The following is a 72,089-nucleotide window of genomic DNA, read 5'->3' as shown; positions in this document are numbered from 1 at the left end:
TTAGCACAGGGCGTTGCATCTTTATATAGTGAGAAGTGGCACAGAGTTAGTGGAGAATAGCATTGTTCTCTCCGAGTTTAGTATTTTGTATGTTCATGAGTAGTTGAGTACTAGGTGGGGGATGAGTGCTACTATGAAAAATGACATAGCTTACTTAATGATGACTACTAGACACGGGATGTGTGTGTTAATTGGGTATATGACGAGTGTTTGAAGTTCTTGAGAAGAATTAGTAACTGTCATTTGCACTTGTAAATAAGTGGCAATAGGAGCACAGTGTTTTGTTATTATTGCAATGCTTGAAACATTTGTTTTACATATAACATGCCTTGGTGATACGTGTCTTGCTTTGACAGGATGATCGATGCTAGTGAATATTATCGATTTCACCGATAGCGGATTAAGACAGTGAGGTTTTCATGCAGCAAAGCGTTGGAGAAATTTGAGAGAGCAGAGCTAAGAGTTTTCGAAGCTTGTTGGGAAGTTGTATTTCATAGTTTGGTGCTTTTCTTGAACCGGGTCCATTTACTATTTTTTATGCGGTGAAGAAGCAAAGCAGTGCATTATCATTAGCATATGCTGAAGGCAGACTTGCAGTGGAGAATAGTTGCTGCACATTGAAGTACCAAGAGGAAATGTTGATGAGGTAAGGAATAGTGTTTGGGTACAAAAGTTTAGTCCTAAGGTTATTTAAGGAATGAGAGGGAGATTGAAATTTAGTTGTGCATATTGTATTTGAAGTTATGCAAAGTTTGTGGAGGGTAAATTTGAATGTGACAGTGTCAGAGTGATAGGTTGAAATTTCGAGTTATGTGCGTGTCTTGCTAATTTTTGGATAGTTGGTCGTATTTACAGTGATGTGATTATTGTTTCAATACAGAAGACAATTGCCATGTTACACCATGCTAATGAGTATACTAGAAAAGTGTAGAAATGTTGTCAGAAAATCTGTATGCTTGTATGGACAATAGTGAGAAAATATTTGTATTGTTAATTTGTTTAAATGATAATATGAATACATGACAGCAAATGTGTTGTCAACTTAATGCCTTGCCTGTTGGCCAGTATGTGCAACTGTTGATCAATCAATTACTCCTTTCAGTAATGATGGGATTGCACATGGAGCTGAACCGTAAGTGGGTGTGAGCCACATATTACAAAATAACCTGAGGAGGATCGAAATACATGGAACTTGTTCGTGCAGTTGAATTGCGCTGATAAGTTGTTGAGGTGAAAGCATTGATTTGGACTAGATGAGGGAAGAAAGAGCCCGCAGAAGACTCTCTCTTGTTGTGAGAGTTAAATGACTATAACTTGGAGAGACAATTGTTTCTCTCAGTGAGATGCAGTTTGGGAATGACGGGAACTGATTGTGCAGAATAGCATGGGCTGAACTGCTAACGAATCCAGCATAGGACCGAACCAAATTGGATGGATACTTGGTAATTGTACTTAGTGTTTTTGTTTCAGAGAAAGTGGTCTTTGATAGCGATTGTGTTTTGTTATCAGAGTATTTGGAGAATTGTGCTGCATAGTAATGGCAGTTAGATTTTTGTTGCGTTAGATCTAATGATTCACCAAGAAGCAGTAGTTGTGGATGTCAGCTGAGTTCATATACTGATTGACATCTTTTGTAGATTTGTCAGAGGGTAGCTCAACTCAAAGGTGTAACCCCTCAGTGATACATGAGCAGTTGTCGTTGCTGTGGAATTTTAAGTGTGTGTGTGTGTGTGTGTGTGTGTGTGTGTGTGTGTGTGTGTGTGTGTGTGTCAGGTGATTTAAGGCTGAATGTGTTCTGAGTTGAGAATTTTGTAAGTCCTAGGTCTGGCAAATAATGTGTGTTTGCATTACATCTTGGATCTTTGCTGTGTAATTTTTGTGGATTTTTGGTTGATTTGAGGATCATTGCGTGATATAATGTCGATAGTGAAGGTTGCTTCTGTTTTCTTTGTTTAGGCAAGCTCTTTAATGTGCATTGTTAATGTGTTTGCTGCTACTCGTGTGATAACTAAAAGTATCAGATATTTTTCCGTGAGTGCGTCTGTGTTGTGAGAATAACGTTCATGTCTGATGGAGTGCACCTGCGTCATTAGCTGTTGGAAAGAACTTGCAAATGGCAGCATGGTAACAACTGTCTAACAACAGATGGAAAGTGAATCTGTACTGTGGAAATGTGAAGAAGACGTTTGATGTTGTTCCTTGATGGTAGAAGTGTGAATGGACATTTGGAGAAATACAAAAATGATGCTGTACTGAAGGCATTGAAACAACAGACCAGTTAGAGGAAGAACAGAAGTATCTTTGCACCGTGTGTTAGAGGCACAAGTGGAAGAACAGTATGAATACAGGTTGCCTCCTGATGCATGAAACATCTCACACAGGGACAGTGATTGTTTTCTTGATGCAGGCTAATTTGTGTTAGTTTTGCTTGTGTATTGATATCCTCTTCCAGAAAAAGACATGAAATGCTTTGTTTGAGAACACAGATTATTGGACAGAGATTTGAAAGAAGTTATGTCATGAATGCTTGGAAATGAGTTTTGAACAAAAGAAACATATGCTGTTGAGTTTTGGAGATTTCATTTGGCAAGTAGTAGTGGAATGGCAATGAGATTAAGTTGCTGGTAATCCCAAGTTCTTGAATGTCATGACATTTTCTACGAGCGGGCATTTGGAATTTGTATGACATTAGCTGACGGACTACAGTGCTGCTGCACACAAGGTTAGTGAGTGTGTACTTTTTGAGTGAGCAGACTAAACTGGTGGCCATGTGAGAAGATTTTCTCAGTGTGCTACTACCGTAATGGGTCTTACATGTTTATTGCAGCTCTTTTCAGTGTATATTGGTATAGACAAAAGAACGCAATCCCATAATTGAATGTGAAAACCCCATGTGGCACTAGAGCGAGACTTGAAATGGAAGGTTTCTAGAAGATGTCTGGCTGAATATATTCGTGTGATACAATTACTGTGCATTGGAATTGTATAGATGGTTGACTCACAAATTGTAATGTGTTGGGAAGCTACCTATCTACTGGCGCCAGCTCCCATTGGAAGTAAAGGTTTGTGAATGTGTTTGCAGTTTGCTTGTCGAATTCGTTGACTAGTGTAAGAGCTAAGTAAATAGTGCAGGATCACTATTAGTTGCCCTTAGCTATTGTTAAATTTGTACTTTTGACATAGTCAGATCTGTTTAGTGTGATTATTTGCAGTTGGGTGTACTATGTTTAGCACAGGGCGTTGCATCTTTATATAGTGAGAAGTGGTACAGAGCTAGTGGAGAATAGCGTAGTTCTCTCCGAGTTTAGTATTTTGTATGTTCATGAGTAGTTTAGTACTAGGTGGGGGATGAGTGCTACTATGAAAAATGACATAGCTTACTTAATGATGACTACTAGACACGGGATGTGTGTGTTAATTGGGTATATGACGAGTGTTTGAAGTTCTTGAGAAGAATTAGTAACTGTCATTTGCACTTGTAAATAAGTGGCAATAGGAGTACAGTGTTTTGTTATTATTGCAATGCTTGAAACATTTGTTTTACATATAACATGCCTTGGTGATACGTGTCTTGCTTTGACAGGATGATCGATGCTAGTGAATATTATCGATTTCACCGATAGCGGATTAAGACAGTGAGGTTTTCATGCAGCAAAGCGTTGGAGAAATTTGAGAGAGCAGAGCTAAGAGTTTTCGAAGCTTGTTGGGAAGTTGTATTTCATAGTTTGGTGCTTTTCTTGAACCGGGTCCATTTACTATTTTTTATGCGGTGAAGAAGCAAAGCAGTGCATTATCATTAGCATATGCTGAAGGCAGACTTGCAGTGGAGAATAGTTGCTGCACATTGAAGTACCAAGAGGAAATGTTGATGAGGTAAGGAATAGTGTTTGGGTACAAAAGTTTAGTCCTAAGGTTATTTAAGGAATGAGAGGGAGATGGAAATTTAGTTGTGCATATTGTATTTGAAGTTATGCAAAGTTTGTGGAGGGTAAATTTGAATGTGACAGTGTCAGAGTGATAGGTTGAAATTTCGAGTTATGTGCGTGTCTTGCTAATTTTTGGATAGTTGGTCGTATTTACAGTGATGTGATTATTGTTTCAATACAGAAGACAATTGCCGTGTTACACCATGCTAATGAGTATACTAGAAAAGTGTAGAAATGTTGTCAGAAAATCTGTATGCTTGTATGGACAATAGTGAGAAAATATTTGTATTGTTAATTTGTTTAAATGATAATATGAATACAAGACAGCAAATGTGTTGTCAACTTAATGCCTTGCTTGTTGGCCAGTATGTGCAACTGTTGATCAATCAATTACTCCTTTCAGTAATGATGGGATTGCACATGGAGCTGAACCGTAAGTGGGTGTGAGCCACATATTACAAAATAACCTGAGGGGGATCGAAATACATGGAACTTGTTTGTGCAGTTGAATTGAGCTGATAAGTTGTTGAGGAGAAAGCATTGATTTGGACTAGATGTGGGAAGAAAGAGCCAGCAGAAGACTCTCTCTTGTTGTGAGAATTAAATGACTATAACTTGGAGAGACAATTGTTTCTCTCAGTGAGATGCAGTTTGGGAATGACGGGAACTGATTGTGCAGAATAGCATGGGCTGAACTGCTAACAAATCCAGCATAGGACCGAACCAAATTGGATGGATACTTGGTAATTGTACTTAGTGTTTTTGTTTCAGAGAAAGTGGTCTTTGTTAGCGATTGTGTTTTGTTATCACAGTATTTGGAAATTGTGCTGCATAGTAATGGCAGTTAGATTTTTGTTGCGTTAGATCTAATGATTCACCAAGAGGCAGTAGTTGTGGATGTCAGCTGAGTTCATATACTGATTGACATCTTTTGTAGATTTGTCAGAGGGTAGCTCAACTCAAAGGTGTAACCCCTCAGTGATACATGAGCAGTTGTCGTTGCTGTGGAATTTTAAGTGTGTGTGTGTGTGTGTGTGTGTGTGTGTGTGTGTGTGTGTGTGTGTGTGTGTGTGTGTGTGTCAGGTGATTTAAGGCTGAATGTGTTCTGAGTTGAGAATTTTGTAAGTCCTAGGTATGGCAAATAATGTGTGTTTGCATTACATCTTGGATCTTTGCTGTGTAATTTTTGTGGATTTTTGGTTGATTTGAGGATCATTGCGTGATATAATGTCGATAGTGAAGGTTGCTTCTGTTTTCTTTGTTTAGGCAAGCTCTTTAATGTGCATTGTTAATGTGTTTGCTGCTACTCGTGTGATAACTAAAAGTATCAGATATTTTTCCGTGAGTGCGTCTGTGTTGTGAGAATAACGTTCATGTCTGATGGAGTGCACCTGCGTCATTAGCTGTTGGAAAGAACTTGCAAATGGCAGCATGGTAACAACTGTCTAACAACAGATGGAAAGTGAATCTGTACTGTGGAAATGTGAAGAAGACGTTTGATGTTGTTCCTTGATGGTAGAAGTGTGAATGGACATTTGGAGAAATACAAAAATGATGCTGTACTGAAGGCATTGAAACAACAGACCAGTTAGAGGAAGAACAGAAGTATCTTTGCACCGTGTGTTAGAGGCACAAGTGGAAGAACAGTATGAATACAGGTTGCCTCCTGATGCATGAAACATCTCACACAGGGACAGTGATTGTTTTCTTGATGCAGGCTAATTTGTGTTAGTTTTGCTTGTGTATTGATATCCTCTTCCAGAAAAAGACATGAAATGCTTTGTTTGAGAACACAGATTATTGGACAGAGATTTGAAAGAAGTTATGTCATGAATGCTTGGAAATGAGTTTTGAACAAAAGAAACATATGCTGTTGAGTTTTGGAGATTTCATTTGGCAAGTAGTAGTGGAATGGCAATGAGATTAAGTTGCTGGTAATCCCAAGTTCTTGAATGTCATGACATTTTCTACGAGCGGGCATTTGGAATTTGTATGACATTAGCTGACGGACTACAGTGCTGCTGCACACAAGGTTAGTGAGTGTGTACTTTTTGAGTGAGCAGACTAAACTGGTGGCCATGTGAGAAGATTTTCTCAGTGTGCTACTACCGTAATGGGTCTTACATGTTTATTGCAGCTCTTTTCAGTGTATATTGGTATAGACAAAAGAACGCAATCCCATAATTGAATGTGAAAACCCCATGTGGCACTAGAGCGAGACTTGAAATGGAAGGTTTCTAGAAGATGTCTGGCTGAATATATTCGTGTGATACAATTACTGTGCATTGGAATTGTATAGATGGTTGACTCACAAATTGTAATGTGTTGGGAAGCTACCTATCTACTGGCGCCAGCTCCCATTGGAAGTAAAGGTTTGTGAATGTGTTTGCAGTTTGCTTGTCGAATTCGTTGACTAGTGTAAGAGCTAAGTAAATAGTGCAGGATCACTATTAGTTGCCCTTAGCTATTGTTAAATTTGTACTTTTGACATAGTCAGATCTGTTTAGTGTGATTATTTGCAGTTGGGTGTACTATGTTTAGCACAGGGCGTTGCATCTTTATATAGTGAGAAGTGGCACAGAGTTAGTGGAGAATAGCGTTGTTCTCTCCGAGTTTAGTATTTTGTATGTTCATGAGTAGTTGAGTACTAGGTGGGAGATGAGTGCTACTATGAAAAATGACATAGCTTACTTAATGATGACTACTAGACACGGGATGTGTGTGTTAATTGGGTATATGACGAGTGTTTGAAGTTCTTGAGAAGAATTAGTAACTGTCATTTGCACTTGTAAATAAGTGGCAGTAGGAGTACAGTGTTTTGTTATTATTGCAATGCTTGAAACATTTGTTTTACATATAACATGCCTTGGTGATACGTGTCTTGCTTTGACAGGATGATCGATGCTAGTGAATATTATCGATTTCACCGATAGCGGATTAAGACAGTGAGGTTTTCATGCAGCGAAGCATTGGAGAAATTTGAGAGAGCAGAGCTAAGAGTTTTCGAAGCTTGTTGGGAAGTTGTATTTCATAGTTTGGTGCTTTTCTTGAACCGGGTCCATTTACTATTTTTTATGCGGTGAAGAAGCAAGTCAGTGCATTATCATTAGCATATGCTGAAGGCAGACTTGCAGTGGAGAATAGTTGCTGCACATTGAAGTACCAAGAGGAAATGTTGATGAGGTAAGGAATAGTGTTTGGATACAAAAGTTTAGTCCTAAAGTTATTTAAGGAATGAGAGGGAGATTCAAATTTAATTGTGCATGTTGTATTTGAAGTTATGCAAAGTTTGTGGAGGGTAAATTTGAATGTGACAGTGTCAGAGTGATAGGTTGAAATTTCGAGTTATGTGCGTGTCTTGCTAATTTTTGGATAGTTGGTCGTATTTACAGTGATGTGATTATTGTTTCAATACAGAAGACAATTGCCGTGTTACACCATGCTAATGAGTATACTAGAAAAGTGTAGAAATGTTGTCAGAAAATCTGTATGCTTGTATGGACAATAGTGAGAAAATATTTGTATTGTTAATTTGTTTAAATGATAATATGAATACAAGACAGCAAATGTGTTGTCAACTTAATGCCTTGCTTGTTGGCCAGTATGTGCAACTGTTGATCAATCAATTACTCCTTTCAGTAATGATGGGATTGCACATGGAGCTGAACCGTAAGTGGGTGTGAGCCACATATTACAAAATAACCTGAGGGGGATCGAAATACATGGAACTTGTTTGTGCAGTTGAATTGAGCTGATAAGTTGTTGAGGAGAAAGCATTGATTTGGACTAGATGTGGGAAGAAAGAGCAAGCAGAAGACTCTCTCTTGTTGTGAGAATTAAATGACTATAACTTGGAGAGACAATTGTTTCTCTCAGTGAGATGCAGTTTGGGAATGACGGGAACTGATTGTGCAGAATAGCATGGGCTGAACTGCTAACAAATCCAGCATAGGACCGAACCAAATTGGATGGATACTTGGTAATTGTACTTAGTGTTTTTGTTTCAGAGAAAGTGGTCTTTGATAGCGATTGTGTTTTGTTATCACAGTATTTGGAAATTGTGCTGCATAGTAATGGCAGTTAGATTTTTGTTGCGTTAGATCTAATGATTCACCAAGAGGCAGTAGTTGTGGATGTCAGCTGAGTTCATATACTGATTGACATCTTTTGTAGATTTGTCAGAGGGTAGCTCAACTCAAAGGTGTAACCCCTCAGTGATACATGAGCAGTTGTCGTTGCTGTGGAATTTTAAGTGTGTGTGTGTGTGTGTGTGTGTGTGTGTGTGTGTGTGTGTGTGTGTGTGTGTCAGGTGATTTAAGGCTGAATGTGTTCTGAGTTGAGAATTTTGTAAGTCCTAGGTATGGCAAATAATGTGTGTTTGCATTACATCTTGGATCTTTGCTGTGTAATTTTTGTGGATTTTTGGTTGATTTGAGGATCATTGCGTGATATAATGTCGATAGTGAAGGTTGCTTCTGTTTTCTTTGTTTAGGCAAGCTCTTTAATGTGCATTGTTAATGTGTTTGCTGCTACTCGTGTGATAACTAAAAGTATCAGATATTTTTCCGTGAGTGCGTCTGTGTTGTGAGAATAACGTTCATGTCTGATGGAGTGCACCTGCGTCATTAGCTGTTGGAAAGAACTTGCAAATGGCAGCATGGTAACAACTGTCTAACAACAGATGGAAAGTGAATCTGTACTGTGGAAATGTGAAGAAGACGTTTGATGTTGTTCCTTGATGGTAGAAGTGTGAATGGACATTTGGAGAAATACAAAAATGATGCTGTACTGAAGGCATTGAAACAACAGACCAGTTAGAGGAAGAACAGAAGTATCTTTGCACCGTGTGTTAGAGGCACAAGTGGAAGAACAGTATGAATACAGGTTGCCTCCTGATGCATGAAACATCTCACACAGGGACAGTGATTGTTTTCTTGATGCAGGCTAATTTGTGTTAGTTTTGCTTGTGTATTGATATCCTCTTCCAGAAAAAGACATGAAATGCTTTGTTTGAGAACACAGATTATTGGACAGAGATTTGAAAGAAGTTATGTCATGAATGCTTGGAAATGAGTTTTGAACAAAAGAAACATATGCTGTTGAGTTTTGGAGATTTCATTTGGCAAGTAGTAGTGGAATGGCAATGAGATTAAGTTGCTGGTAATCCCAAGTTCTTGAATGTCATGACATTTTCTACGAGCGGGCATTTGGAATTTGTATGACATTAGCTGACGGACTACAGTGCTGCTGCACACAAGGTTAGTGAGTGTGTACTTTTTGAGTGAGCAGACTAAACTGGTGGCCATGTGAGAAGATTTTCTCAGTGTGCTACTACCGTAATGGGTCTTACATGTTTATTGCAGCTCTTTTCAGTGTATATTGGTATAGACAAAAGAACGCAATCCCATAATTGAATGTGAAAACCCCATGTGGCACTAGAGCGAGACTTGAAATGGAAGGTTTCTAGAAGATGTCTGGCTGAATATATTCGTGTGATACAATTACTGTGCATTGGAATTGTATAGATGGTTGACTCACAAATTGTAATGTGTTGGGAAGCTACCTATCTACTGGCGCCAGCTCCCATTGGAAGTAAAGGTTTGTGAATGTGTTTGCAGTTTGCTTGTCGAATTCGTTGACTAGTGTAAGAGCTAAGTAAATAGTGCAGGATCACTATTAGTTGCCCTTAGCTATTGTTAAATTTGTACTTTTGACATAGTCAGATCTGTTTAGTGTGATTATTTGCAGTTGGGTGTACTATGTTTAGCACAGGGCGTTGCATCTTTATATAGTGAGAAGTGGCACAGAGTTAGTGGAGAATAGCGTTGTTCTCTCCGAGTTTAGTATTTTGTATGTTCATGAGTAGTTGAGTACTAGGTGGGAGATGAGTGCTACTATGAAAAATGACATAGCTTACTTAATGATGACTACTAGACACGGGATGTGTGTGTTAATTGGGTATATGACGAGTGTTTGAAGTTCTTGAGAAGAATTAGTAACTGTCATTTGCACTTGTAAATAAGTGGCAGTAGGAGTACAGTGTTTTGTTATTATTGCAATGCTTGAAACATTTGTTTTACATATAACATGCCTTGGTGATACGTGTCTTGCTTTGACAGGATGATCGATGCTAGTGAATATTATCGATTTCACCGATAGCGGATTAAGACAGTGAGGTTTTCATGCAGCGAAGCATTGGAGAAATTTGAGAGAGCAGAGCTAAGAGTTTTCGAAGCTTGTTGGGAAGTTGTATTTCATAGTTTGGTGCTTTTCTTGAACCGGGTCCATTTACTATTTTTTATGCGGTGAAGAAGCAAGTCAGTGCATTATCATTAGCATATGCTGAAGGCAGACTTGCAGTGGAGAATAGTTGCTGCACATTGAAGTACCAAGAGGAAATGTTGATGAGGTAAGGAATAGTGTTTGGATACAAAAGTTTAGTCCTAAAGTTATTTAAGGAATGAGAGGGAGATTCAAATTTAATTGTGCATGTTGTATTTGAAGTTATGCAAAGTTTGTGGAGGGTAAATTTGAATGTGACAGTGTCAGAGTGATAGGTTGAAATTTCGAGTTATGTGCGTGTCTTGCTAATTTTTGGATAGTTGGTCGTATTTACAGTGATGTGATTATTGTTTCAATACAGAAGACAATTGCCGTGTTACACCATGCTAATGAGTATACTAGAAAAGTGTAGAAATGTTGTCAGAAAATCTGTATGCTTGTATGGACAATAGTGAGAAAATATTTGTATTGTTAATTTGTTTAAATGATAATATGAATACAAGACAGCAAATGTGTTGTCAACTTAATGCCTTGCTTGTTGGCCAGTATGTGCAACTGTTGATCAATCAATTACTCCTTTCAGTAATGATGGGATTGCACATGGAGCTGAACCGTAAGTGGGTGTGAGCCACATATTACAAAATAACCTGAGGGGGATCGAAATACATGGAACTTGTTTGTGCAGTTGAATTGAGCTGATAAGTTGTTGAGGAGAAAGCATTGATTTGGACTAGATGTGGGAAGAAAGAGCAAGCAGAAGACTCTCTCTTGTTGTGAGAATTAAATGACTATAACTTGGAGAGACAATTGTTTCTCTCAGTGAGATGCAGTTTGGGAATGACGGGAACTGATTGTGCAGAATAGCATGGGCTGAACTGCTAACAAATCCAGCATAGGACCGAACCAAATTGGATGGATACTTGGTAATTGTACTTAGTGTTTTTGTTTCAGAGAAAGTGGTCTTTGATAGCGATTGTGTTTTGTTATCACAGTATTTGGAAATTGTGCTGCATAGTAATGGCAGTTAGATTTTTGTTGCGTTAGATCTAATGATTCACCAAGAGGCAGTAGTTGTGGATGTCAGCTGAGTTCATATACTGATTGACATCTTTTGTAGATTTGTCAGAGGGTAGCTCAACTCAAAGGTGTAACCCCTCAGTGATACATGAGCAGTTGTCGTTGCTGTGGAATTTTAAGTGTGTGTGTGTGTGTGTGTGTGTGTGTGTGTGTGTGTGTGTGTGTGTGTGTGTCAGGTGATTTAAGGCTGAATGTGTTCTGAGTTGAGAATTTTGTAAGTCCTAGGTATGGCAAATAATGTGTGTTTGCATTACATCTTGGATCTTTGCTGTGTAATTTTTGTGGATTTTTGGTTGATTTGAGGATCATTGCGTGATATAATGTCGATAGTGAAGGTTGCTTCTGTTTTCTTTGTTTAGGCAAGCTCTTTAATGTGCATTGTTAATGTGTTTGCTGCTACTCGTGTGATAACTAAAAGTATCAGATATTTTTCCGTGAGTGCGTCTGTGTTGTGAGAATAACGTTCATGTCTGATGGAGTGCACCTGCGTCATTAGCTGTTGGAAAGAACTTGCAAATGGCAGCATGGTAACAACTGTCTAACAACAGATGGAAAGTGAATCTGTACTGTGGAAATGTGAAGAAGACGTTTGATGTTGTTCCTTGATGGTAGAAGTGTGAATGGACATTTGGAGAAATACAAAAATGATGCTGTACTGAAGGCATTGAAACAACAGACCAGTTAGAGGAAGAACAGAAGTATCTTTGCACCGTGTGTTAGAGGCACAAGTGGAAGAACAGTATGAATACAGGTTGCCTCCTGATGCATGAAACATCTCACACAGGGACAGTGATTGTTTTCTTGATGCAGGCTAATTTGTGTTAGTTTTGCTTGTGTATTGATATCCTCTTCCAGAAAAAGACATGAAATGCTTTGTTTGAGAACACAGATTATTGGACAGAGATTTGAAAGAAGTTATGTCATGAATGCTTGGAAATGAGTTTTGAACAAAAGAAACATATGCTGTTGAGTTTTGGAGATTTCATTTGGCAAGTAGTAGTGGAATGGCAATGAGATTAAGTTGCTGGTAATCCCAAGTTCTTGAATGTCATGACATTTTCTACGAGCGGGCATTTGGAATTTGTATGACATTAGCTGACGGACTACAGTGCTGCTGCACACAAGGTTAGTGAGTGTGTACTTTTTGAGTGAGCAGACTAAACTGGTGGCCATGTGAGAAGATTTTCTCAGTGTGCTACTACCGTAATGGGTCTTACATGTTTATTGCAGCTCTTTTCAGTGTATATTGGTATAGACAAAAGAACGCAATCCCATAATTGAATGTGAAAACCCCATGTGGCACTAGAGCGAGACTTGAAATGGAAGGTTTCTAGAAGATGTCTGGCTGAATATATTCGTGTGATACAATTACTGTGCATTGGAATTGTATAGATGGTTGACTCACAAATTGTAATGTGTTGGGAAGCTACCTATCTACTGGCGCCAGCTCCCATTGGAAGTAAAGGTTTGTGAATGTGTTTGCAGTTTGCTTGTCGAATTCGTTGACTAGTGTAAGAGCTAAGTAAATAGTGCAGGATCACTATTAGTTGCCCTTAGCTATTGTTAAATTTGTACTTTTGACATAGTCAGATCTGTTTAGTGTGATTATTTGCAGTTGGGTGTACTATGTTTAGCACAGGGCGTTGCATCTTTATATAGTGAGAAGTGGCACAGAGTTAGTGGAGAATAGCGTTGTTCTCTCCGAGTTTAGTATTTTGTATGTTCATGAGTAGTTGAGTACTAGATGGGGGATGAGTGCTACTATGAAAAATGACATAGCTTACTTAATGATGACTACTAGACACGGGATGTGTGTGTTAATTGGGTATATGACGAGTGTTTGAAGTTCTTGAGAAGAATTAGTAACTGTCATTTGCACTTGTAAATAAGTGGCAGTAGGAGTACAGTGTTTTGTTATTATTGCAATGCTTGAAACATTTGTTTTACATATAACATGCCTTGGTGATACGTGTCTTGCTTTGACAGGATGATCGATGCTAGTGAATATTATCGATTTCACCGATAGCGGATTAAGACAGTGAGGTTTTCATGCAGCGAAGCATTGGAGAAATTTGAGAGAGCAGAGCTAAGAGTTTTCGAAGCTTGTTGGGAAGTTGTATTTCATAGTTTGGTGCTTTTCTTGAACCGAGTCCATTTACTATTTTTTATGCAGTGAAGAAGCAAAGCAGTGCATTATCATTAGCATATGCTGAAGGCAGACTTGCAGTGGAGAATAGTTGCTGCACATTGAAGTACCAAGAGGAAATGTTGATGAGGTAAGGAATAGTGTTTGGATACAAAAGTTTAGTCCCAAGGTTATTTAAGGAATGAGAGGGAGATTGAAATTTAGTTGTGCATGTTGTATTTGAAGTTATGCAAAGTTTGTGGAGGGTAAATTTGAATGTGACAGTGTCAGAGTGATAGGTTGAAATTTCGAGTTATGTGCGTGTCTTGCTAATTTTTGGATAGTTGGTCGTATTTACAGTGATGTGATTATTGTTTCAATACAGAAGACAATTGCCGTGTTACACCATGCTAATGAGTATACTAGAAAAGTGTAGAAATGTTGTCAGAAAATCTGTATGCTTGTATGGACAATAGTGAGAAAATATTTGTATTGTTAATTTGTTTAAATGATAATATGAATACATGACAGCAAATGTGTTGTCAACTTAATGCCTTGCCTGTTGGCCAGTATGTGCAACTGTTGATCAATCAATTACTCCTTTCAGTAATGATGGGATTGCACATGGAGCTGAACCGTAAGTGGGTGCGAGCCACATATTACAAAATAACCTGAGGAGGATCGAAATACATGGAACTTGTTTGTGCAGTTGAATTGAGCTGATAAGTTGTTGAGGAGAAAGCATTGATTTGGACTAGATGTGGGAAGAAAGAGCCAGCAGAAGACTCTCTCTTGTTGTGAGAATTAAATGACTATAACTTGGAGAGACAATTGTTTCTCTCAGTGAGATGCAGTTTGGGAATGACGGGAACTGATTGTGCAGAATAGCATGGGCTGAACTGCTAACAAATCCAGCATAGGACCGAACCAAATTGGATGGATACTTGGTAATTGTACTTAGTGTTTTTGTTTCAGAGAAAGTGGTCTTTGATAGCGATTGTGTTTTGTTATCACAGTATTTGGAGAATTGTGCTGCATAGTAATGGCAGTTAGATTTTTGTTGTGTTAGATCTAATGATTAACCAAGAGGCAGTAGTTGTGGATGTCAGCTGTGTTCATATACTGATTGACATCTTTTGTAGATTTGTCAGAGGGTAGCTCAACTCAAAGGTGTAACCCCTCAGTGATACATGAGCAGTTGTCGTTGCTATGGAATTTTAAGTGTGTGTGTGTGTGTGTGTGTGTGTGTGTGTGTGTGTGTGTGTGTGTGTGTGTCAGGTGATTTAAGGCTGAATGTGTTCTGAGTTGAGAATTTTGTAAGTCCTAGGTCTGGCAAATAATGTGTGTTTGCATTACATCCTGGATCTTTGCTGTGTAATTTTTGTGGATTTTTGGTTGATTTGAGGATCATTACGTGATAGAATGTCGATAGTGAAGGTTGCTTCTGTTTTCTTTGTGTAGGCAAGCTCTTTAATGTGCATTGTTAATGTGTTTGCTGCTGCTCGTGTGATAACTAAAAGTATCAGATATTTTTGCGTGAGTGCGTCTGTGTTGTGAGAATAACGTTCATGTCTGATGGAGTGCACCTGCGTCATTAGCTGTTGGAAAGAACTTGCAAATGGCAGCATGGTAACAACTGTCTAACAACAGATGGAAAGTGAATCTGTACTGTGGAAATGTGAAGAAGACGTTTGATGTTGTTCCTTGATGGTAGAGGTGTGAATGGACATTTGGAGAAATACAAAAATGATGCTGTACTGAAGGCATTGAAACAATAGACCAGTTAGAGGAAGAACAGAAGTAACTTTGCACCGTGTGTTAGAGGCACAAGTGGAAGAACAGTATGAATACAGGTTGCCTCCTGATGCATGAAACATCTCACACAGGGACAGTGATTGTTTTCTTGATGCAGGCTAATTTGTGTTAGTTTTGCTTGTGTATTGATATCCTCTTCCAGAAAAAGACATGCAATGCTTTGTTTGAGAACACAGATATTGGACAGAGATGTGAAAGAAGTTATGTCATGAATGCTTGGAAATGAGTTTTGAACAAAAGAAACATATGCTGTTGAGTTTTGGAGATTTCATTTGGCAAGTAGTAGTGGAATGGCAATGAGATTAAGTTGCTGGTAATCCCAAGTTCTTGAATGTCATGACATTTTCTATGAGCTGGTATTTGGAATTTGTATGACATTAGCTGACGGACTACAGTGCTGCTGCACACAAGGTTAGTGAGTGTGTACTTTTTGAGTGAGCAGACTAAACTGGTGGCCATGTGAGAAGATTTTCTCAGTGTGCTACTACCGTAATGGGTCTTACATGTTTATTGCAGCTCTTTTCAGTGTATATCGATATAGACAAAAGAACGCAATCCCATAATTGAATGTGAAAACCCCATGTGGCACTAGAGCAAGACTTGAAATGGAAGGTTTCTAGAAGACGTCTGGCTGAATATATTCATGTGATACAATTACTGTGCATTGGAATTGTATAGAAGGTTGACTCACAAATTGTAATGTGTTGGGAAGCTACCTATCTACTGGCGTCAGCTCCCATTGGAAGTAAAGGTTTGTGAATGTGTTTGCAGTTTGCTTGTCGAATTCGTTGACTAGTGTAAGAGCTAAGTAAATAGTGCAGAATCACTATTAGTTGCCCTTAGCTATTGTTAAATTTGTACTTTTGACATAGTCAGATCTGTTTAGTGTGATTATTTGCAGTTGGGTGTACTATGTTTAGCACAGGGCGTTGCATCTTTATATAGTGAGAAGTGGCACAGAGTTAGTGGAGAATAGCGTTGTTCTCTCCGAGTTTACTATTTTGTATGTTCATGAGTAGTTGAGTACTAGGTGGGGGATGAGTGCTACTATGAAAAATGACATAGCTTACTTAATGATGACTACTAGACATGGGATGTGTGTGTTAATTGGGTATATGACGAGTGTTTGAAGTTCTTGAGAAGAATTAGTAACTGTCATTTGCACTTGTAAATAAGTGGCAGTAGGAGTACAGTGTTTTGTTATTATTGCAATGCTTGAAACATTTGTTTTACGTATAACATGCCTTGGTGATACGTGTCTTGCTTCGACAGGATGATCGATGCCCGTGAATATTATCGATTTCACCGATAGCGGATTAAGACAGTGAGGTTTTCATGCAGCGAAGCGTTGGAGAAATTTGAGAGAGCAGAGCTAAGAGTTTTCGAAGCTTGTTGGGAAGTTGTATTTCATAGTTTGGTGCTTTTCTTGAACCGGGTCCATTTACTATTTTTTATGTGGTGAAGAAGCAAAGCAGTGCATTATCATTAGCATATGCTGAAGGCAGACTTGCAGTGGAGAATAGTTGCTGCACATTGAAGTACCAAGAGGAAATGTTGATGAGGTAAGGAATAGTGTTTGGATACAAAAGTTTAGTCCTAAAGTTATTTAAGGAATGAGAGGGAGATTGAAATTTTGTTGTGCATGTTGTATTTGAAGTTATGCAAAGTTTGTGGAGGGTAAATTTGAATGTGACAGTGTCAGAGTGATAGGTTGAAATTTCGAGTTATGTGCGTGTGTTGCTAATATTTGGATAGTTGGTCGTATTTACAGTGATGTGATTATTGTTTCAATACAGAAGACAATTGCCGTGTTACACCATGCTAATGAGTATACTAGAAAAGTGTAGAAATGTTGTCAGAAAATCTGTATGCTTGTATGGACAATAGTGAGAAAATATTTGTATTGTTAATTTGTTTAAATGATAATATGAATACATGACAGCAAATGTGTTGTCAACTTAATGCCTTGCCTGTTGGCCAGTATGTGCAACTGTTGATCAATCAATTACTCCTTTCAGTAATGATGGGATTGCACATGGAGCTGAACCGTAACTGGGTGTGAGCCACATATTACAAAATAACCTGAGGAGGATCGAAATACATGGAACTTGTTTGTGCAGTTGAATTGAACTGATAAGTTGTTGAGGTGAAAGCATTGATTTGGACTAGATGAGGGAAGAAAGAGCCCGCAGAAGACTCTCTCTTGTTGTGAGAATTAAATGACTATAACTTGGAGAGACAATTGTTTCTCTCAGTGAGATGCAGTTTGGGAATGACGGGAACTGATTGTGCAGAATAGCATGGGCTGAACTGCTAACGAATCCAGCATAGGACCGAACCAAATTGGATGGATACTTGGTAATTGTACTTAGTGTTTTTGTTTCAGAGAAAGTGGTCTTTGATAGCGATTGTGTTTTGTTATCAGAGTATTTGGAGAATTGTGCTGCATAGTAATGGCAGTTAGAATTTTGTTGTGTTAGATCTAATGATTCACCAAGAGGCAGTAGTTGTGGATGTCAGCTGTGTTCATATACTGATTGACATCTTTTGTAGATTTGTCAGAGGGCAGCTCAACTCAAAGGTGTAACCCCTCAGTGATACATGAGCAGTTGTCGTTGCTGTGGAATTTTAAGTGTGTGTGTGTGTGTGTGTGTGTGTGTGTGTGTGTGTGTGTGTGTGTGTGTGTGTGTGTGTGTCAGGTGATTTAAGGCTGAATGTGTTCTGAGTTGAGAATTTTGTAAGTCCTAGGTATGGCAAATAATGTGTGTTTGCATTACATCCTGGATCTTTGCTGTGTAATTTTTGTGGATGTTTGGTTGATTTGAGGATCATTGCGTGATATAATGTCGATAGTGAAGGTTGCTTCTGTTTTCTTTGTGTAGGCAAGCTCTTTAATGTGCATTGTTAATGTGTTTGCTGCTACTCATGTGATAACTAAAAGTATCAGATATTTTTCCGTGAGTGCGTCTGTGTTGTGAGAATAACGTTCATGTCTGATGGAGTGCACCTGCGTCATTAGCTGTTGGAAAGAACTTGCAAATGGCAGCATGGTAACAACTGTCTAACAACAGATGGAAAGTGAATCTGTACTGTGGAAATGTGAAGAAGACGTTTGATGTTGTTCCTTGATGGTAGAGGTGTGAATGGACATTTGGAGAAATACAAAAATGATGCTGTACTGAAGGCATTGAAACAACAGACCAGTTAGAGGAAGAACAGAAGTAACTTTGCACCGTGTGTTAGAGGCACAAGTGGAAGAACAGTATGAATACAGGTTGCCTCCTGATGCATGAAACATCTCACACAGGGACAGTGATTGTTTTCTTGATGCAGGCTAATTTGTGTTAGTTTTGCTTGTGTATTGATATCCTCTTCCAGAAAAAGACATGCAATGCTTTGTTTGAGAACACAGATTATTGGACAGAGATTTGAAAGAAGTTATGTCATGAATGCTTGGAAATGAGTTTTGAACAAAAGAAACATATGCTGTTGAGTTTTGGAGATTTCATTTGGCAAGTAGTAGTGGAATGGCAATGAGATTAAGTTGCTGGTAATCCCAAGTTCTTGAATGTCATGACATTTTCTACGAGCTGGCATTTGGAATTTGTATGACATTAGCTGACGGACTACAGTGCTGCTGCACACAAGGTTAGTGAGTGTGTACTTTTTGAGTGAGCAGACTAAACTGGTGGCCATGTGAGAAGATTTTCTCAGTGTGCTACTACCGTAATGGGTCTTACATGTTTATTGCAGCTCTTTTCAGTGTATATCGGTATAGACAAAAGAACGCAATCCCATAATTGAATGTGAAAACCCCATGTGGCACTAGAGCGAGACTTGAAATGGAAGGTTTCTAGAAGACGTCTGGCTGAATATATTCATGTGATACAATTACTGTGCATTGGAATTGTATAGAAGGTTGACTCACAAATTGTAATGTGTTGGGAAGCTACCTATCTACTGGCGTCAGCTCCCATTGGAAGTAAAGGTTTGTGAATGTGTTTGCAGTTTGCTTGTCGAATTCGTTGACTAGTGTAAGAGCTAAGTAAATAGTGCAGGATCACTATTAGTTGCCCTTAGCTAGTGTTAAATTTGTACTTTTGACATAGTCAGATCTGTTTAGTGTGATTATTTGCAGTTGGGTGTACTATGTTTAGCACAGGGCGTTGCATCTTTATATAGTGAGAAGTGGCACAGAGTTAGTGGAGAATAGCGTTGTTCTCTCCGAGTTTAGTATTTTGTATGTTCATGAGTAGTTGAGTACTATTTGGGGGAAGAGTGCTACTATAAAAAATGACATAGCTTACTTAATGATGACTACTAGACACGGGATGTGTGTGTTAATTGGGTATATGACGAGTGTTTGAAGTTCTTGAGAAGAATTAGTAACTGTCATTTGCACTTGTAAATAAGTCGCAGTAGGAGTACAGTGTTTTGTTATTATTGCAATGCTTGAAACATTTGTTTTACGTATAACATGCCTTGGTGATACGTGTCTTGCTTTGACAGGATGATCGATGCTAGTGAATATTATCGATTTCACCGATAGCGGATTAAGACAGTGAGGTTTTCATGCAGCGAAGCGTTGGAGAAATTTGAGAGAGCAGAGCTAAGAGTTTTCGAAGCTTGTTGGGAAGTTGTATTTCATAGTTGGGTGCTTTTCTTGAACCGGGTCCATTTACTATTTTTTATGCGGTGAAGAAGCAAAGCAGTGCATTATCATTAGCATATGCTGAAGGCAGACTTGCAGTGGAGAATAGTTGCTGCACATTGAAGTACCAAGAGGAAATGTTGATGAGGTAAGGAATAGTGTTTGGATACAAAAGTTTAGTCCTAAAGTTATTTAAGGAATGAGAGGGAGATTGAAATTTTGTTGTGCATGTTGTATTTGAAGTAATGCAAAGTTTGTGGAGGGTAAATTTGAATGTGACAGTGTCAGAGTGATAGGTTGAAATTTCGAGTTATGTGCGTGTGTTGCTAATATTTGGATAGTTGGTCGTATTTACAGTGATGTGATTATTGTTTCAATACAGAAGACAATTGCCGTGTTACACCATGCTAATGAGTATACTAGAAAAGTGTAGAAATGTTGTCAGAAAATCTGTATGCTTGTATGGACAATAGTGAGAAAATATTTGTATTGTTAATTTGTTTAAATGATAATATGAATACATGACAGCAAATGTGTTGTCAACTTAATGCCTTGCCTGTTGGCCAGTATGTGCAACTGTTGATCAATCAATTACTCCTTTCAGTAATGATGGGATTGCACATGGAGCTGAACCGTAAGTGGGTGCGAGCCACATATTACAAAATAACCTGAGGAGGATCGAAATACATGGAACTTGTTTGTGCAGTTGAATTGAGCTGATAAGTTGTTGAGGTGAAAGCATTGATTTGGACTAGATGTGGGAAGAAAGAGCCAGCAGAAGACTCTCTCTTGTTGTGAGAATTAAATGACTATAACTTGGAGAGACAATTGTTTCTCTCAGTGAGATGCAGTTTGGGAATGACGGGAACTGATTGTGCAGAATAGCATGGGCTGAACTGCTAACAAATCCAGCATAGGACCGAACCAAATTGGATGGATACTTGGTAATTGTACTTAGTGTTTTTGTTTCAGAGAAAGTGGTCTTTGATAGCGATTGTGTTTTGTTATCACAGTATTTGGAGAATTGTGCTGCATAGTAATGGCAGTTAGATTTTTGTTGTGTTAGATCTAATGATTAACCAAGAGGCAGTAGTTGTGGATGTCAGCTGTGTTCATATACTGATTGACATCTTTTGTAGATTTGTCAGAGGGTAGCTCAACTCAAAGGTGTAACCCCTCAGTGATACATGAGCAGTTGTCGTTGCTATGGAATTTTAAGTGTGTGTGTGTGTGTGTGTGTGTGTATTTGTGTGTGTGTGTGTGTGTGTGTGTGTGTGTGTGTGTGTGTGTGTGTGTGTGTGTGTCAGGTGATTTAAGGCTGAATGTGTTCTGAGTTGGGAATTTTGTAAGTCCTAGGTATGGCAAATAATGTGTGTTTGCATTACATCCTGGATCTTTGCTGTGTAATTTTTGTGGATTTTTGGTTGATTTGAGGATCATTACGTGATAGAATGTCGATAGTGAAGGTTGCTTCTGTTTTCTTTGTGTAGGCAAGCTCTTTAATGTGCATTGTTAATGTGTTTGCTGCTACTCGTGTGATAACTAAAAATATCAGATATTTTTGCGTGAGTGCGTCTGTGTTGTGAGAATAACGTTCATGTCTGATGGAGTGCACCTGCGTCATTAGCTGTTGGAAAGAACTTGCAAATGGCAGCATGGTAACAACTGTCTAACAACAGATGGAAAGTGAATCTGTACTGTGGAAATGTGAAGAAGACGTTTGATGTTGTTCCTTGATGGTAGAGGTGTGAATGGACATTTGGAGAAATACAAAAGTGATGCTGTACTGAAGGCATTGAAACAACAGACCAGTTAGAGGAAGAACAGAAGTAACTTTGCACCGTGTGTTAGAGGCACAAGTGGAAGAACAGTATGAATACAGGTTGCCTCCTGATGCATGAAACATCTCACACAGGGACAGTGATTGTTTTCTTGATGCAGCCTAATTTGTGTTAGTTTTGCTTGTGTATTGATATCCTCTTCCAGAAAAAGACATGCAATGCTTTGTTTGAGAACACAGATTATTGGACAGAGATTTGAAAGAAGTTATGTCATGAATGCTTGGAAATGAGTTTTGAACAAAAGAAACATATGCTGTTGAGTTTTGGAGACTTCATTTGGCAAGTAGTAGTGGAATGGCAATGAGATTAAGTTGCTGGTAATCCCAAGTTCTTGAATGTCATGACATTTTCTACGAGCGGGCATTTGGAATTTGTATGACATTAGCTGACGGACTACAGTGCTGCTGCACACAAGGTTAGTGAGTGTGTACTTTTTGAGTGAGCAGACTAAACTGGTGGCCATGTGAGAAGATTTTCTCAGTGTGCTACTACCGTAATGGGTCTTACATGTTTATTGCAGCTCTTTTCAGTGTATATTGGTATAGACAAAAGAACGCAATCCCATAATTGAATGTGAAAACCCCATGTGGCACTAGAGCGAGACTTGAAATGGAAGGTTTCTAGAAGACGTCTGGCTGAATATATTCATGTGATACAATTACTGTGCATTGGAATTGTATAGAAGGTTGACTCACAAATTGTAATGTGTTGGGAAGCTACCTATCTACTGGCGTCAGCTCCCATTGGAAGTAAAGGTTTGTGAATGTGTTTGCAGTTTGCTTGTCGAATTCGTTGACTAGTGTAAGAGCTAAGTAAATAGTGCAGGATCACTATTAGTTGCCCTTAGCTATTGTTAAATTTGTACTTTTGACATAGTCAGATCTGTTTAGTGTGATTATTTGCAGTTGGGTGTACTATGTTTAGCACAGGGCGTTGCATCTTTATATAGTGAGAAGTGGCACAGAGTTAGTGGAGAATAGCATTGTTCTCTCCGAGTTTAGTATTTTGTATGTTCATGAGTAGTTGAGTACTAGGTGGGGGATGAGTGCTACTATGAAAAATGACATAGCTTACTTAATGATGACTACTAGACACGGGATGTGTGTGTTAATTGGGTATATGACGAGTGTTTGAAGTTCTTGAGAAGAATTAGTAACTGTCAATTGCACTTGTAAATAAGTGGCAGTAGGAGTACAGTGTTTTGTTATTATTGCAATGCTTGAAACATTTGTTTTACGTATAACATGCCTTGGTGATACGTGTCTTGCTTTGACAGGATGATCGATGCTAGTGAATATTATCGATTTCACCGATAGCAGATTAAGACAGTGAGGTTTTCATGCAGCGAAGCGTTGGAGAAATTTGAGAGAGCAGAGCTAAGAGTTTTCGAAGCTTGTTGGGAAGTTGTATTTCATAGTTTGGTGCTTTTCTTGAACCGGGTCCATTTACTATTTTTATGCGGTGAAGAAGCAAAGCAGTGCATTATCATTAGCATATGCTGAAGGCAGACTTGCAGTGGAGAATAGTTGCTGCACATTGAAGTACCAAGAGGAAATGTTGATGAGGTAAGGAATAGTGTTTGGATACAAAAGTTTAGTCCTAAAGTTATTTAAGGAATGAGAGGGAGATTGAAATTTAGTTGTGCATGTTGTATTTGAAGTTATGCAAAGTTTGTGGAGGGTAAATTTGAATGTGACAGTGTCAGAGTGATAGGTTGAAATTTCGAGTTATGTGCGTGTGTTGCTAATTTTTGGATAGTTGGTCGTATTTACAGTGATGTGATTATTGTTTCAATACAGAAGACAATTGCCGTGTTACACCATGCTAATGTGTATACTAGAAAAGTGTAGAAATGTTGTCAGAAAATCTGTATGCTTGTATGGACAATAGTGAGAAAATATTAGTATTGTTAATTTGATTAAATGATAATATGAATACATGACAGCAAATGTGTTGTCAACTTAATGCCTTGCCTGTTGGCCAGTATGTGCAACTGTTGATCAATCAATTACTCCTTTCAGTAATGATGGGATTGCACATGGAGCTGAACCGTAAGTGGGTGCGAGCCACATATTACAAAATAACCTGAGGAGGATCGAAATACATGGAACTTGTTTGTGCAGTTGAATTGAGCTGATAAGTTGTTGAGGTGAAAGCATTGATTTGGACTAGATGTGGGAAGAAAGAGCCAGCAGAAGACTCTCTCTTGTTGTGAGAATTAAATGACTATAACTTGGAGAGACAATTGTTTCTCTCAGTGAGATGCAGTTTGGGAATGACGGGAACTGATTGTGCAGAATAGCATGGGCTGAACTGCTAACAAATCCAGCATAGGACCGAACCAAATTGGATGGATACTTGGTAATTGTACTTAGTGTTTTTGTTTCAGAGAAAGTGGTCTTTGATAGCGATTGTGTTTTGTTATCACAGTATTTGGAGAATTGTGCTGCATAGTAATGGCAGTTAGATTTTTGTTGTGTTAGATCTAATGATTAACCAAGAGGTAGTAATTGTGGATGTCAGCTGTGTTCATATACTGATTGACATCTTTTGTAGATTTGTCAGAGGGTAGCTCAACTCAAAGGTGTAACCCCTCAGTGATACATGAGCAGTTGTCGTTGCTGTGGAATTTTAAGTGTGTGTGTGTGTGTGTGTGTGTGTGTGTGTGTGTGTGTGTCTCAGGTGATTTAAGGCTGAATGTGTTCTGAGTTGGGAATTTTGTAAGTCCTAGGTATGGCAAATAATGTGTGTTTGCATTACTTCTTTGATCTTTGCTGTGTAATTTTTGTGGATTTTTGGTTGATTTGAGGATCATTACGTGATAGAATGTCGATAGTGAAGGTTGCTTGTGTTTTCTTTGTGTAGGCAAGCTCTTTAATGCGCAATGTTAATGTGTTTGCTGCTACTCGTGTGATAACTAAGAGTATCAGATATTTTTCCGTGAGTGCGTCTGTGTTGTGAGAATAACGTTCATGTCTGATGGAGTGCACCTGCGTCATTAGCTGTTGGAAAGAACTTGCAAATGGCAGCGTGGTAACAACTGTCTAACAACAGATGGAAAGTGAATCTGTACTGTGGAAGTGTGAAGAAGACGTTTGATGTTGTTCCTTGATGGTAAAAGTGTGAATGGACATTTGGAGAAATACAAAAGTGATGCTGTACTGAAGGCATTGAAACAACAGACCAGTTAGAGGAAGAACAGAAGTAACTTTGCACCATGTGTTAGAGGCACAAGTGGAAGAACAGTATGAATACAGGTTGCCTCCTGATGCATGAAACATCTCACACAGGGACAGTGATTGTTTTCTTGATGCAGGCTAATTTGTGTTAGTTTTGCTTGTGTATTGATATCCTCTTCCAGAAAAAGACATGCAATGCTTTGTTTGAGAACACAGATATTGGACAGAGATGTGAAAGTAGTTATGTCATGAATGCTTGGAAATGAGTTTTGAACAAAAGAAACATATGCTGTTGAGTTTTGGAGATTTCATTTGGCAAGTAGTAGTGGAATGGCAATGAGATTAAGTTGCTGGTAATCCCAAGTTCTTGAATGTCATGACATTTTCTACGAGCTGGCATTTGGAATTTGTATGACATTAGCTGACGGACTACAGTGCTGCTGCACACAAGGTTAGTGAGTGTGTACTTTTTGAGTGAGCAGACTAAACTGGTGGCCATGTGAGAAGATTTTCTCAGTGTGCTACTACCGTAATGGGTCTTACATGTTTATTGCAGCTCTTTTCAGTGTATATCGGTATAGACAAAAGAACGCAATCCCATAATTGAATGTGAAAACCCCATGTGGCACTAGAGCGAGACTTGAAATGGAAGGTTTCTAGAAGACGTCTGGCTGAATATATTCATGTGATACAATTACTGTGCATTGGAATTGTATAGAAGGTTGACTCACAAATTGTAATGTGTTGGGAAGCTACCTATCTACTGGCGTCAGCTCCCATTGGAAGTAAAGGTTTGTGAATGTGTTTGCAGTTTGCTTGTCGAATTCGTTGACTAGTGTAAGAGCTAAGTAAATAGTGCAGGATCACTATTAGTTGCCCTTAGCTAGTGTTAAATTTGTACTTTTGACATAGTCAGATCTGTTTAGTGTGATTATTTGCAGTTGGGTGTACTATGTTTAGCACAGGGCGTTGCATCTTTATATAGTGAGAAGTGGCACAGAGTTAGTGGAGAATAGCGTTGTTCTCTCCGAGTTTAGTATTTTGTATGTTCATGAGTAGTTGAGTACTATGTGGGGGATGAGTGCTACTATGAAAAATGACATAGCTTACTTAATGATGACTACTAGACACGGGATGTGTGTGTTAATTGGGTATATGACGAGTGTTTGAAGTTCTTGAGAAGAATTAGTAACTGTCATTTGCACTTGTAAATAAGTGGCAGTAGTACAGTGTTTTGTTATTATTGCAATGCTTGAAACATTTGTTTTACGTATAACATGCCTTGGTGATACGTGTCTTGCTTTGACAGGATGATCGATGCTAGTGAATATTATCGATTTCACCGATAGCGGATTAAGACAGTGAGGTTTTCATGCAGCAAAGCGTTGGAGAAATTTGAGAGAGCAGAGCTAAGAGTTTTCGAAGCTTGTTGGGAAGTTGTATTTCATAGTTTGGTGCTTTTCTTGAACCGGGTCCATTTACTATTTTTTATGCGGTGAAGAAGCAAAGCAGTGCATTATCATTAGCATATGCTGAAGGCAGACTTGCAGTGGAGAATAGTTGCTGCACATTGAAGTACCAAGAGGAAATGTTGATGAGGTAAGGAATAGTGTTTGGATACAAAAGTTTAGTCCTAAAGTTATTTAAGGAATGAGAGGGAGATTGAAATTTAGTTGTGCATGTTGTATTTGAAGTTATGCAAAGTTTGTGGAGGGTAAATTTGAATGTGACAGTGTCAGAGTGATAGGTTGAAATTTCGAGTTATGTGCGTGTCTTGCTAATTTTTGGATAGTTGGTCGTATTTACAGTGATGTGATTATTGTTTCAATACAGAAGACAATTGCCGTGTTACACCATGCTAATGAGTATACTAGAAAAGTGTAGAAATGTTGTCAGAAAATCTGTATGCTTGTATGGACAATAGTGAGAAAATATTTGTATTGTTAATTTGTTTAAATGATAATATGAATACATGACAGCAAATGTGTTGTCAACTTAATGCCTTGCCTGTTGGCCAGTATGTGCAACTGTTGATCAATCAATTACTCCTTTCAGTAATGATGGGATTGCACATGGAGCTGAACCGTAAGTGGGTGCGAGCCACATATTACAAAATAACCTGAGGAGGATCGAAATACATGGAACTTGTTTGTGCAGTTGAATTGAGCTGATAAGTTGTTGAGGTGAAAGCATTGATTTGGACTAGATGTGGGAAGAAAGAGCCAGCAGAAGACTCTCTCTTGTTGTGAGAATTAAATGACTATAACTTGGAGAGACAATTGTTTCTCTCAGTGAGATGCAGTTTGGGAATGACGGGAACTGATTGTGCAGAATAGCATGGGCTGAACTGCTAACAAATCCAGCATAGGACCGAACCAAATTGGATGGATACTTGGTAATTGTACTTAGTGTTTTTGTTTCAGAGAAAGTGGTCTTTGATAGCGATTGTGTTTTGTTATCAGAGTATTTGGAGAATTGTGCTGCATAGTAATGGCAGTTAGATTTTTGTTGTGTTAGATCTAATGATTAACCAAGAGGCAGTAGTTGTGGATGTCAGCTGTGTTCATATACTGATTGACATCTTTTGTAGATTTGTCAGAGGGTAGCTCAACTCAAAGGTGTAACCCCTTAGTGATACATGAGCAGTTGTCGTTGCTATGGAATTTTAAGTGTGTGTGTGTGTGTGTGTGTGTGTGTGTGTGTGTGTGTGTGTGTGTGTGTGTCAGGTGATTTAAGGCTGAATGTGTTCTGAGTTGGGAATTTTGTAAGTCCTAGGTATGGCAAATAATGTGTGTTTGCATTACATCCTGGATCTTTGCTGTGTAATTTTTGTGGATTTTTGGTTGATTTGAGGATCATTACGTGATAGAATGTCGATAGTGAAGGTTGCTTCTGTTTTCTATGTGTAGGCAAGCTCTTTAATGTGCATTGTTAATGTGTTTGCTGCTACTCGTGTGATAACTAAAAGTATCAGATATTTTTCCGTGAGTGCGTCTGTGTTGTGAGAATAACGTTCATGTCTGATGGAGTGCACCTGCGTCATTAGCTGTTGGAAAGAACTTGCAAATGGCAGCATGGTAACAACTGTCTAACAACAGATGGAAAGTGAATCTGTACTGTGGAAATGTGAAGAAGACGTTTGATGTTGTTCCTTGATGGTAAAAGTGTGAACGGACATTTGGAGAAATACAAAAGTGATGCTGTACTGAAGGCATTGAAACAACAGACCAGTTAGAGGAAGAACAGAAGTAACTTTGCACCGTGTGTTAGAGGCACAAGTGGAAGAACAGTATGAATACAGGTTGCCTCCTGATGCATGAAACATCTCACACAGGGACAGTGATTGTTTTCTTGATGCAGGCTAATTTGTGTTAGTTTTGCTTGTGTATTGATATCCTCTTCCAGAAAAAGACATGCAATGCTTTGTTTGAGAACACAGATTATTGGACAGAGATGTGAAAGAAGTTATGTCATGAATGCTTGGAAATGAGTTTTGAACAAAAGAAACATATGCTGTTGAGTTTTGGAGATTTCATTTGGCAAGTAGTAGTGGAATGGCAATGAGATTAAGTTGCTGGTAATCCCAAGTTCTTGAATGTCATGACATTTTCTACGAGCTGGCATTTGGAATTTGTATGACATTAGCTGACGGACTACAGTGCTGCTGCACACAAGGTTAGTGAGTGTGTACTTTTTGAGTGAGCAGACTAAACTGGTGGCCATGTGAGAAGATTTTCTCAGTGTGCTACTACCGTAATGGGTCTTACATGTTTATTGCAGCTCTTTTCAGTGTATATCGGTATAGACAAAAGAACGCAATCCCATAATTGAATGTGAAAACCCCATGTGGCACTAGAGCGAGACTTGAAATGGAAGGTTTCTAGAAGACGTCTGGCTGAATATATTCATGTGATACAATTACTGTGCATTGGAATTGTATAGAAGGTTGACTCACAAATTGTAATGTGTTGGGAAGCTACCTATCTACTGGCGTCAGCTCCCATTGGAAGTAAAGGTTTGTGAATGTGTTTGCAGTTTGCTTGTCGAATTCGTTGACTAGTGTAAGAGCTAAGTAAATAGTGCAGGATCACTATTAGTTGCCCTTAGCTAGTGTTAAATTTGTACTTTTGACATAGTCAGATCTGTTTAGTGTGATTATTTGCAGTTGGGTGTACTATGTTTAGCACAGGGCGTTGCATCTTTATATAGTGAGAAGTGGCACAGAGTTAGTGGAGAATAGCATTGTTCTCTCCGAGTTTAGTATTTTGTATGTTCATGAGTAGTTGAGTACTAGGTGGGGGAAGAGTGCTACTATAAAAAATGACATAGCTTACTTAATGATGACTACTAGACACGGGATGTGTGTGTTAATTGGGTATATGACGAGTGTTTGAAGTTCTTGAGAAGAATTAGTAACTGTCATTTGCACTTGTAAATAAGTGGCAGTAGGAGTACAGTGTTTTGTTATTATTGCAATGCTTGAAACATTTGTTTTACGTATAACATGCCTTGGTGATACGTGTCTTGCTTTGACAGGATGATCGATGCTAGTGAATATTATCGATTTCACCGATAGCGGATTAAGACAGTGAGGTTTTCATGCAGCGAAGCGTTGGAGAAATTTGAGAGAGCAGAGCTAAGAGTTTTCGAAGCTTGTTGGGAAGTTGTATTTCATAGTTTGGTGCTTTTCTTGAACCGGGTCCATTTACTATTTTTTATGCGGTGAAGAAGCAAAGCAGTGCATTATCATTAGCATATGCTGAAGGCAGGCTTGCAGTGGAGAATAGTTGCTGCACATTGAAGTACCAAGAGGAAATGTTGATGAGGTAAGGAATAGTGTTTGGGTACAAAAGTTTAGTCCTAAGGTTATTTAAGGAATGAGAGGGAGATGGAAATTTAGTTGTGCATGTTGTATTTGAAGTTATGCAAAGTTTGTGGAGGGTAAATTTGAATGTGACAGTGTCAGAGTGATAGGTTGAAATTTCGAGTTATGTGCGTGTGTTGCTAATTTTTGGATAGTTGGTCGTATTTACAGTGATGTGATTATTGTTTCAATACAGAAGACAATTGCCGTGTTACACCATGCTAATGAGTATACTAGAAAAGAGTAGAAATGTTGTCAGAAAATCTGTATGCTTGTATGGACAATAGTGAGAAAATATTTGTATTGTTAATTTGTTTAAATGATAATATGAATACATGACAGCAAATGTGTTGTCAACTTAATGCCTTGCCTGTTGGCCAGTATGTGCAACTGTTGATCAATCAATTACTCCTTTCAGTAATGATGGGATTGCACATGGAGCTGAACCGTAAGTGGGTGCGAGCCACATATTACAAAATAACCTGAGGAGGATCGAAATACATGGAACTTGTTTGTGCAGTTGAATTGAGCTGATAAGTTGTTGAGGTGAAAGCATTGATTTGGACTAGATGTGGGAAGAAAGAGCCAGCAGAAGACTCTCTCTTGTTGTGAGAATTAAATGACTATAACTTGGAGAGACAATTGTTTCTCTCAGTGAGATGCAGTTTGGGAATGACGGGAACTGATTGTGCAGAATAGCATGCGCTGAACTGCTAACAAATCCAGCATAGGACCGAACCAAATTGGATGGATACTTGGTAATTGTACTTAGTGTTTTTGTTTCAGAGAAAGTGGTCTTTGATAGCGATTGTGTTTTGTTATCACAGTATTTGGAGAATTGTGCTGCATAGTAATGGCAGTTAGATTTTTGTTGTGTTAGATCTAATGATTAACCAAGCGGCAGTAGTTGTGGATGTCAGCTGTGTTCATATACTGATTGACATCTTTTGTAGATTTGTCAGAGGGTAGCTCAACTCAAAGGTGTAACCCCTCAGTGATACATGAGCAGTTGTCGTTGCTATGGAATTTTAAGTGTGTGTGTGTGTGTGTGTGTGTGTGTGTGTATGTGTGTGTGTGTGTGTGTGTGTGTGTGTGTGTGTGTGTGTGTCAGGTGATTTAAGGCTGAATGTGTTCTGAGTTGGGAATTTTGTAAGTCCTAGGTATGGCAAATAATGTGTGTTTGCATTACATCCTGGATCTTTGCTGTGTAATTTTTGTGGATTTTTGGTTGATTTGAGGATCATTACGTGATAGAATGTCGATAGTGAAGGTTGCTTCTGTTTTCTTTGTGTAGGCAAGCTCTTTAATGTGCATTGTTAATGTGTTTGCTGCTACTCGTGTGATAACTAAAAGTATCAGATATTTTTCCGTGAGTGCGTCTGTGTTGTGAGAATAACGTTCATGTCTGATGGAGTGCACCTGCGTCATTAGCTGTTGGAAAGAACTTGCAAATGGCAGCATGGTAACAACTGTCTAACAACAGATGGAAAGTGAATCTGTACTGTGGAAATGTGAAGAAGACGTTTGATGTTGTTCCTTGATGGTAAAAGTGTGAATGGACATTTGGAGAAATACAAAAGTGATGCTGTACTGAAGGCATTGAAACAACAGACCAGTTAGAGGAAGAACAGAAGTAACTTTGCACCGTGTGTTAGAGGCACAAGTGGAAGAACAGTATGAATACAGGTTGCCTCCTGATGCATGAAACATCTCACACAGGGACAGTGATTGTTTTCTTGATGCAGGCTAATTTGTGTTAGTTTTGCTTGTGTATTGATATCCTCTTCCAGAAAAAGACATGCAATGCTTTGTTTGAGAACACAGATTATTGGACAGAGATGTGAAAGAAGTTATGTCATGAATGCTTGGAAATGAGTTTTGAACAAAAGAAACATATGCTGTTGAGTTTTGGAGATTTCATTTGGCAAGTAGTAGTGGAATGGCAATGAGATTAAGTTGCTGGTAATCCCAAGTTCTTGAATGTCATGACATTTTCTACGAGCTGGCATTTGGAATTTGTATGACATTAGCTGACGGACTACAGTGCTGCTGCACACAAGGTTAGTGAGTGTGTACTTTTTGAGTGAGCAGACTAAACTGGTGGCCATGTGAGAAGATTTTCTCAGTGTGCTACTACCGTAATGGGTCTTACATGTTTATTGCAGCTCTTTTCAGTGTATATCGGTATAGACAAAAGAACGCAATCCCATAATTGAATGTGAAAACCCCATGTGGCACTAGAGCGAGACTTGAAATGGAAGGTTTCTAGAAGACGTCTGGCTGAATATATTCATGTGATACAATTACTGTGCATTGGAATTGTATAGAAGGTTGACTCACAAATTGTAATGTGTTGGGAAGCTACCTATCTACTGGCGTCAGCTCCCATTGGAAGTAAAGGTTTGTGAATGTGTTTGCAGTTTGCTTGTCGAATTCGTTGACTAGTGTAAGAGCTAAGTAAATAGTGCAGGATCACTATTAGTTGCCCTTAGCTAGTGTTAAATTTGTACTTTTGACATAGTCAGATCTGTTTAGTGTGATTATTTGCAGTTGGGTGTACTATGTTTAGCACAGGGCGTTGCATCTTTATATAGTGAGAAGTGGCACAGAGTTAGTGGAGAATAGCGTTGTTCTCTCCGAGTTTAGTATTTTGTATGTTCATGAGTAGTTGAGTACTATGTGGGGGAAGAGTGCTACTATAAAAAATGACATAGCTTACTTAATGATGACTACTAGACACGGGATGTGTGTGTTAATTGGGTATATGACGAGTGTTTGAAGTTCTTGAGAAGAATTAGTAACTGTCATTTGCACTTGTAAATAAGTGGCAGTAGGAGTACAGTGTTTTGTTATTATTGCAATGCTTGAAACATTTGTTTTACGTATAACATGCCTTGGTGATACGTGTCTTGCTTTGACAGGATGATCGATGCCCGTGAATATTATCGATTTCACCGATAGCGGATTAAGACAGTGAGGTTTTCATGCAGCGAAGCGTTGGAGAAATTTGAGAGAGCAGAGCTAAGAGTTTTCGAAGCTTGTTGGGAAGTTGTATTTCATAGTTTGGTGCTTTTCTTGAACCGGGTCCATTTACTATTTTTTATGCGGTGAAGAAGCAAAGCAGTGCATTATCATTAGCATATGCTGAAGGCAGACTTGCAGTGGAGAATAGTTGCTGCACATTGAAGTACCAAGAGGAAATGTTGATGAGGTAAGGAATAGTGTTTGGATACAAAAGTTTAGTCCTAAAGTTATTTAAGGAATGAGAGGGAGATTGAAATTTAGTTGTGCATGTTGTATTTGAAGTTATGCAAAGTTTGTGGAGGGTAAATTTGAATGTGACAGTGTCAGAGTGATAGGTTGAAATTTCGAGTTATGTGCGTGTCTTGCTATAATTTTTGGATAGTTGGTCGTATTTACAGTGATGTGATTATTGTTTCAATACAGAAGACAATTGCCGTGTTACAACATGCTAATGAGTATACTAGAAAAGTGTAGAAATGTTGTCAGAAAATCTGTATGCTTGTATGGACAATAGTGAGAAAATATTAGTATTGTTAAATTGTTTAAATGATAATATGAATACATGACAGCAAATGTGTTGTCAACTTAATGCCTTGCCTGTTGGCCAGTATGTGCAACTGTTGATCAATCAATTACTCCTTTCAGTAATGATGGGATTGCACATGGAGCTGAACCGTAAGTGGGTGCGAGCCACATATTACAAAATAACCTGAGGAGGATCGAAATACATGGAACTTGTTTGTGCAGTTGAATTGAGCTGATAAGTTGTTGAGGTGAAAGCATTGATTTGGACTAGATGTGGGAAGAAAGAGCCAGCAGAAGACTCTCTCTTGTTGTGAGAATTAAATGACTATAACTTGGAGAGACAATTGTTTCTCTCAGTGAGATGCAGTTTGGGAATGACGGGAACTGATTGTGCAGAATAGCATGGGCTGAACTGCTAACAAATCCAGCATAGGACCGAACCAAATTGGATGGATATTTGGTAATTGTACTTAGTGTTTTTGTTTCAGAGAAAGTGGTCTTTGATAGCGATTGTGTTTTGTTATCACAGTATTTGGAGAATTGTGCTGCATAGTAATGGCAGTTAGATTTTTGTTGTGTTAGATCTAATGATTAACCAAGAGGCAGTAGTTGTGGATGTCAGCTGTGTTCATATACTGATTGACATCTTTTGTAGATTTGTCAGAGGGTAGCTCAACTCAAAGGTGTAACCCCTCAGTGATACATGAGCAGTTGTCGTTGCTATGGAATTTTAAGTGTGTGTGTGTGTGTGTGTGTGTGTGTGTGTGTGTGTGTGTGTGTCAGGTGATTTAAGGCTGAATGTGTTCTGAGTTGGGAATTTTGTAAGTCCTAGGTATGGCAAATAATGTGTGTTTGCATTACATCCTGGATCTTTGCTGTGTAATTTTTGTGGATTTTTGGTTGATTTGAGGATCATTACGTGATAGAATGTCGATAGTGAAGGTTGCTTCTGTTTTCTTTGTGTAGGCAAGCTCTTTAATGTGCATTGTTAATGTGTTTGCTGCTACTCGTGTGATAACTAAAAGTATCAGATATTTTTCCGTGAGTGCGTCTGTGTTGTGAGAATAACGTTCATGTCTGATGGAGTGCACCTGCGTCATTAGCTGTTGGAAAGAACTTGCAAATGGCAGCATGGTAACAACTGTCTAACAACAGATGGAAAGTGAATCTGTACTGTGGAAATGTGAAGAAGACGTTTGATGTTGTTCCTTGATGGTAAAAGTGTGAATGGACATTTGGAGAAATACAAAAGTGATGCTGTACTGAAGGCATTGAAACAACAGACCAGTTAGAGGAAGAACAGAAGTAACTTTGCACCGTGTGTTAGAGGCACAAGTGGAAGAACAGTATGAATACAGGTTGCCTCCTGATGCATGAAACATCTCACACAGGGACAGTGATTGTTTTCTTGATGCAGGCTAATTTGTGTTAGTTTTGCTTGTGTATTGATATCCTCTTCCAGAAAAAGACATGCAATGCTTTGTTTGAGAACACAGATTATTGGACAGAGATGTGAAAGAAGTTATGTCATGAATGCTTGGAAATGAGTTTTGAACAAAAGAAACATATGCTGTTGAGTTTTGGAGATTTCATTTGGCAAGTAGTAGTGGAATGGCAATGAGATTAAGTTGCTGGTAATCCCAAGTTCTTGAATGTCATGACATTTTCTACGAACGGGCATATGGAATTTGTATGACATTAGCTGACGGACTACAGTGCTGCTGCACACAAGGTTAGTGAGTGTGTACTTTTTGAGTGAGCAGACTAAACTGGTGGCCATGTGAGAAGATTTTCTCAGTGTGCTACTACCGTAATGGGTCTTACATGTTTATTGCAGCTCTTTTCAGTGTATATCGGTATAGACAAAAGAACGCAATCCCATAATTGAATGTGAAAACCCCATGTGGCACTAGAGCGAGACTTGAAATGGAAGGTTTCTAGAAGACGTCTGGCTGAATATATTCATGTGATACAATTACTGTGCATTGGAATTGTATAGAAGGTTGACTCACAAATTGTAATGTGTTGGGAAGCTACCTATCTACTGGCGTCAGCTCCCATTGGAAGTAAAGGTTTGTGAATGTGTTTGCAGTTTGCTTGTCGAATTCGTTGACTAGTGTAAGAGCTAAGTAAATAGTGCAGGATCACTATTAGTTGCCCTTAGCTAGTGTTAAATTTGTACTTTTGACATAGTCAGATCTGTTTAGTGTGATTATTTGCAGTTGGGTGTACTATGTTTAGCACAGGGCGTTGCATCTTTATATAGTGAGAAGTGGCACAGAGTTAGTGGAGAATAGCGTTGTTCTCTCCGAGTTTAGTATTTTGTATGTTCATGAGTAGTTGAGTACTATGTGGGGGAAGAGTGCTACTATAAAAAATGACATAGCTTACTTAATGATGACTACTAGACACGGGATGTGTGTGTTAATTGGGTATATGACGAGTGTTTGAAGTTCTTGAGAAGAATTAGTAACTGTCATTTGCACTTGTAAATAAGTGGCAGTAGGAGTACAGTGTTTTGTTATTATTGCAATGCTTGAAACATTTGTTTTACGTATAACATGCCTTGGTGATACGTGTCTTGCTTTGACAGGATGATCGATGCCCGTGAATATTATCGATTTCACCGATAGCGGATTAAGACAGTGAGGTTTTCATGCAGCGAAGCGTTGGAGAAATTTGAGAGAGCAGAGCTAAGAGTTTTCGAAGCTTGTTGGGAAGTTGTATTTCATAGTTTGGTGCTTTTCTTGAACCGGGTCCATTTACTATTTTTTATGCGGTGAAGAAGCAAAGCAGTGCATTATCATTAGCATATGCTGAAGGCAGACTTGCAGTGGAGAATAGTTGCTGCACATTGAAGTACCAAGAGGAAATGTTGATGAGGTAAGGAATAGTGTTTGGATACAAAAGTTTAGTCCTAAAGTTATTTAAGGAATGAGAGGGAGATTGAAATTTAGTTGTGCATGTTGTATTTGAAGTTATGCAAAGTTTGTGGAGGGTAAATTTGAATGTGACAGTGTCAGAGTGATAGGTTGAAATTTCGAGTTATGTGCGTGTCTTGCTATAATTTTTGGATAGTTGGTCGTATTTACAGTGATGTGATTATTGTTTCAATACAGAAGACATTTGCCGTGTTACAACATGCTAATGAGTATACTAGAAAAGTGTAGAAATGTTGTCAGAAAATCTGTATGCTTGTATGGACAATAGTGAGAAAATATTAGTATTGTTAAATTGTTTAAATGATAATATGAATACATGACAGCAAATGTGTTGTCAACTTAATGCCTTGCCTGTTGGCCAGTATGTGCAACTGTTGATCAATCAATTACTCCTTTCAGTAATGATGGGATTGCACATGGAGCTGAACCGTAAGTGGGTGCGAGCCACATATTACAAAATAACCTGAGGAGGATCGAAATACATGGAACTTGTTTGTGCAGTTGAATTGAGCTGATAAGTTGTTGAGGTGAAAGCATTGATTTGGACTAGATGTGGGAAGAAAGAGCCAGCAGAAGACTCTCTCTTGTTGTGAGAATTAAATGACTATAACTTGGAGAGACAATTGTTTCTCTCAGTGAGATGCAGTTTGGGAATGACGGGAACTGATTGTGCAGAATAGCATGGGCTGAACTGCTAACAAATCCAGCATAGGACCGAACCAAATTGGATGGATATTTGGTAATTGTACTTAGTGTTTTTGTTTCAGAGAAAGTGGTCTTTGATAGCGATTGTGTTTTGTTATCACAGTATTTGGAGAATTGTGCTGCATAGTAATGGCAGTTAGATTTTTGTTGTGTTAGATCTAATGATTAACCAAGAGGCAGTAGTTGTGAATGTCAGCTGTGTTCATATACTGATTGACATCTTTTGTAGATTTGTCAGAGGGTAGCTCAACTCAAAGGTGTAACCCCTCAGTGATACATGAGCAGTTGTCGTTGCTATGGAATTTTAAGTGTGTGTGTGTGTGTGTGTGTGTGTGTGTGTGTATGTGTGTGTGTGTGTGTGTGTGTCAGGTGATTTAAGGCTGAATGTGTTCTGAGTTGGGAATTTTGTAAGTCCTAGGTATGGCAAATAATGTGTGTTTGCATTACATCCTGGATCTTTGCTGTGTAATTTTTGTGGATTTTTGGTTGATTTGAGGATCATTACGTGATAGAATGTCGATAGTGAAGGTTGCTTCTGTTTTCTTTGTGTAGGCAAGCTCTTTAATGTGCATTGTTAATGTGTTTGCTGCTACTCGTGTGATAACTAAAAGTATCAGATATTTTTCCGTGAGTGCGTCTGTGTTGTGAGAATAACGTTCATGTCTGATGGAGTGCACCTGCGTCATTAGCTGTTGGAAAGAACTTGCAAATGGCAGCATGGTAACAACTGTCTAACAACAGATGGAAAGTGAATCTGTACTGTGGAAATGTGAAGAAGACGTTTGATGTTGTTCCTTGATGGTAAAAGTGTGAATGGACATTTGGAGAAATACAAAAGTGATGCTGTACTGAAGGCATTGAAACAACAGACCAGTTAGAGGAAGAACAGAAGTAACTTTGCACCGTGTGTTAGAGGCACAAGTGGAAGAACAGTATGAATACAGGTTGCCTCCTGATGCATGAAACATCTCACACAGGGACAGTGATTGTTTTCTTGATGCAGGCTAATTTGTGTTAGTTTTGCTTGTGTATTGATATCCTCTTCCAGAAAAAGACATGCAATGCTTTGTTTGAGAACACAGATTATTGGACAGAGATGTGAAAGAAGTTATGTCATGAATGCTTGGAAATGAGTTTTGAACAAAAGAAACATATGCTGTTGAGTTTTGGAGATTTCATTTGGCAAGTAGTAGTGGAATGGCAATGAGATTAAGTTGCTGGTAATCCCAAGTTCTTGAATGTCATGACATTTTCTACGAGCTGGCATTTGGAATTTGTATGACATTAGCTGACGGACTACAGTGCTGCTGCACACAAGGTTAGTGAGTGTGTACTTTTTGAGTGAGCAGACTAAACTGGTGGCCATGTGAGAAGGTTTTCTCAGTGTGCTACTACCATAATGGGTCTTACATGTTTATTGCAGCTCTTTTCAGTGTATATCGGTATAGACAAAAGAACGCAATCCCATAATTGAATGTGAAAACCCCATGTGGCACTAGAGCGAGACTTGAAATGGAAGGTTTCTAGAAGACGTCTGGCTGAATATATTCATGTGATACAATTACTGTGCATTAGAATTGTATAGAAGGTTGACTCACAAATTGTAATGTGTTGGGAAGCTACCTATCTACTGGCGTCAGCTCCCATTGGAAGTAAAGGTTTGTGAATGTGTTTGCAGTTTGCTTGTCGAATTCGTTGACTAGTGTAAGAGCTAAGTAAATAGTGCAGGATCACTATTAGTTGCCCTTAGCTATTGTTAAATTTGTACTTTTGACATAGTCAGATCTGTTTAGTGTGATTATTTGCAGTTGGGTGTACTATGTTTAGCACAGGGCGTTGCATCTTTATATAGTGAGAAGTGGCACAGAGTTAGTGGAGAATAGCATTGTTCTCTCCGAGTTTAGTATTTTGTATGTTCATGAGTAGTTGAGTACTATGTGGGGGAAGAGTGCTACTATAAAAAATGACATAGCTTACTTAATGATGACTACTAGACACGGGATGTGTGTGTTAATTGGGTATATGACGAGTGTTTGAAGTTCTTGAGAAGAATTAGTAACTGTCATTTGCACTTGTAAATAAGTGGCAGTAGGAGTACAGTGTTTTGTTATTATTGCAATGCTTGAAACATTTGTTTTACGTATAACATGCCTTGGTGATACGTGTCTTGCTTTGACAGGATGATCGATGCTAGTGAATATTATCGATTTCACCGATAGCGGATTAAGACAGTGAGGTTTTCATGCAGCGAAGCGTTGGAGAAATTTGAGAGAGCAGAGCTAAGAGTTTTCGAAGCTTGTTGGGAAGTTGTATTTCATAGTTTGGTGCTTTTCTTGAACCGGGTCCATTTACTATTTTTTATGCGGTGAAGAAGCAAAGCAGTGCATTATCATTAGCATATGCTGAAGGCAGACTTGCAGTGGAGAATAGTTGCTGCACATTGAAGTACCAAGAGGAAATGTTGATGAGGTAAGGAATAGTGTTTGGATACAAAAGTTTAGTCCTAAAGTTATTTAAGGAATGAGAGGGAGATTGAAATTTAGTTGTGCATGTTGTATTTGAAGTTATGCAAAGTTTGTGGAGGGTAAATTTGAATGTGACAGTGTCAGAGTGATAGGTTGAAATTTCGAGTTATGTGCGTGTCTTGCTAATTTTTGGATAGTTGGTCGTATTTACAGTGATGTGATTATTGTTTCAATACAGAAGACAATTGCCGTGTTACACCATGCTAATGAGTATACTAGAAAAGTGTAGAAATGTTGTCAGAAAATCTGTATGCTTGTATGGACAATAGTGAGAAAATATTTGTATTGTTAATTTGTTTAAATGATAATATGAATACATGACAGCAAATGTGTTGTCAACTTAATGCCTTGCCTGTTGGCCAGTATGTGCAACTGTTGATCAATCAATTACTCCTTTCAGTAATGATGGGATTGCACATGGAGCTGAACCGTAAGTGGGTGCGAGCCACATATTACAAAATAACCTGAGGAGGATCGAAATACATGGAACTTGTTTGTGCAGTTGAATTGAGCTGATAAGTTGTTGAGGTGAAAGCATTGATTTGGACTAGATGTGGGAAGAAAGAGCCAGCAGAAGACTCTCTCTTGTTGTGAGAATTAAATGACTATAACTTGGAGAGACAATTGTTTCTCTCAGTGAGATGCAGTTTGGGAATGACGGGAACTGATTGTGCAGAATAGCATGGGCTGAACTGCTAACAAATCCAGCATAGGACCGAACCAAATTGGATGGATACTTGGTAATTGTACTTAGTGTTTTTGTTTCAGAGAAAGTGGTCTTTGATAGCGATTGTGTTTTGTTATCACAGTATTTGGAGAAATGTGCTGCATAGTAATGGCAGTTAGATTTTTGTTGTGTTAGATCTAATGATTAACCAAGAGGCAGTAGTTGTGGATGTCAGCTGTGTTCATATACTGATTGACATCTTTTGTAGATTTGTCAGAGGGTAGCTCAACTCAAAGGTGTAACCCCTCAGTGATACATGAGCAGTTGTCGTTGCTATGGAATTTTAAGTGTGTGTGTGTGTGTGTGTGTGTGTGTGTGTGTGTGTGTGTGTGTGTGTGTGTGTGTGTCTCAGGTGATTTAAGGCTGAATGTGTTCTGAGTTGAGAATTTTGTAAGTCCTAGGTCTGGCAAATAATGTGTGTTTGCATTACTTCTTGGATCTTTGCTGCGTAATTTTTGTGGATTTTTGGTTGATTTGAGGATCATTACGTGATAGAATGTCGATAGTGAAGGTTGCTTGTGTTTTCTTTGTGTAGGCAAGCTCTTTAATGCGCAATGTTAATGTGTTTGCTGCTACTTGTGTGATAACTAAAAGTATCAGATATTTTTCCGTGAGTGCGTCTGTGTTGTGAGAATAACGTTCATGTCTGATGGAGTGCACCTGCGTCATTAGCTGTTGGAAAGAACTTGCAAATGGCAGCATGGTAACAACTGTCTAACAACAGATGGAAAGTGAATCTGTACTGTGGAAATGTGAAGAAGACGTTTGATGTTGTTCCTTGATGGTAGAAGTGTGAATGGACATTTGGAGAAATACAAAAGTGATGCTGTACTGAAGGCATTGAAACAACAGACCAGTTAGAGGAAGAACAGAAATAACTTTGCACCGTGTGTTAGAGGCACAAGTGGAAGAACAGTATGAATACAGGTTGCCTCCTGATGCATGAAACATCTCACACAGGGACAGTGATTGTTTTCTTGATGCAGGCTAATTTGTGTTAGTTTTGCTTGTGTATTGATATCCTCTTCCAGAAAAAGACATGCAATGCTTTGTTTGAGAACACAGATTGTTGGACAGAGATGTGAAAGACGTTATGTCATGAATGCTTGGAAATGAGTTTTGAACAAAAGAAACATATGCTGTTGAGTTTTGGAGATTTCATTTGGCAAGTAGTAGTGGAATGGCAATGAGATTAAGTTGCTGGTAATCCCAAGTTCTTGAATGTCATGACATTTTCTACGAGCGGGCATTTGGAATTTGTATGACATTAGCTGACGGACTACAGTGCTGCTGCACACAAGGTTAGTGAGTGTGTGCTTTTTGAGTGAGCAGACTAAACTGGTGGCCATGTGAGAAGATTTTCTCAGTGTGCTACTACCGTAATGGGTCTTACATGTTTATTGCAGCTCTTTTCAGTGTATATCGGTATAGACAAAAGAACGCAATCCCATAATTGAATGTGAAAACCCCATGTGGCACTAGAGCGAGACTTGAAATGGAAGGTTTCTAGAAGACGTCTGGCTGAATATATTCATGTGATACAATTACTGTGCATTGGAATTGTATAGAAGGTTGACTCACAAATTGTAATGTGTTGGGAAGCTACCTATCTACTGGCGTCAGCTCCCATTGGAAGTAAAGGTTTGTGAATGTGTTTGCAGTTTGCTTGTCGAATTCGTTGACTAGTGTAAGAGCTAAGTAAATAGTGCAGGATCACTATTAGTTGCCCTTAGCTAGTGTTAAATTTGTACTTTTGACATAGTCAGATCTGTTTAGTGTGATTATTTGCAGTTGGGTGTACTATGTTTAGCACAGGGCGTTGCATCTTTATATAGTGAGAAGTGGCACAGAGTTAGTGGAGAATAGCATTGTTCTCTCCGAGTTTAGTATTTTGTATGTTCATGAGTAGTTGAGTACTATGTGGGGGAAGAGTGCTACTATAAAAAATGACATAGCTTACTTAATGATGACTACTAGACACGGGATGTGTGTGTTAATTGGGTATATGACGAGTGTTTGAAGTTCTTGAGAAGAATTAGTAACTGTCATTTGCACTTGTAAATAAGTGGCAGTAGGAGTACAGTGTTTTGTTATTATTGCAATGCTTGAAACATTTGTTTTACGTATAACATGCCTTGGTGATACGTGTCTTGCTTTGACAGGATGATCGATGCTAGTGAATATTATCGATTTCACCGATAGCGGATTAAGACAGTGAGGTTTTCATGCAGCGAAGCGTTGGAGAAATTTGAGAGAGCAGAGCTAAGAGTTTTCGAAGCTTGTTGGGAAGTTGTATTTCATAGTTTGGTGCTTTTCTTGAACCGGGTCCATTTACTATTTTTTATGCGGTGAAGAAGCAAAGCAGTGCATTATCATTAGCATATGCCGAAGGCAGACTTGCAGTGGAGAATAGTTGCTGCACATTGAAGTACCAAGAGGAAATGTTGATGAGGTAAGGAATAGTGTTTGGATACAAAAGTTTAGTCCTAAAGTTATTTAAGGAATGAGAGGGAGATTGAAATTTAGTTGTGCATGTTGTATTTGAAGTTATGCAAAGTTTGTGGAGGGTAAATTTGAATGTGACAGTGTCAGAGTGATAGGTTGAAATTTCGAGTTATGTGCGTGTCTTGCTAATTTTTGGATAGTTGGTCGTATTTACAGTGATGTGATTATTGTTTCAATACAGAAGACAATTGCCGTGTTACACCATGCTAATGAGTATACTAGAAAAGTGTAGAAATGTTGTCAGAAAATCTGTATGCTTGTATGGACAATAGTGAGAAAATATTTGTATTGTTAATTTGTTTAAATGATAATATGAATACATGACAGCAAATGTGTTGTCAACTTAATGCCTTGCCTGTTGGCCAGTATGTGCAACTGTTGATCAATCAATTACTCCTTTCAGTAATGATGGGATTGCACATGGAGCTGAACCGTAAGTGGGTGCGAGCCACATATTACAAAATAACCTGAGGAGGATCGAAATACATGGAACTTGTTTGTGCAGTTGAATTGAGCTGATAAGTTGTTGAGGTGAAAGCATTGATTTGGACTAGATGTGGGAAGAAAGAGCCAGCAGAAGACTCTCTCTTGTTGTGAGAATTAAATGACTATAACTTGGAGAGACAATTGTTTCTCTCAGTGAGATGCAGTTTGGGAATGACGGGAACTGATTGTGCAGAATAGCATGGGCTGAACTGCTAACAAATCCAGCATAGGACCGAACCAAATTGGATGGATACTTGGTAATTGTACTTAGTGTTTTTGTTTCAGAGAAAGTGGTCTTTGATAGCGATTGTGTTTTGTTATCACAGTATTTGGAGAAATGTGCTGCATAGTAATGGCAGTTAGATTTTTGTTGTGTTAGATCTAATGATTAACCAAGAGGCAGTAGTTGTGGATGTCAGCTGTGTTCATATACTGATTGACATCTTTTGTAGATTTGTCAGAGGGTAGCTCAACTCAAAGGTGTAACCCCTCAGTGATACATGAGCAGTTGTCGTTGCTATGGAATTTTAAGTGTGTGTGTGTGTGTGTGTGTGTGTGTGTGTGTGTGTGTGTGTGTGTGTGTGTCTCAGGTGATTTAAGGCTGAATGTGTTCTGAGTTGGGAATTTTGTAAGTCCTAGGTATGGCAAATAATGTGTGTTTGCATTACATCCTGGATCTTTGCTGTGTAATTTTTGTGGATTTTTGGTTGATTTGAGGATCATTACGTGATAGAATGTCGATAGTGAAGGTTGCTTGTGTTTTCTTTGTGTAGGCAAGCTCTTTAATGCGCAATGTTAATGTGTTTGCTGCTACTCGTGTGATAACTAAAAGTATCAGATATTTTTCCGTGAGTGCGTCTGTGTTGTGAGAATAACGTTCATGTCTGATGGAGTGCACCTGCGTCATTAGCTGTTGGAAAGAACTTGCAAATGGCAGCATGGTAACAACTGTCTAACAACAGATGGAAAGTGAATCTGTACTGTGGAAATGTGAAGAAGACGTTTGATGTTGTTCCTTGATGGTAGAAGTGTGAATGGACATTTGGAGAAATACTAAAGTGATGCTGTACTGAAGGCATTGAAACAACAGACCAGTTAGAGGAAGAACAGAAGTAACTTTGCACCGTGTGTTAGAGGCACAAGTGGAAGAACAGTATGAATACAGGTTGCCTCCTGATGCATGAAACATCTCACACAGGGACAGTGATTGTTTTCTTGATGCAGGCTAATTTGTGTTAGTTTTGCTTGTGTATTGATATCCTCTTCCAGAAAAAGACATGCAATGCTTTGTTTGAGAACACAGATTGTTGGACAGAGATGTGAAAGACGTTATGTCATGAATGCTTGGAAATGAGTTTTGAACAAAAGAAACATATGCTGTTGAGTTTTGGAGATTTCATTTGGCAAGTGGTAGTGGAATGGCAATGAGATTAAGTTGCTGGTAATCCCAAGTTCTTGAATGTCATGACATTTTCTACGAGCTGGCATTTGGAATTTGTATGACATTAGCTGACGGACTACAGTGCTGCTGCACACAAGGTTAGTGAGTGTGTGCTTTTTGAGTGAGCAGACTAAACTGGTGGCCATGTGAGAAGATTTTCTCAGTGTGCTACTACCGTAATGGGTCTTACATGTTTATTGCAGCTCTTTTCAGTGTATATCGGTATAGACAAAAGAACGCAATCCCATAATTGAATGTGAAAACCCCATGTGGCACTAGAGCGAGACTTGAAATGGAAGGTTTCTAGAAGACGTCTGGCTGAATATATTCATGTGATACAATTACTGTGCATTGGAATTGTATAGAAGGTTGACTCACAAATTGTAATGTGTTGGGAAGCTACCTATCTACTGGCGTCAGCTCCCATTGGAAGTAAAGGTTTGTGAATGTGTTTGCAGTTTGCTTGTCGAATTCGTTGACTAGTGTAAGAGCTAAGTAAATAGTGCAGGATCACTATTAGTTGCCCTTAGCTAGTGTTAAATTTGTACTTTTGACATAGTCAGATCTGTTTAGTGTGATTATTTGCAGTTGGGTGTACTATGTTTAGCACAGGGCGTTGCATCTTTATATAGTGAGAAGTGGCACAGAGTTAGTGGAGAATAGCATTGTTCTCTCCGAGTTTAGTATTTTGTATGTTCATGAGTAGTTGAGTACTATGTGGGGGAAGAGTGCTACTATAAAAAATGACATAGCTTACTTAATGATGACTACTAGACACGGGATGTGTGTGTTAATTGGGTATATGACGAGTGTTTGAAGTTCTTGAGAAGAATTAGTAACTGTCATTTGCACTTGTAAATAAGTGGCAGTAGGAGTACAGTGTTTTGTTATTATTGCAATGCTTGAAACATTTGTTTTACGTATAACATGCCTTGGTGATACGTGTCTTGCTTTGACAGGATGATCGATGCTAGTGAATATTATCGATTTCACCGATAGCGGATTAAGACAGTGAGGTTTTCATGCAGCGAAGCGTTGGAGAAATTTGAGAGAGCAGAGCTAAGAGTTTTCGAAGCTTGTTGGGAAGTTGTATTTCATAGTTTGGTGCTTTTCTTGAACCGGGTCCATTTACTATTTTTTATGCGGTGAAGAAGCAAAGCAGTGCATTATCATTAGCATATGCCGAAGGCAGACTTGCAGTGGAGAATAGTTGCTGCACATTGAAGTACCAAGAGGAAATGTTGATGAGGTAAGGAATAGTGTTTGGATACAAAAGTTTAGTCCTAAAGTTATTTAAGGAATGAGAGGGAGATTGAAATTTAGTTGTGCATGTTGTATTTGAAGTTATGCAAAGTTTGTGGAGGGTAAATTTGAATGTGACAGTGTCAGAGTGATAGGTTGAAATTTCGAGTTATGTGCGTGTCTTGCTATAATTTTTGGATAGTTGGTCGTATTTACAGTGATGTGATTATTGTTTCAATACAGAAGACAATTGCCGTGTTACACCATGCTAATGAGTATACTAGAAAAGTGTAGAAATGTTGTCAGAAAATCTGTATGCTTGTATGGACAATAGTGAGAAAATATTAGTATTGTTAATTTGTTTAAATGATAATATGAATACATGACAGCAAATGTGTTGTCAACTTAATGCCTTGCCTGTTGGCCAGTATGTGCAACTGTTGATCAATCAATTACTCCTTTCAGTAATGATGGGATTGCACATGGAGCTGAACCGTAAGTGGGTGCGAGCCACATATTACAAAATAACCTGAGGAGGATCGAAATACATGGAACTTGTTTGTGCAGTTGAATTGAGCTGATAAGTTGTTGAGGTGAAAGCATTGATTTGGACTAGATGTGGGAAGAAAGAGCCAGCAGAAGACTCTCTCTTGTTGTGAGAATTAAATGACTATAACTTGGAGAGACAATTGTTTCTCTCAGTGAGATGCAGTTTGGGAATGACGGGAACTGATTGTGCAGAATAGCATGGGCTGAACTGCTAACAAATCCAGCATAGGACCGAACCAAATTGGATGGATACTTGGTAATTGTACTTAGTGTTTTTGTTTCAGAGAAAGTGGTCTTTGATAGCGATTGTGTTTTGTTATCACAGTATTTGGAGAAATGTGCTGCATAGTAATGGCAGTTAGATTTTTGTTGTGTTAGATCTAATGATTAACCAAGAGGCAGTAGTTGTGGATGTCAGCTGTGTTCATATACTGATTGACATCTTTTGTAGATTTGTCAGAGGGTAGCTCAACTCAAAGGTGTAACCCCTCAGTGATACATGAGCAGTTGTCGTTGCTATGGAATTTTAAGAGTGTGTGTGTGTGTGTGTGTGTGTGTGTGTGTGTGTGTGTGTGTGTGTCTCAGGTGATTTAAGGCTGAATGTGTTCTGAGTTGGGAATTTTGTAAGTCCTAGGTATGGCAAATAATGTGTGTTTGCATTACATCCTGGATCTTTGCTGTGTAATTTTTGTGGATTTTTGGTTGATTTGAGGATCATTACGTGATAGAATGTCGATAGTGAAGGTTGCTTGTGTTTTCTTTGTGTAGGCAAGCTCTTTAATGCGCAATGTTAATGTGTTTGCTGCTACTCGTGTGATAACTAAAAGTATCAGATTTTTTTCCGTGAGTGCGTCTGTGTTGTGAGAATAACGTTCATGTCTGATGGAGTGCACCTGCGTCATTAGCTGTTGGAAAGAACTTGCAAATGGCAGCATGGTAACAACTGTCTAACAACAGATGGAAAGTGAATCTGTACTGTGGAAATGTGAAGAAGACGTTTGATGTTGTTCCTTGATGGTAGAAGTGTGAATGGACATTTGGAGAAATACTAAAGTGATGCTGTACTGAAGGCATTGAAACAACAGACCAGTTAGAGGAAGAACAGAAGTAACTTTGCACCGTGTGTTAGAGGCACAAGTGGAAGAACAGTATGAATACAGGTTGCCTCCTGATGCATGAAACATCTCACACAGGGACAGTGATTGTTTTCTTGATGCAGGCTAATTTGTGTTAGTTTTGCTTGTGTATTGATATCCTCTTCCAGAAAAAGACATGCAATGCTTTGTTTGAGAACACAGATTGTTGGACAGAGATGTGAAAGACGTTATGTCATGAATGCTTGGAAATGAGTTTTGAACAAAAGAAACATATGCTGTTGAGTTTTGGAGATTTCATTTGGCAAGTGGTAGTGGAATGGCAATGAGATTAAGTTGCTGGTAATCCCAAGTTCTTGAATGTCATGACATTTTCTACGAGCGGGCATTTGGAATTTGTATGACATTAGCTGACGGACTACAGTGCTGCTGCACACAAGGTTAGTGAGTGTGTGCTTTTTGAGTGAGCAGACTAAACTGGTGGCCATGTGAGAAGATTTTCTCAGTGTGCTACTACCGTAATGGGTCTTACATGTTTATTGCAGCTCTTTTCAGTGTATATCGGTATAGACAAAAGAACGTAATCCCATAATTGAATGTGAAAACCCCATGTGGCACTAGAGCGAGACTTGAAATGGAAGGTTTCTAGAAGACGTCTGGCTGAATATATTCATGTGATACAATTACTGTGCATTGGAATTGTATAGAAGGTTGACTCACAAATTGTAATGTGTTGGGAAGCTACCTATCTACTGGCGTCAGCTCCCATTGGAAGTAAAGGTTTGTGAATGTGTTTGCAGTTTGCTTGTCGAATTCGTTGACTAGTGTAAGAGCTAAGTAAATAGTGCAGGATCACTATTAGTTGCCCTTAGCTAGTGTTAAATTTGTACTTTTGACATAGTCAGATCTGTTTAGTGTGATTATTTGCAGTTGGGTGTACTATGTTTAGCACAGGGCGTTGCATCTTTATATAGTGAGAAGTGGCACAGAGTTAGTGGAGAATAGCATTGTTCTCTCCGAGTTTAGTATTTTGTATGTTCATGAGTAGTTGAGTACTATGTGGGGGAAGAGTGCTACTATAAAAAATGACATAGCTTACTTAATGATGACTACTAGACACGGGATGTGTGTGTTAATTGGGTATATGACGAGTGTTTGAAGTTCTTGAGAAGAATTAGTAACTGTCATTTGCACTTGTAAATAAGTGGCAGTAGGAGTACAGTGTTTTGTTATTATTGCAATGCTTGAAACATTTGTTTTACGTATAACATGCCTTGGTGATACGTGTCTTGCTTTGACAGGATGATCGATGCTAGTGAATATTATCGATTTCACCGATAGCGGATTAAGACAGTGAGGTTTTCATGCAGCGAAGCGTTGGAGAAATTTGAGAGAGCAGAGCTAAGAGTTTTCGAAGCTTGTTGGGAAGTTGTATTTCATAGTTTGGTGCTTTTCTTGAACCGGGTCCATTTACTATTTTTTATGCGGTGAAGAAGCAAAGCAGTGCATTATCATTAGCATATGCTGAAGGCAGACTTGCAGTGGAGAATAGTTGCTGCACATTGAAGTACCAAGAGGAAATGTTGATGAGGTAAGGAATAGTGTTTGGATACAAAAGTTTAGTCCTAAAGTTATTTAAGGAATGAGAGGGAGATTGAAATTTAGTTGTGCATGTTGTATTTGAAGTTATGCAAAGTTTGTGGAGGGTAAATTTGAATGTGACAGTGTCAGAGTGATAGGTTGAAATTTCGAGTTATGTGCGTGTCTTGCTAATTTTTGGATAGTTGGTCGTATTTACAGTGATGTGATTATTGTTTCAATACAGAAGACAATTGCCGTGTTACACCATGCTAATGAGTATACTAGAAAAGTGTAGAAATGTTGTCAGAAAATCTGTATGCTTGTATGGACAATAGTGAGAAAATATTAGTATTGTTAATTTGTTTAAATGATAATATGAATACATGACAGCAAATGTGTTGTCAACTTAATGCCTTGCCTGTTGGCCAGTATGTGCAACTGTTGATCAATCAATTACTCCTTTCAGTAATGATGGGATTGCACATGGAGCTGAACCGTAAGTGGGTGCGAGCCACATATTACAAAATAACCTGAGGAGGATCGAAATACATGGAACTTGTTTGTGCAGTTGAATTGAGCTGATAAGTTGTTGAGGTGAAAGCATTGATTTGGACTAGATGTGGGAAGAAAGAGCCAGCAGAAGACTCTCTCTTGTTGTGAGAATTAAATGACTATAACTTGGAGAGACAATTGTTTCTCTCAGTGAGATGCAGTTTGGGAATGACGGGAACTGATTGTGCAGAATAGCATGGGCTGAACTGCTAACAAATCCAGCATAGGACCGAACCAAATTGGATGGATACTTGGTAATTGTACTTAGTGTTTTTGTTTCAGAGAAAGTGGTCTTTGATAGCGATTGTGTTTTGTTATCACAGTATTTGGAGAATTGTGCTGCATAGTAATGGCAGTTAGATTTTTGTTGTGTTAGATCTAATGATTAACCAAGAGGCAGTAGTTGTGGATGTCAGCTGTGTTCATATACTGATTGACATCTTTTGTAGATTTGTCAGAGGGTAGCTCAACTCAAAGGTGTAACCCCTCAGTGATACATGAGCAGTTGTCGTTGCTATGGAATTTTAAGTGTGTGTGTGTGTGTGTGTGTGTGTGTGTGTGTCAGGTGATTTAAGGCTGAATGTGTTCTGAGTTGGGAATTTTGTAAGTCCTAGGTATGGCAAATAATGTGTGTTTGCATTACTTCTTGGATCTTTGCTGTGTAATTTTTGTGGATTTTTGGTTGATTTGAGGATCATTACGTGATAGAATGTCGATAGTGAAGGTTGCTTGTGTTTTCTTTGTGTAGGCAAGCTCTTTAATGCGCAATGTTAATGTGTTTGCTGCTACTCGTGTGATAACTAAAAGTATCAGATATTTTTCCGTGAGTGCGTCTGTGTTGTGAGAATAACGTTCATGTCTGATGGAGTGCACCTGCGTCATTAGCTGTTGGAAAGAACTTGCAAATAGCAGCATGGTAACAACTGTCTAACAACAGATGGAAAGTGAATCTGTACTGTGGAAATGTGAAGAAGACGTTTGATGTTGTTCCTTGATGGTAGAAGTGTGAATGGACATTTGGAGAAATACAAAAGTGATGCTGTACTGAAGGCATTGAAACAACAGACCAGTTAGAGGAAGAACAGAAGTAACTTTGCACCGTGTGTTAGAGGCACAAGTGGAAGAACAGTATGAATACAGGTTGCCTCCTGATGCATGAAACATCTCACACAGGGACAGTGATTGTTTTCTTGATGCAGGCTAATTTGTGTTAGTTTTGCTTGTGTATTGATATCCTCTTCCAGAAAAAGACATGCAATGCTTTGTTTGAGAACACAGATTGTTGGACAGAGATGTGAAAGACGTTATGTCATGAATGCTTGGAAATGAGTTTTGAACAAAAGAAACATATGCTGTTGAGTTTTGGAGATTTCATTTGGCAAGTAGTAGTGGAATGGCAATGAGATTAAGTTGCTGGTAATCCCAAGTTCTTGAATGTCATGACATTTTCTACGAGCTGGCATTTGGAATTTGTATGACATTAGCTGACGGACTACAGTGCTGCTGCACACAAGGTTAGTGAGTGTGTGCTTTTTGAGTGAGCAGACTAAACTGGTGGCCATGTGAGAAGATTTTCTCAGTGTGCTACTACCGTAATGGGTCTTACATGTTTATTGCAGCTCTTTTCAGTGTATATCGGTATAGACAAAAGAACGCAATCCCATAATTGAATGTGAAAACCCCATGTGGCACTAGAGCGAGACTTGAAATGGAAGGTTTCTAGAAGACGTCTGGCTGAATATATTCATGTGATACAATTACTGTGCATTGGAATTGTATAGAAGGTTGACTCACAAATTGTAATGTGTTGGGAAGCTACCTATCTACTGGCGTCAGCTCCCATTGGAAGTAAAGGTTTGTGAATGTGTTTGCAGTTTGCTTGTCGAATTCGTTGACTAGTGTAAGAGCTAAGTAAATAGTGCAGGATCACTATTAGTTGCCCTTAGCTAGTGTTAAATTTGTACTTTTGACATAGTCAGATCTGTTTAGTGTGATTATTTGCAGTTGGGTGTACTATGTTTAGCACAGGGCGTTGCATCTTTATATAGTGAGAAGTGGCACAGAGTTAGTGGAGTATAGCATTGTTCTCTCCGAGTTTAGTATTTTGTATGTTCATGAGTAGTTGAGTACTAGGTGGGGGAAGAGTGCTACTATAAAAAATGACATAGCTTACTTAATGATGACTACTAGACACGGGATGTGTGTGTTAATTGGGTATATGAAGAGTGTTTGAAGTTCTTGAGAAGAATTAGTAACTGTCATTTGCACTTGTAAATAAGTGGCAGTAGGAGTACAGTGTTTTGTTATTATTGCAATGCTTGAAACATTTGTTTTACGTATAACATGCCTTGGTGATACGTGTCTTGCTTTGACAGGATGATCGATGCTAGTGAATATTATCGATTTCACCGATAGCGGATTAAGACAGTGAGGTTTTCATGCAGCGAAGCGTTGGAGAAATTTGAGAGAGCAGAGCTAAGAGTTTTCGAAGCTTGTTGGGAAGTTGTATTTCATAGTTGGGTGCTTTTCTTGAACCGGGTCCATTTACTATTTTTTATGCGGTGAAGAAGCAAAGCAGTGCATTATCATTAGCATATGCTGAAGGCAGACTTGCAGTGGAGAATAGTTGCTGCACATTGAAGTACCAAGAGGAAATGTTGATGAGGTAAGGAATAGTGTTTGGATACAAAAGTTTAGTCCTAAAGTTATTTAAGGAATGAGAGGGAGATTGAAATTTAGTTGTGCATGTTGTATTTGAAGTTATGCAAAGTTTGTGGAGGGTAAATTTGAATGTGACAGTGTCAGAGTGATAGGTTGAAATTTCGAGTTATGTGCGTGTCTTGCTAATTTTTGGATAGTTGGTCTTATTTACAGTGATGTGATTATTGTTTCAATACAGAAGACAATTGCCGTGTTACACCATGCTAATGAGTATACTAGAAAAGTGTAGAAATGTTGTCAGAAAATCTGTATGCTTGTATGGACAATAATGAGAAAATATTTGTATTGTTAATTTGTTTAAATGATAATATGAATACATGACAGCAAATGTGTTGTCAACTTAATGCCTTGCCTGTTGGCCAGTATGTGCAACTGTTGATCAATCAATTACTCCTTTCAGTAATGATGGGATTGCACATGGAGCTGAACCGTAAGTGGGTGTGAGCCACATATTACAAAATAACCTGAGGAGGATCGAAATACGCGGAACTTGTTTGTGCAGTTGAATTGAGCTGATAAGTTGTTGAGGTGAAAGCATTGATTTGGACTAGATGTGGGAAGAAAGAGCCAGCAGAAGACTCTCTCTTGTTGTGAGAATTAAATGACTATAACTTGGAGAGACAATTGTTTCTCTCAGTGAGATGCAGTTTGGGAATGACGGGAACTGATTGTGCAGAATAGCATGGGCTGAACTGCTAACGAATCCAGCATAGGACCGAACCAAATTGGATGGATACTTGGTAATTGTACTTAGTGTTTTTGTTTCAGAGAAAGTGGTCTTTGATAGCGATTGTGTTTTGTTATCACAGTATTTGGAGAATTGTGCTGCATAGTAATGGCAGTTAGATTTTTGTTGTGTTAGATCTAATGATTAACCAAGAGGCAGTAGTTGTGGATGTCAGCTGAGTTCATATACTGATTGACATCTTTTGTAGATTTGTCAGAGGGTAGCTCAACTCAAAGGTGTAACCCCTCAGTGATACATGAGCAGTTGTCGTTGCTGTGGAATTTTAAGTGTGTGTGGAATTTTAAGTGTGTGTGTGTGCGTGTGTCAGGTGATTTAAGGCTGAATGTGTTCTGAGTTGAGAATTTTGTAAGTCCTAGGTATGGCAAATAATGTGTGTTTGCATTACTTCTTGGAGCTTTGCTGTGTAATTTTTGTGGATTTTTGGTTGATTTGAGGATCATTACGTGATAGAATGTCGATAGTGAAGGTTGCTTGTGTTTTCTTTGTGTAGGCAAGCTCTTTAATGCGCATTGTTAATGTGTTTGCTGCTACTCGTGTGATAACTAAAAGTATCAGATATTTTTCCGTGAGTGCGTCTGTGTTGTGAGAATATCGTTCATGTGTGGTGGAGTGTACCTGCGTCATTAGCTGTTGGATGTGATGTCCGGAATTAAAAAAAAAAGGGGGGCGGGTTGGCAATAATTTTTTTTTTTTTTTTTTTTTTTTTTTTTTTTTTTTTTTTAATAGAAGGGAAAGAAAGAAAAAAGGGTGAATAAAGGTGAGGGGATGTGGTTCTATTTTTACTGGAATGAACTTATTGATGGACATCACAAAAATTTATTTTACCTATAATTTTTTACTCATCGAAGAAGACAACACAACACATATAAAAGAAATCATCACACTAATATTATCTACAGAATGATCGTTTCACAAGACACTTTCTAGCTCGACTGACTCTTAAGACTGAACAAGACTCAACTGACTCTACTCTCTCTCTGGACCTCAGCCTCTTCACGTTCCTCTGGACCAGAGATTTCAACTGTGATTAGCACGCCGATTATTTAATTAATCGTACAGACGCTGGGCGCGCGCTTGGCGCGTCATTTAAATGGGGTTAAACGCACACCGCGAGAGGCGTGGGCTAGCGGTGTCTTACAGGTATCGCCACACGGCCCCCTCTACTGGTGCGTAAGTTTTTCAAACTTCGCGGCAGTACCAGATTTGAGTTGACGAACAAGGTTGTGCAGTGTTTGCACCAGCATTATACAACATTTTCAAACATATGACAAGTACATACATATATAAAGAATTATAGCCTAAAGTACAAGGTTTAAGTAAATATACATAAATTGTTGCACATTACAAAATAGCCACTTTGAAATTGATCAATGGATGATTCATTTTTTTAGAGAGATGCCTGCACCGTTGGCAGTCCTGTTATTAAAACAATAGCTGCTACCCTGTATTCACAGTTCTTATTGTGTCGACCAGTGAGCACTATGCTTTGCCTCAGTTCAGTGTGGTGCGTCGTGCGAAGCACAGTAAAAGTCACAGCACCACAACTTTGTTTACTTTACAGTTTGCACATCAGGACAATAGGTAATGAATCAGCTTACGACAAAAGAACACAAAAGGTCATACAATTTGGTTTTAAGTTGTCGATGACAACAAAGTTCATGTCAGTATTGTTGGTGTTTAAGAGTGGCTGTGCGTGCACGAGTGCAGTAATTTTGATAAAGTGGTCCATCCACCACGCACCGCGGCACTGCGTACAGCCTCGCGCTCGGGTCCGCTGTTGAGGTATGATAGGCGGTGACACGTCTGGCGGCGCCACCCCTTACGACGGTCGCGACAGTACTGGTAGCCGCATCCGGAGACCGTACAACGCAGACTTCCAAGCACTTTCCAAGGTAGGGATCACTGTGATACGCATCATTGCACTTTATCGTAGAATTTGAGATTAAACTTATCACTTTGTACGGAAAACACTTTTCTATCATATTTTTACTCTTGACCGGTTGATTTCTCTTTATCAACACTATTTGATTTTTTTACACTGTTCAGAAGGGAGGTTCGACGTCCTGTACCTTCTGAGAACACATTTTCACAGACACTTCACATTTGAGCAAAATTACACTTTGCATCTTTCCTCCTTTTATATTGGGTGCACAAAGTAAGACTGTTTTGTGTGTAGCCTTCACAAGAGGACATTTAAGTTTTGAACAGGCAAGTTCAAAATTACATAGAAAAAATGGACATGTACATATACATAAAATGATTACCTACTATAGACATGAAATTCAATATACATAATACAAATGAACTTCTTCGTAGCTAAGTTGCTACATAGCCATTGAAATACTTTGCTAGTCGTGACCTGTGAAACTCTCCCAAAATTCATATTTATATAGAGAATACTAGTTATTTACATCTTCAAAAACTTACAATTAGACATGTTTTGCTAGTCGTGTCCTGTGAAACTTTACAAAATTCAGATTTATATTGAGATTGCTAGTTGTTTACATTTACAAAATTTTACAATTAGACATGACATGACATATTTATGTACACGAAATTCAGGTTGTGCCATCTATTTCTTGCTGTGCATGTGCACTAACGGAGTACTATTTCCTTCTTTACAGAATATTGAAATCTATGGCATCTGCCATCAAGAATTCTGCAAAACTCGACGAGAGACCCTAAGTGCTGCAAATTATGAATGGACAAAATATACAAAAGAATAGTGCAAAAACCTCACTACCCCACTATCCATCGTCCAGCAGTGGGCAAGGAGGTGGGAGTAGGATCAAGATAGAAGGATTGGGTTATATTCATATTTACAAAATCTTCATCAATACAGTAGTGTTTTCACACATGTGTGCGACGAATAGTGTATCTGTTTGCGTAACGTATGCATCATAAACTTTGCCATTGCGCAAGTGTCACTGACTTTAAGCCAATTCATGTTGTATTCAGTTTCATCCTTTAAAGTTGATCCGAATTGCTAAGCAAAAAGAAATTCAATGATCATTGTCAATCACTTCCTGTAAATCAGTCAAAGATTTTTGCAAGAATCAATGTGAGTACCGTATATGGTTTAATTCACTCGTTGAATTAGTCATGTTTAGGTAAATACGCGCTTAATGACACGGTAGTTTATATTCCTGAAAAAAATTCGGTCAGTAAACGTACTAATAAATGACTATAGGATCCGTCCATAAGAGGTGTACTTTAGTGAGTATCACGTAGTAAAATAAATATATGAATTTCCTGTAGGTAAAGGAAAATGAATGCGCTTTAGTTTCCATAAAGACAAGAAAATCGCTGTGTCCACGAAGACAGCTGCGTCGTACTGCTTCACACACAAATCTTCAAAAACTTATCCACTTTGCTGAAAGAGAAAGAAAAAATCTCATACACTAAAGTATGTTTTCTTGTAATCGTGAATTGTACGTCATACCGGTAGTCGTGTAGTTTTTGTTTCCTGGTCGAGAACATGAGCAGAGAGCGGGAGACTTCGTATCCTAGCAATTGTTTTATGAGAGTCGCATTTTCTTAACTCTGGTCCAGACAGAACGACATAAAATTGCATAACTTATATACTATCCCACTTACACAAATACATATGTCCATGTCCTCACAGTATCAAGTAATGAGTGCTAGATTTCACCTAAATTACTTCACAGGATAAAAACATTTTTTTAAATAGTGTTAATGTTAGTGAGTTCATAAGTTCGTAACCATTAAACACGACCTTCGTAAATGTAAAATACGAATCTTACGAAGGCAGCCTGCATGCATGGTACTACACAATTAGCCTATGTAAAGAATGAGATTCTATAACGACAGCAATTTTTATTCGCTACGTAAGCAGATTATTTATTTCGCTGTGGCTGATAAACATTTTTCCTCCACAATGACCTATGTACAAAATTTACGTTTGTTACGATGGAGAGCACACAAACTCTTTATGCCAAGCGTGAGATAATGGTTTTTTAAATAGGGCACATACCAAATAAGTTTTTCTTTCTCCTTTTTTATTGCCTGCACGGCGAATCATTTCTCATTAACATCTATCAGTATTCATACACACATATCGTTTTCATTCATACAGCTTCATATAATTAATATTCACCTTTCTTCTCATAGAACAGCTTCAATATAAATCGCAAATCATCAAATAATACTACGTGGTGGCATCATTGGCTCACACATAACGAAATCCTCATCATCATCATAAAAACTACCTTATAAACTAAAATTCACATTCATTCTTTCACACTCATTTCAGCACAATCATTCACTCATGCTGGCGTATAGTATAGCATTCTGGTGGCTCTCAAATTCGTCACAGTTATTAACATAATAAAATCTTTTTTCTTGTACATAGTTTCCTGTTCTAGAAAATGCCTGTTTAAGGAGTAAGTTTGGTCGCTAACTTCGTTGTCCTTGGCTAGTAGTCAAATTATTCGTAGCATAGTAAATATAACGTAGATTAAATAGTTCTTGGATTGCATGTAATGTTTAACGTAGATTTGCTATAGTTTAATGCGTTATGATTCTTTGCATTGACTAACAATTAACACTAACATTTTAGCTGTAACTAGCACATCCTTTCTCTTTCTCTTACTTTACATACTGCTTTAAGTGGTGGTGGACGTAAAGTCCTTTAACTTTCTGTGTTGTAGGGTATGCTAATAAATAACGTCCAGGGTGAGGAATATCGACGATCCGGTATGGACCTGAGTAAACTAATTGCCATTTCTTAAGCAAATGTTTTAGCCTCGTAGATTTGGGATGGGTTGTGAGCAATACCAAATCATCAATTTCGAACACACGTGTCGGTCTGACCCGTTTATCAAATTTTTTCTTCCGGAGCTCCGCAGTGTGTGCCAGGGTAATGGCAGCTTGCCTTACCTTTTCCTGCAAAGAAATATCGTTCGAAGACAACTACTTAGGCAGGGGACTTGACCATGAGTTTTTTTCTGGTTCGTCTGATAATAACTCGGTAGGTGAGAATCCGGTTGAACTATGTGGCAAATTGTTCACAATGTACTCGAACGGAGCGAGGTATTCTATCCATTTGGAATGTTTTGTAGAAGAATGGATGCGCATAAATTGATTAAATTCTTTAAAAATTCGCTCAACGGGGTTACCCTGTGGGTGAAATCGGGAAGTAAGAACATGTTTAATATCGGAATCTTGCAGAAATGATTTCCACTTTGCACTCGTAAAGTACGATGCATTGTCCGTTAGGACAGCGACAGGTTTTCCGACGCGGGCTAGGTAGTCGGCCGAAAAGCGTCGAATGATAGCCGCAACAGTGGCTGTGCGCAAGGCGTACAATTTCACATACTCAGTAAAAACGTCCAATATAGCCAAAATGTATTTAGCACCACCGCAGGATTGTGGATAGGGTCCGCCAATGTCTACGGAAATCAAATCAAGCGGTTGCTTTGGAAGAATGGGATGCAATTCAATTGATGCATGTTTGTTCAAATATTTTGCCTTCTGGCAAATGATACATTTGCGAATGACCTGCAGGACTCTACATCGCATGTTAGGAAAATAGCAGAAGCGTAGGATCTTGGCGGCACATTTATTAATGCCATAATGTCCCCAGGTTTTGTGGGTGAACAAAATGAAGTCGTCAACATAAGCTTCCGGTAAACATACCAACCAACACTCTGACACGAGATGGGAACTTTGAAACAGTACACCATTGTTGATCTTGTAGTAATTTTGAAGATTAGAATTTTAATTCTGACATAATTTTGTTTTTACTGTAGACCACCTAGGATCGGCATCTTGTAACTGTGCAAAATCCCTGCAGATTTGGTGATAGTAGCGGTTGTAGGATTCGTCATACATTAACATGACCTGAAAGTCGGAAGTTTGCTCATGCAAATCTGAAAGATTTTTCGCATCGTGCGGAAGACGAGAAAGAGCGTCCGCAACAATATTGGTTTCGCCGGAGATGTAAATAATTTCGAAATCGTATTCTTGTAACGACAAACACCAACGAGTGAGCCGGGAATGAAGTAATTTGCAAGACAGTAAAAATGATAAAGCTTGGTGGTCTGTATAGATGCGTGTATGTTTTCCCCAGAGAAAATATTGAAATTTTCGCATAGACCAAATAATTGCAAGGGTCTCGCGTTCCGTAACTGGATACGATCTCTCGCATTCAGTTAAGGTGCGACTGGCAAAACTGGTAGGTTTTACTATTGTTCGATCATGTTCAACAGACAGTTGAAACAAAAAGGCCCCAAGTCCATAAGATGACGCATCGGTCGATAGGCAGAAGTCTTTTGACATGTCCGGATGACAGAGGAGTTGTGCGTGGATTAATGATTGTTTAATTTTTTCAAAATCGGCTTGACATTCTGTAGTCCATCGCCAAAGGGAATTTTTCTTTAGAAGATTTAGAAGATGTGGGCTGTTAAGAGCTTGCTGTGTCACGAACTTCCTGAAAAATGACGAAAGACCCAAAAATGCTTTAAGTTGTTTTTTGGTTCGGGGTGCAGGAAAGTTGCGAATTGCTTCAGTCTTTTTAGAGTCCGGCCTGATGCCTTCCAGCGTGAGGATGTGGCCAAGGAACTTAATCTGTTGTCGGGCGAACCTTGATTTTTCCAAATTGATTGTCACGCCTGCATCGGCGAATTTAATCAAAATTTGTCTTAGAAGATCGACATGTTCTTCCCAGGTGGCAGTCGCCACAACTAAATCATCCACATAGGGAGTGATTTGTGAAAGTAAATCTGGCCCGAGGACGTCGTCAAGCGCCTCGATAAAGATTCCTGCACTTATTCATAACCCGAATGGCAAAACACGGAATTGGTATGATCGTCCTTCGCACAAAAATGCGGTATATTTACGTGATTCAGGATGTAGAAGAACCTGGTAGTAGGACGATCGTAGGTCGATATTAGTCAGAAATTTGGCGTTGTGAAATTTCAGGAGTTGTTCGTCCAGATTTACAGGGCGAGTATTTACCGGTATAATAATTTTGTTGATTTCGCGTGCATCGAGAACAAGACGCACGCTTCCATCGGATTTCGAAACTGACAACAAAGGGTTGCAATACGGCGAGTGCGAATTTTCCAACGTAGCATTCTGTTAATTTCCTTCATAACCGCTGGTTTTTTAGACCACGATATGTTGTAGTGTGTACGACAAAATGTTAGGTGGGGTTTGACATCCATCTTGTACACATACCCACGTATGATACCAGGTTTATCTTGAAAGACTACTGAAAATTGTTGAAGAAGGTGAAACAGATTCTGTTTTTGCAAATCAGTTAGATGGTAGGCTTCGGCACACTTTTTCCACAGAGTTTTACTATCAGCATTGTAAGAAGAATTGCAATTGTTTGTCATAGAAAAATTAGTGATGGGCACAGATTGTACTTTCAAGTGACGTACGTCCCGATAAGAATTGTTGTTATTAATTGTTTTAGATAAAGGTATCAAAATTCTTTGCTTTTCAACCGTCAATTGACAGATACCATTCCCTAAGTCAATCACTGCCGAATACTGATTTAAGAAATCGATGCCGAAAAGACATGGAACTGTTAAATTATCCACAACAAGGAAATGATAACGAACATGCACGTTGGAAACAACAAAAGTTAGAAGAGCTTGTAATTTGACATTTTTTGATTTGTTTCCAGTGGCACCGATGATTCGGCAGTTCTGCACTGGAAACGTCGGAAGTTTAGAATCTTTATCTAGATCCAAGTACAGGGAACTAGAAATCACGCTTGCTGACGCTCCAGTGTCGAATAACACTTCTACAATGGATTTCTCTAACGATAAAACAGCAGTTGCCTGAACCGTTACCTTTACTTTGTCGTTATTACTAGACTTATTATTCTCGGCAAGAAGGTCATGTTCCATAGTGTGTCCGTCTTGGAATCTCAAAAAACAATTTGCAAGATTATTTGCGCCCGTGCTCACGTTCTCGACCGGGGGTTGGGCGCTTACGCCGGTCTGCTCATGTTTTCCGCCGCGTTATTAGGCGACGCATTTTGGTCATCACTTACCTCAATAATATTTATCCTTTGTTCATGGACATGTTTGGTATTCGGTGGAGTTTGATTACCGCAGTCCTGATTATTAGCATTGTTTGTTGGTACAAAGTGTCGTGCATTCGGAAACATATAATTGTAGTTGTGTGGTGTATAGTTCGAGTTTCCCCACTGCGGGGGTGGATAACTGACTTTAGAATTTTGACAATTTGAATTATTCTGCTGATATGGCGAATTTCTCTCAAAATAACCAGGGTTGTATCTTCCATCCTGACGTCTGTTTTGATTGTTGTTGTTTCGGTTACGGTAAAATTGACCATTACCAAAACTGTTGTAATTGTTGGAATTTTGGAATCGGGGATCGCAAGATTGCTGCGAATATTGTGTGAAGTTGGGCTGTTGTGATTTTTGCCTCTGATTTTGAGGAAGCGGGTTTGCATTCCACATGTTACCGCTGTTGTTATTTTGATTGAAATTATGGCAATTGTTTTGGCGAGGGTTGGAATTAGCATTATAAATATGTGGAGTGTTCCCTGAATCTCCTCTAAACACAAGGTCTACTTCATTCAAATAATCTAGAAATTTCTTGATGTTAGTTTCCGGATCACCAATTAATTGTGTCCGGTAATGCAGGGGTAAATGACTTTTTAAGGTGTTAATCACATCGGCAAGATCGGCCGGTTTTGACCAATAAAGTGTTTTGTCCAGGTATCTTTCAAAATATTGACGCAAAGTTTCTTTACGAGGGTTGTATGGTTCGGGATTGTGAACTTCACGTCGAAGTTGTTTTTGCTCATGTTCTGACCAGAATTCCTGCAGAAAAGCCTCTTCAAATTGCTTGAAAGTTAAATTTTGCCTTTTTATTTCAGCTCCCCATCTGGATGCTCGCCCCCTCAACAGATTACTTACAAAAAAAATCTTTTCCGCATCTGACCAGTTGTGCGGAAACATTCCGTCAAAAGACCTAATAAAAACAATCGGGTGCACCGCTTGGGTATCATCGGAACTGAACGTTGGAAAATAGGCATGTTTAATCATGTTACCGTCAACAATACCGGCAGGCACTATAGGGCCTGAACTATTGTTCCCTGGTGAAACTTCATGGCACAAGGGTGGTTGAGAATTACTGTTTTGTGCGATCACTGAGAGCGGCTCTGTTTGATGTTTTTCGCTCGCAAGTGATTCGCTGTTAGACTGTGGAACAAACTGCACAGTGAAATTAGGCGGTGAACTCGTTGTGAGTGGGGTTGTAGGCGGAACAGTAACTACGTTAGAATCGGGAGTTAATAACTGAGAAATTTGGTTTTTTAAAGTGTTGGTCTTGGTTTGCACCTGCGACATGGCCTGGTGTAAAATCTCTTTTGTAGCGGTTTCTACCCTTTGCTCAATGAGCTTGTTGCAAATACCACATTCGTGCACTAATTTTTCTGCAATGTTTGCGTTACACTCTAAAGAAAGCGATTCTGTTTTTTCCTCCAAATGGGAAATTTTTTCTTTCATTTCTAACTGTTGTAAGCATACTACGCTAACTTGTTGAGTAATACCTTCGATATCCATCGAAATTTTATTTTGTGAGGTGGTTTGATTTTGCACGAAATTCTGAACTAGATCATTGACCTGAGCCTGAGCTTTCGTGACCTGATCCAACTTGGTTTTACATGACTGCATTTCGGAATTTGTCACTGTTTGATATTTAACAAAGGAATTTTCGTGAGTGTTTACACGACATGACAATTCGTTGAAACTTTCGGTCAATTGTGTCGTTTTTGAATTAAGTTCTGAGATTTGGTTAGCCTGTTTTTCCAGAGTAGATGTTACCTCAGAAGACAATTGATCGATTTTGCTGTTTAATTCTTTTGTACTCTGCTCCTGTTTATCAAATCTAGTGTCTAGTTTATCAAACCTTTCATTAAGGATGCTATCCATACTTCGCGTAAGAAGTTGTATTAAAATTCCGTCCTGATTCGGATCAATGTTTGGATCATTGTTCCTTTCACTAGAGTTGTGCATATTAGGATCGGAGTGGGAAATCCCTAGTTGGACACGTCTACTATCGTTTTCCATAGGGTCAGGATTATTGGGTGTGTCACCTGATGAATTACTTTCGTTACTTAGTATTATTTGATGTGATACACCTGCAGTAAATTCCATAGATTCTGGGCTGGAAAAGCCTAGGAAAGGGGATGCTGATGATACAGTAGCATCACCGTTATCAGTTTGCTGTTGCTGTTGTTCCATTTTTGCCAATAATTAACAAACGTGAAATATACAAATAGTACACCCAGAATGGCGATGGCTTGCAAAGTACAAAAGATAAATAAAATTTAAATAGTTAGACGGTAATAACTATTACTTGATAGAATTTCCAAAAATGTCTGAATTATTATTGTGGTTGTAACCGTATTCGCGTAGCTAATCTGAAAGTGGTGACATGACGTAACAAACAGGATTGACTCATAACAATGACTTCTGCATATCTTACTGTTGAATTTCAATGTTACAATAATAGAAATTCCATTGACAAAGGGTATGATTCTTGTTTAGGGAAAGGCATGGGAAATGGGAATAAAAGTTAGCATAGGCGGGAGGCGCACGCTGGACAATGGCATAGCAGAACAAATGCTTTTGCACTACTCACCGCGCTGCGTTGAAGCTTGCAGAAATCTTGTTAATCTTGAAACAATGTTAGCTCTCGTTTTCATATTGGGCATGAAAGAGAAAATTACTGTTTTTTAGCCAATGTACAAGACAATAAATATTACTACACGTATGATTTTACTTTAATTTGCCCTTGTTAAGTTCATTCCAGTAAAATCCGAAGATTGGCGTCCTGTAAATGGTCGCCAGTGTGATGTCCGGAATTAAAAAAAAAAGGGGAGGGTGGTAATTTTTTTTTTTTTTTTTTTTTTTTTTTTTTTGTAGAAGGGAAAGAAAGAAAAAAGGGTGAATAAAGGTGAAGGGGTGTGGTTCTATTTTTACTGGAATGAACTTATTGATGGACATCACAAAAATTTATTTTACCTATTTTTTTTTTTTTTTTTTTTTTTTTTTTTTTTTTTTTTTTTTTTTTTACTCATCGAAGAAGACAACACAACACATATAAAAGAAATCATCACACTAATATTATCTACAGAATGATCGTTTCACAAGACACTTTCTAGCTCGACTGACTCTTAAGACTGAACAAGACTCAACTGACTCTACTCTCTCTCTGGACCACAGCCTCTTCACGTCCCTCTGTACCAGAGATTTCAACTGTGATTAGCACGCCGATTATTTAATTAATCGTACAGCCGCTGGGCGCGCGCTTGGCGCGTCATTTAAATGGGGTTAAACGCACACCGCGAGAGGTGTGGGCTAGCGGTGTCTTACAGGTATCGCCACAGTTTTGTTATCACAGTATTTGGAGAATTGAGCTGCATAGTAATGGAAGTTAGATTTTTGTTGTGTTAGATCTAATGATTAACCAAGAGGCAGTAGTTGTGGATGTCAGCTGAGTTCATATACTGATTGACATCTTTTGTAGATTTGTCAGAGGGTAGCTCAACTCAAAGGTGTAACCCCTCAGTGATACATGAGCAGTTGTCGTTGCTATGGAATTTTAAGTGTGTGTGTGTGTGTGTGTGTGTGTGTGTGTGTGTGTGTGTGTGTGTGTGTGTCAGGTGATTTAAGGCTGAATGTGTTCTGAGTTGAGAATTTTGTAAGTCCTAGATATGGCAAATAATGTGCGTTTGCATTACTTCTTGGATCTTTGCTGTGTAATTTTTGTGGATTTTTGGTTGATTTGAGGATCATTACGTGATAGAATGTCGATAGTGAAGGTTGCTTGTGTTTTCTTTGTGTAGGCAAGCTCTTTAATGTGCATTGTTAATTTGTTTGCTGCTACTCCTGTGATAACTAAAAGTATCAGATATTTTTCCGTGAGTGCGTCTGTGTTGTGAGAATAATGTTCATGTCTGATGGAGTGCACCTGCGCCATTAGCTGTTGGAAAGAACTTGCAAATGGCAGCATGGTAACAACTGTCTAACAAACGATGGAAAGTGAATCTGTACTGTGGAAATGTGAAGAAGACGTTTGATGTTGTTCCTTGATGGTAGAAGTGTGAATGGGCATTTGGAGAAATACAAAAGTGATGCTGTACTGAAGGCATTGAAACAACAGACCAGTTAGAGGAAGAACAGAAGTAACTTTGCACCGTGTGTTAGAGGCACAAGTGGAAGAACAGTATGAATACAGGTTGCCTCCTGATGCATGAAACATCTCACACAGGGACAGTGATTGTTTTCTTGATGCAGGCTAATTTGTGTTAGTATTGCTTGTGTATTGATATCCTCTTCCAGAAAAAGACATACAATGCTTTGTTTGAGAACACACATTGTTGGACAGAGATTTGAAAGATGTTATGTCATGAATGCTTGGAAATGAGTTTAGAACAAAAGAAACATATCCTGTTGAGTTTTGGAGATTTCATTTGGTAAGTAGTAGTGGAATGGCAATGAGATTAAGTTGCTGGTAATCCCAAGTTCTTGAATGTCATGACATTTTCTACGAGCTGGCATTTGGAATTTGTATGACATTAGCTGACGGACTACAGTGCTGCTGCACACAAGGTTAGTGAGTGTGTACTTTTTGAGTGAGCAGACTAAACTGGTGGCCATGTGAGAAGATTTTCTCAGTGTGCTACTACCGTAATGGGTCTTACATGTTTATTGCAGCTATTTTCAGTGTATATCGGTATAGACAAAAGAACGCAATCCCATAATTGAATGTGAAAACCCCATGTGGCACTAGAGTGAGACTTGAAATGGAAGGTTTCTAGAAGACGTCCGGCTGAATATATTCATGTGATACAATTACTGTGCATTGGAATTGTATAGAAGGTTGACTCACAAATTGTAATGTGTTGGGAAGCTACCTATCTACTGGCGTCAGCTCCCATTGGAAGTAAAGGTTTGTGAATGTGTTTGCAGTTTGCTTGTCGAATTCGTTGACTAGTGTAAGAGCTAATTAAATAGTGCAGGATCACTATTAGTTGCCCTTAGCTATTGTTAAATTTGTACTTTTGACATAGTCAGATCTGTTTAGTGTGATTATTTGCAGTTGGGTGTACTATGTTTAGCACAGGGCGTTGCATCTTTATATAGTGAGAAGTGGCACAGAGTTAGTGGAGAATAGCGTTGTTCTCTCCGAGTTTAGTATTTTGTATGTTCATGAGTAGTTGAGTACTAGGTGGGGGAAGAGTGCTACTATGAAAAATGACATATCTTACTTAATGATGACTACTAGACACGGGATGTGTGTGTTAATTGGGTATATGACGAGTGTTTGAAGTTCTTGAGAAGAATTAGTAACTGTCGTTTGCACTTGTAAATAAGTGGCAGTAGGAGTACAGTGTTTTGTTATTATTGCAATGCTTGAAACATTTGTTTTACATATAACATGCCTTGGTGATACGTGTCTTGCTTTGACAGGATGATCGATGCTAGTGAATATTATCGATTTCACCAATAGCGGATTAAGACAGTGAGGTTTTCATGCAGCGAAGCGTTGGAGAAATTTGAGAGAGCAGAGCTAAGAGTTTTCGAAGCTTGTTGGGAAGTTGTATTTCATAGTTTGGTGCTTTTCTTGAACCGGGTCCATTTACTATTTTTTATGCGGTGAAGAAGCAAAGCAGTGCATTATCATTAGCATATGCTGAAGGCAGACTTGCAGTGGAGAATAGTTGCTGCACATTGAAGTACCAAGAGGAAATGTTGATGAGGTAAGGAATAGTGTTTGGATACAAAAGTTTAGTCCCAAGGTTATTTAAGGAATGAGAGGGAGATTGAAATTTAGTTGTGCATGTTGTATTTGAAGTTATGCAAAGTTTGTGGAGGGTAAATTTGAATGTCACAGTGTCAGAGTGACAGGATGAAGTTTGCTTGTGTATTGATATCCTCTTCCAGAAAAAGACGTACAATGCTTTGTTTGAGAACACAGATTATTGGACAAAGATTTGAAAGAAATTATGTCATGAATGCTTGAGTTTTGAACAAAGGAGATTTTATGTGGCAAGTAGTAGTGGAATGGCAATTGGAATAACTTTCTGGTAATACCAAGTTCTTGAGTGGCATGACACTTTCTAGGAGCTGGCATTTGGAATTTGTTTGTGACTTGATGTGGGAAGAAATGCAGCCCGCAGAAGTCTCTCTCTTGTTGTGGGAATTAAATGACAGTAACTTCGAGAGACGATTGTTTCACTCAGTGAGACGCAGTGTAGAGAATGAAGAGAACTGGTTGTGCAGAACAACATGTGCTGAGCTGCCTACCGATCCAGCATAGGACCGAAGCAGTTTGGATGGATACTTGGTAATTGTATTGACTTATTCTGTTTTAGAGAACGCTGTCTCTGATGTAGATTTAGGTTTGCTGTCAGATTATTGTGTTTTGCTATCACAGTTTTTGGAGAATTGTGCATAGTAATTGTAGTTAAATTTTTGTTATATTAGACCTAATGATTAAGCAACAGACACTAGTAATGGATGTCAGCTCAGTTCACATTCCTATTGACTTCTTTTGTAGATTTGAGGATAGGGAACCTCAATTCAGAGATGTAACTCTTCAGCTAAGTGTCACCAGTTGTTGTTGCTATGGAAATTTAATGTGTGAATGTTTGTGTGTGTTTTTGCATTACTTGTTGGTTTTTTGCCTTTGTAATTTTTGTGGACTGTTGTTGATTTGAGGAGTAGTAATTGATAGAATAGCGAGTGTGCAGGTTTGTTCTGTGGTGTTTGTGTAGGCTAGCTCTTAATAAGGATTTGATAATATAGTAGCGGATGCAGAGGTTTAGTTTTTTGATGCATCCATGCATTGGAGAAATTTGAGAGACCAGAGCCAAGTGTTTTTGAATCTTGTTGATAATTTGTATTTCATAATTTGCTGCTTTTCTTGAACCAGGACCATTTACTATTTTTTGTTGTCAGTGCATCAGCTAACAAGAGTAAGCTCGCACCTGACCTATGTTGATGAGGAATCGAATGGTGTTTGGATGCAAAAGTTTAGTTCTAATGTTATTTAATGAATGAGTGGGTGATTCAAATGTTATTGGTCTCGTTGTAGTTATATATATGTTAAGTTTGTGAAGAATAATCTTAGGTATGTTGGTTGCCATGTGTTAGGTTCAGCTCTTAGGGATACGTTTGTAACTTGCTAATTGTGTAATGTTTGTTTTTTTGAATTTCTAAATTTGTGTAGTTGCGAGTAGGTAGTGGGTGGTTCGGGCCTATTTAAAATGACAAGTTGAGCTGGTGAGTTTATGAGAGAAAATGCTTTACAGCAATTTTTTTTGGTACTTTGTCAATATTAATGTTTTTCCTCTTTCTGGTTAATTGTTGTTGTCCATAGGTTTGAAAATAATGCAGATTGCCTTTTACCTCGGCATTTTGTCGTTTCTCAATTCCTGTGAGTTCATTGTGACATATCTTTTATTGTTTCTGTGCAGCATGGATTCAGTGATCAGATGTGATTTTGTGTTCCACTATGTTGTTGACTTTTGTAAACTAATTATTTTTTTTTCATAGTTTCACAGGGATAAATGAAAAAAAATTGCTTTCAACAATATTTGCAGTTATTTTTGCCACATAACTATTTTTATTTCCAAACCCTCTTATGTTGGCTTTGTATAAACATCACTCTCGACAGCTCTTGCCAGACAGAGGAGGTTTATAGTCAAAAGAGGAGAAAAAAATCATTCTTTTGTTATGTTTGGATACATTACATCTGGTCTCACTGGATACTGTTGCTTCAATGACAGTATGCATTGTATGTATTATGACATTTGATGTATAAGAGTAACACTCAGTGTTACAATACTGACACTTATTATGCATGTTACACGGTCCGGAATTTATTCCTTTATTGCTGGACCAGATGATGATTGGTTGGCAGAGGTTGTTGTTGTTGTTTGTTAGCATTTATTAATAACAAAAACTGAAATCTTCTTGGTATTACTTCACAAATTAATAATTATATAAGTTATTGCCTTTTTGTACTTAGTCTTTATTATACGTAATTTAGTGTCCATCCTTCAATTATGGAAGTTTTTATCGCTTTTTGTCCACATTGGAGGTACATTTTTTGTGGACAGTGGAGCTGTATTGTTCGGTTCCAACTGCCAAAACTGCAATGTTGTCAGTGCATCAGCTAACAAGAGTAAGCTCGCACCTGACCTTTCTGTGTTGGTCTGTCCAACTTAATTCCCCAGTTGTTCCGTTCAGTACACACTTCATCCTACACACCTTGAGAATCATGTTATTTGATGTCTAATATCCATAATTTGGGCCATTTAACACATTTTTAATTGAAGATTGTAAATACATCTCACAAGTCATGTTACAATTTAAATTCATTATCTCAGTGTCTTCTGGAAGCATAAGAATAATTCCACATTTACCATGCACATTTACACCACTTTCACGTACATTTCCATTCAGCTACACTTTTTTATACATGTTTACTCTAAAATACATACTACTTTGTACTCTTTGTATCACCAACATTTTGAAAGCATCGTTTTTAAAGGAGGATAGGGCTTTCTGTAAGCCATTCTTCTTAATATTACATTGTTTTAAGGATAGAAAGAAGTTTGGAAGTTTATTTACGGTATTTTGAGGCCCTTTCCTACTTCAAGCTAATGGACACATCTTATTCTCCACTGCACATCACAGTCTTCATCAGAATTCTGTCACGTCTATGCCTGTAACTACATTTCAACAGAATCTACGGGAGGATTTCTTCAGTACATACGTAGAAGCTGCGACAGATTGCATGCGTCAAAGTGCACTTTTCTGTGGAGTGTCTGATTATACTATTAAGAAAAAAGACAAAGGAAAAATTAATACAGGGTGTCTACACCAAAATTCATTATTTTGTGAGGCAATTTAAAAATAGTAAATCTTTTTTTTGTTTCAGGTCTCACTTGTCCATTGGGTGCAGAACTTAAAGTTACTGCCTAAATTTTTTCAACATATGGTACACTTTTATTGTTGAATTGTTGTCCATAGAAGCGGAAATGGTGTCAGTTCAGGAGAAGGCACAAACTGTGCTTTAGTATGCAGAGTTTAAATCCATTGTCCATTGTTATGGTGCAAAGGCAGTTTCATGGTGTTTACAGGAAAGCAGCAACAGATGCCAAGCACATAAAAACATGGCACAGTCAGTTTCTGGAAACTGGCAGTGTTGCAAAGCGACACAGAGGTGGTCGGCGGGTCTCTGAAGAATAAGTCGAGAATATCTGCCAAACATTCCAATGAAGTCCACAAAAATCTGTTTGTCAAGCTTCATGAGAACATCAGATGCCTTGTGCAACTGTTCATAAAGTGCTCAGAAAGCAGCTGCATCTGTATTCATACAAGGTGCAGATATTGCAGGTCATAAAGCCTGATGTCAAGCAGCGACAACATGAATTTGCATGTGAAATGCTTAACCGAATTGACCAAAATCCTGTGTGCCTGTCAATTGTAATGTTTTCTGAAGAGGCCACATTCTGTGTCTCTGGAACTGTGAACAAGTGTAACGCTCAATTTTGGAGGTCTCTGAATCCACACAGTGTCAGGGAAAAGGTACGAGATAACCCGAAAGTGAATGTTTGGTGTGGCCACATGTGTGACAAGATAATTGGACCATTCTTCTTTGCTGAAATAACTGTGACAGGAATGGCGTATCTAGACACCTAGACATGCTGGAGAACTTTGTCTTCCCCCAGGTTGAAGACCTTAGATTTCAGCAAGTTGGTGCTCCACCTCACTGGTCGCTTAATGTTTGGGAAGCTCTAAATGCGACATCTCCAGGACGCTGGGTTGGACGAGGTGCACCCATGAATTGGCTTCCATGTTCTGACATCACACCGTTGCATTTTTTCTATTCCAGGAGAGAGTGATCACCACTGCTGTGCAGGATGTTCAAGATCTCCATTCTTAGATTGTGGAAGTCATTGACACCTTTCCTCCAAGACCTTTCCTGAGAATCTGGATGGATATTGAAAACAGACTAGACATTCTTCGTGTCAGTGCAGGGGCTCACATGGGAGTGTTTTGATTTGTTGTTGCAATTTTTTTTTCTTTTTTTCCCAAAACTTATTTTCACGTACAACTTATTTTTGTGAAAAATGAAGTTATTTCATTTAGTTTTGTATATGGAACACATTTACAGTAGGGAATTACTGTATGGCATTTTATGTGCATATTTACATAGATAACTCCATAAGGAATCGGCACTGTGTCTTCCTTCTGCAGTGTCTAAGTTTTGTTGTTTCTGTTTCAATTGACTGTTTCTGTTGCATATGCACAAATGTTTATTATTATTTGTTAATGCTCATGAAATTGAATATATGTCTCAAGTCAGTTCTACCTTATTTATTCTTACTACTATGGATATTTACAGAGTTACACCATTTTTTTGTTCATCAGATTGCCTTAAAGCAAATCTCTAATTCATTTTTGTACAGAATGAGTGTTTGACTACCCTACTATATTGATATTTTTGTATACTGACAGTACAAAACATTTGAACTCACATAATGTAACAATCATGTAATTCCTTCAACATTCATAGGTAATTATTGTACCATAGTACATTACATAAATATTCAAGTGATCACATCTGTTTGAGGGGAGACAGGGTTGTCGTTGCCCAGCGTATTGAAATATTTTCTGCTCTTATTTGTGAAACGAACATTACCAAGTGACTTACAACTCGCTGCTTTCATGAGACACTGCATGCATCATTTCTTACATCACTTGGTTCTCACTCTCTCATTAAGAAGTTACTGTTACTACACTCCTGGAAATTGAAATAAGAACACCGTGAATTCATTGTCCCAGGAAGGGGAAACTTTATTGACACATTCCTGGGGTCAGATACATCACATGATCACACTGACAGAACCACAGGCACATAGACACAGGCAACAGA

The 72,089-nt window shown here is 38.6% G+C and overlaps 1 protein-coding gene across 5 annotated transcripts; it reads left to right on the top strand.

Annotated features, from left to right (window-relative positions):
• The first annotated feature begins 38,750 nt into the window (after positions 1-38,750).
• LOC126292273 (uncharacterized) lies at positions 38,751-71,519 on the top strand. 5 transcript variants are annotated; one of them, XM_049986179.1, is made up of 2 exons: positions 38,751-39,425; positions 70,089-71,519. In XM_049986179.1, exon 2 carries the CDS (start codon positions 70,472-70,474, stop codon positions 70,850-70,852), a length of 381 nt encoding a protein of 126 aa, XP_049842136.1. In that variant the 5' UTR covers positions 38,751-39,425; positions 70,089-70,471; the 3' UTR covers positions 70,853-71,519. The 5 variants fall into 5 exon arrangements, 4 of the variants coding, with proteins under 4 accessions (XP_049842136.1, XP_049842137.1, XP_049842135.1 ...); XM_049986180.1 differs by lacking the exon at positions 38,751-39,425 and adding an exon at positions 40,198-40,221; XM_049986178.1 differs by lacking the exon at positions 38,751-39,425 and adding an exon at positions 43,433-43,456.
• The last annotated feature ends 570 nt before the right edge of the window (positions 71,520-72,089 follow it).

The sequence above is a fragment of the Schistocerca gregaria genome, chromosome 9 (genome assembly GCF_023897955.1).
Source record: "Schistocerca gregaria isolate iqSchGreg1 chromosome 9, iqSchGreg1.2, whole genome shotgun sequence".
Classification (NCBI taxonomy): domain Eukaryota; kingdom Metazoa; phylum Arthropoda; class Insecta; order Orthoptera; family Acrididae; genus Schistocerca; species Schistocerca gregaria.
Note: the sequence above shows the minus strand (reverse complement) of the source record. Positions and strands in the feature narration are given on the sequence as shown.

Excerpts from the sequence above, each read along its gene's own strand:
- LOC126292273 (XM_049986179.1), top strand. The coding sequence starts at position 70,472 with ATGCCTTGTGCAACTGTTCATAAAGTGCTCAGAAAGCAGCTGCATCTG.